The 72089-nt window shown below is 35.6% G+C and overlaps 5 protein-coding genes across 6 annotated transcripts; 3 read left to right on the top strand and 2 right to left on the bottom strand.

Annotated features, from left to right (window-relative positions):
• The first annotated feature begins 23737 nt into the window (after positions 1 to 23737).
• LOC131655970 (ribonuclease 3-like protein 3) lies at positions 23738 to 25494 on the top strand. Its single transcript, XM_058925767.1, has 3 exons — positions 23738 to 24282; positions 24661 to 24807; positions 24915 to 25494. Exons 1-3 carry the CDS (start codon positions 23827 to 23829, stop codon positions 25206 to 25208), a joined length of 897 nt encoding a protein of 298 aa, XP_058781750.1. The 5' UTR covers positions 23738 to 23826; the 3' UTR covers positions 25209 to 25494.
• A 3973-nt stretch (positions 25495 to 29467) lies between these two features.
• Positions 29468 to 30991, top strand: LOC131655969 (uncharacterized; the record flags this gene model as incomplete). The annotated part of the gene is made up of 3 exons (XM_058925766.1): positions 29468 to 30345; positions 30424 to 30770; positions 30809 to 30991. Coding segments are annotated over exons 1-3 (1407 nt in total), but the record flags the coding sequence as incomplete, so codon positions are not given.
• A 4257-nt stretch (positions 30992 to 35248) lies between these two features.
• On the bottom strand, positions 35249 to 36102 carry LOC131658221 (protein MAIN-LIKE 1-like). Its single transcript, XM_058927543.1, has 2 exons — positions 35916 to 36102; positions 35249 to 35715 (listed from the first exon to the last, which is right to left on the bottom strand). Exons 1-2 carry the CDS (start codon positions 36100 to 36102, stop codon positions 35249 to 35251), a joined length of 654 nt encoding a protein of 217 aa, XP_058783526.1.
• Positions 36103 to 57673: 21571 nt separating this feature from the next.
• Positions 57674 to 62594, bottom strand: LOC131661698 (uncharacterized). 2 transcript variants are annotated; one of them, XM_058931303.1, is made up of 10 exons: positions 62500 to 62534; positions 62144 to 62251; positions 61946 to 62054; positions 61767 to 61848; positions 61596 to 61681; positions 61143 to 61246; positions 60881 to 61011; positions 60699 to 60792; positions 59716 to 59771; positions 57674 to 58058 (listed from the first exon to the last, which is right to left on the bottom strand). In XM_058931303.1, exons 2-10 carry the CDS (start codon positions 62186 to 62188, stop codon positions 57962 to 57964), a joined length of 804 nt encoding a protein of 267 aa, XP_058787286.1. In that variant the 5' UTR covers positions 62189 to 62251; positions 62500 to 62534; the 3' UTR covers positions 57674 to 57961. The 2 variants fall into 2 exon arrangements, with proteins under 2 accessions (XP_058787286.1, XP_058787285.1); XM_058931302.1 differs by having other exon boundaries at positions 57675 to 58058; positions 62144 to 62336; positions 62500 to 62594.
• A 6995-nt stretch (positions 62595 to 69589) lies between these two features.
• LOC131658220 (uncharacterized) lies at positions 69590 to 70399 on the top strand. Its single transcript, XM_058927542.1, has one exon. It carries the CDS (start codon positions 69590 to 69592, stop codon positions 70397 to 70399), a length of 810 nt encoding a protein of 269 aa, XP_058783525.1.
• Positions 70400 to 72089: the final 1690 nt, after the last annotated feature.

Below are 72089 nucleotides of genomic sequence, written 5' to 3'. Positions count from 1 at the left end.
TTCGACCTCCGGTCATCCGATTGCAAGCTCCAATGGTGTTTCCAAGCCAAATCTATCCAAAAATGACCTAGGATGAGTTGGGGTTCAAAAATACCAAAAACATAACCTAAAAAAATCTGATTTTCGCCTATTTATGCAATTTTAGATCTGGTACAGCGCGCATCGCGCCCAACTCGCTGACTTGAAAAAACAGCTTTTAGTAAAAATGGCGTAACTTGAGAACCGTAACTCCGATTTGCGCCCGGTTCGAAGCGTTGGAAAGCTTATTCAATTTCCTATCTAACAATGAATAAATGGCAGTCAAATTGATGATTTTTATCATCCTCATTTTGATCCTTAGCCACCGAATGAATTGATTCCGTCGCTCAAAATTGCGCGTTTGAAGCCGTGTCTTCGACACTTTATTGCTCATGCTCCAAATACGCAAGAATACCTACAAAAAGAGTAGAAAACTATCAAAAACTATAAAAGTGTATGAAAATACAACAATTCACAAAGTATACGTATTTATGCACAAAACGGAGAATTATTCAACAAATATCAACAAAAGTCTCGATAAGTGCCACAAAACATATATACAAAATAACTACACTTTGGCACTTAACACGGTTTCGGTTTGGTTTGGTTCGATTTTGCGGTTTTCAATTGGGCCGGTTTGGTTTTGAACACCCCTAACTAGACTAGAGTACAGACTTTGATGGAAGCTTTCCCCAAATTTTTTGCACTCGCTCAAAACCATCTGCTGCCGGCTGGGAGTGGAGCACTCGGGCTCTATTTCGGGACAGTAGTATTGGCCCTATTTTTATTTGGCATGAGTTATTACATTTTATACAACAGGTGGTTCCGAGGGAGAACGTTATGGATTCGTTTGAGTGGAGCAAGAATCCGTATGGGATCTTCACCGTTAAATCTTATTACGAAAGGTTCAAAGTTAAACTTTTTGGACCTCCTCTTAATCCACTAATTGTTAAGGCTTTTATTTATCTTTATAAGGTAAAAGCTCCGTCTAAAATTATGTTTTTCAGATGGCGTCTTATTCACAATAGAATTGCAACCAAGGATCAATTGCATAAGAGGGGAATCTTGGTGGATAGTAGAGATTTATTTTGTGTCTTGTGCTTGTTGGAGGAGAAACTTTTACCGCATATTTTAGGGGGTTACGTGGTAGTGGCGAGAATTTGGGAAAAAGTCTATGAGTGACTTGGCCGCATTAAGGAGATCTCTTTGGAGGAGTTCGAGGGGTATTTCGCTTTTTGTCACAAGGTTAAGAGATTAGTTAAGAGGTCTATTGTAATGGTTATTTGGTTAGCAACGGCTTGGAGTATTTGGATAAAGCGTAATGCGGTTATTTTCAAGAGTGAGAACTTCAGCTTTAACGAGTGTATGACGGAGATAGTTCTTAATTCTTGAAGGTGGCTTTATACCTTTTACAATCTTGTAGTCAATTGTAATGTTCATATTTGTAATATTCTACCACTCATATGTTTTGAGTTGTAGGAGCTTTTCGCGTTGTTTTCGGGTAGAGATCTCCAGGACTCGTTTGTAAAGCAAGATCTCCCGATTATTTGAAGTAGTTTGGCCCCCTTCAAAGTAATAGTTTTTCTTGGAAACTCCTTTAAGACATGATCTCTAATAGATAGAACTTATTTAATAAGGGAATCCCATTAATTTCTGAGGGAGTCTTTTATCCTTTGTCCTTTCTGTTCGGGGGCTATTAAGTCGCCCTCTCACCTTCTTATAACTTGTGAGGTAGTGGTTTCTGTTTGGTATAGGATTTTTAATTAGTTGGAGTAGGTTTTGGTCTTACCTAGAGATCTTATGATCCTTTTCAAATTTTCTTGCCTTTTGGTGGCTTTTATAGGATTAGGGGGTTGTCTTATGATTTGGAATATTATGATTTGGTCAATTTGGAAATCTTATAATGATATAGTATTCTCAAGTAAATTGGTGACTTCGAAGAGCGTGAAAGACTTAAGCATCTCTTAGCATGCAACTAGTATCTTGATAGGTCTGCGGGTAACTCATGTGTTTTCTCAGCCTAGCTAGAAAATCCTATCATGCATTTGAACCAATAGTGCTTCAGTGTATTTATTTTTCATTTGGTGTGATCTTATTATTTTGATGGAGATCGATGTTCGTTCTAGCTAATCCTTAGCTGGGGAGCTCTAGCTCTATTTCCTATTTATTTACACTCTCATTATGTTTTGTTGTGGGTTTTGCTTTATCTTTTTGTAATGGTGGTTGGTTTTCTATTACTTGTTTGTTGCTACGTTTCTTTTTGCTGGTGACTAGGTATCTCTTGTGCCTGCTAGCATCCATGTGTACTACTTTCTTGGAGAGTTTCTCAATGCACCCCATAGATCTCTTACACACCGCGCGAAATTGTATTTTTGCCCCCTGCTTCCATATATGCACTTCCGGAAGCACCCTTTTTTCCAAAAAAATTGATTTCTTCCGTAGGTACATCTACGGAAGTATAATAAATTAGTGTATATGAGGAAAAATACACATAAAATCAGTTCAGGGATTTTCCCTTAGGTGCTTCTACGGAATGGTTTAGCGCCACATTATTTCGTAGATACATCTACGGGAGTGTCTGATATAGTTTGAACCAGCATGATCACTCCCCCATTGTTTCATTTCTTCAAACTCTCCATATTCCACACCCTAAAAATCATACATCATCAATACCTTATTTCACTCCAAGACTCAATCTTTTTGGTGCAACAAATCAAAGGGAGCAAGAGGAGTCTGAATTTCAGGTAAATATTCATCTTCAACCACTACATTATTCACATTATGCAACAAATTTATGTGGAAAAAGTTGCGCTGCTTTCGTAGATGCATCTATGAAACTTGTTGAGGAAGAACACTTCCGTAGGTGTATCTACGGAACAATCTCTAAGTTATTTTTCCAGCAGTTTTGTAATTCTGTGTTATTTTGGCAATTGTTTAAAAATAGGTATGGTGCACCCAGATAATACTTCAAGACAATTATCTCCTTTAGTCGATGTTTGTACGAGTGTTGATGGGGTAGTCGCAAAGGTGGTAGATGTCGGGGGTGACTTTAGTAGCAAGAAAGACTTTGATGATGAGAAAGCATGCTAACATGGATTCGTAGGAATGCAACTAACCTTGGCTTTGGTGTAGGAATAGGAAGATCGGACAAAGGTACGGAAAGAAGAAACCCGTTTGTAACAATGTTGTGCGAAAGAAGCGGGAAATACCATCCTCCTCTAAAGAATTTCAAAAGAGACGACACGGGTACTAGAAAATGCGAGTGTCCATTTAAAATTCGTTATTACATGTTGGCTAGCAAGAAGTGGAGATTCTCTGTTATTTGTGGTTTGCATAACCATGATTTGTGCGCAAAATTACAAATACATCCTAGTGTATGTCGGCTCAATCCGGAAGAGAAGGGTGTATTAAAGGCATGTCCTTGAATCTTGTCCAATCGAAAAATATGCTTGCCACATTAAAAAGGAAGGAACCCGACAACGTATCGAATATAAGGCAAGTGTATAATCAACGGTACCGCAATAATAAGGCGAGTAGGGGAGATAGGAGTGAGATGTAACAATTGTTGAAAATGTTGGATGCTAACAAATACATGTCGCGGTACAGAACTTGCGATGACGAGGTTATGGTCCGAGATATTTTTTGGACTCATCTGAATTCGATAAAGTTGTTCAACACTTTCCCGATAGTGCTCCTTCTCGATTCTACCTGCAAGACCAACAAGTATCGACTCCCATTATTTCAGATGGTCAGTGTTACATCCACCGAGAAGACATTTGACGTCAGTTTTGCTTTTTTAGAGTGTGAAAAAAAGATAATTTTAGGTGGGCATTGGAGGTGTGTCGCTCACTTTTAAAGAAACAAGTCGAGATGCCTAAGGAGATTGTTATGAACCGCGACACCGCTTTGATAAATGTGGTTGCAAAGGTATTTCCTTCTTATGATGCATTACTTTGTCGATATTGCATATCATGTAATGTGAGAAGTAAGGTTAAACCGGCTGTGGGGACGAAACAAGTAGAGACCGGAGATGCGAAACCGGTGAAACCCTGAGTGGTTGTTGACCAAATAATGGATGCATGGGCTCGTATTGCAAGTTCTTCGACAAAAGAATTGTATGCTGATTTCGTATTGAAATTTCGGAAAATATGTGCAAAATATTCTGATTTATTGAAATACGTTGAAAGCAACATTCTTGACAAGGTGAAGGAGAAGTTTGTTTATGCATTGACTGATAAAGTTCGACACCTTGGGAATACAACCACCAATAGATTTGAGCCGACACATGCTACTTTGAAAAATTGGTTATGTAATAGCAAAAGTGATTTGTGTCGAGGTTTGGATACCATAAATCTCATGATTTCGAACCAACACAATGAGATACAAATTTCATTGGTCGGAGAATTACGGTGTTGGAGCATCGATTTAAGGACAACATCCTTTAATCTCAATTGATCGGAAATATGTCTCGGGCCGGATTGAATTATATCTTTCACGAGGCCAAATGCCGTGAAACTTTTGGGGGCGATAGCGCAAAGTGTGGTTGCACTAAAAAGGTGAGATTAGGTGAGCCAATAAGAATGGATAAAGTCACTCCGCATTGGAAGAGAGTTAGTTTTGATAATGATGGGTGCATCGAAGGAGAAAAATCGAATATCTCTATTACTTCCGAATTAGGGCGATAGAAGAGAGGTTTTCAAAGGCCGGTTGATAACATGAAAATGTATCGTTTATTTGGCTCGATTTATATCAATTATTTCCTTATTTTATTTTAATTATGTTATTTTATTGTGATATTATATGGGTATTTGCGATGTTTCAGGTTTTACGCTCATATTGAGACTATTTGTGAAAAGGAAAGAAATGGAGCTAAAATCACTACTATTTGTGCCTAAAAGATGGAAAAGGGGAGCTGAAGCAATAAAGGGGTGCAAATAAGGCCCAATTGTGCAAACTAAAAGCCCAATCCACGAAAACAGAGGGAGATGCCCATCTCCAAATGGAGACCCCCGTCTCCAAACTGAGACCCCCGTCTCCAAAGTTGGAGACCCCCGTCTCCGAAGGCCCAAAGCCCAACATAAGTGGCCACGTCACAAATGGAGACGCCCGTCTCCACCTCTCCACTATTTTCTCCACTTCTTTCTCACACAAGTGGCCACGTTCAACAAATGGAGACGCCCGTCTCCATCTCTCCACTATTTTCTCCACTCCTTTCTCACGCAAGGCGCACGTCTCCAACTCTTTCCAAGTAAACATCGTTCCTAAATTCTCGGGGAAGAAAGAGGAACACGTGAAGAAGCAGTTACCACATTTCTCATTATAAATAGAGGCTTCTACGAAGTGAAAAAGGGTTGGACCATGCTTTGTCCCAGCCACAGTTTTTCTTCTGCATTTTTATTCCAGCATTTTATTTCCAGCAATTGTTTTCTATTCTGTTTATCTTTTCTCACAACAATTTCTACACCGGAAATTGTTGTGAACTTTTAACTAGATCTAACCTTACGTTAGATCATAGTATTTTATTTCCTTGTTTTTATTTGATCGAATAATTTTTCGAAGAACAATCCAACCGACTTGTGGTGGAAGTTCAAGTACTCCAAGATTCAAGTTTTATTTCCGATTTATATTATCCAGGTTTCTATTTACCGCTTTAATTATTATTATTATTGCATGATATATTATATGCCAATTAATATGCCTAATATTATGAACCGAATTTATTTATGCATGTTTAACCATATTAATATGTCTGGCTAATTTATTTAGATATCGGTATGTAAAGTAAGTTAACCGTGGGGTCCGAAATAAATTGGCTTAATCATGTTTTATTAAATATCACTTGTTTTTGGTTTATATGTCTAATTTAATTAGTAAGTCTTAAAACCAATAGAGCGAAAGTTTGAGGTCTTAAGACGGTCAAAGGTTAAAATCAATAGAGTGAAAGTTTGAGATCTTTAACTGGATAGTAGACATAGGATATTAGTTTTAAGGATGGCGAAAGCGTATTAGAACTAATTAAAACTTATTTACTTTCAAAAAGTGTTTTTACACCCGCGCGGGATGGCGAAAGCGTACGTTAGGGATATTAGCATGTTCCGAGTCAACAGAGCGAGAGTTTGAGATTAGGAGATTTAAGTAGATAACGACTTCATAAAACAAGCATTTTATTAACTACGTTGTTTCCAAAAAGCGTTTCTAAATCTGGTGGGATGGCGAAAGCGTACATTAAGAGTTAGGATCGTAGTCTGAATCAATAGAGCGAGAGTTTGAGAGGAGGACTTTTAAATAACATAGTTAGTAAAGATCTTTGATTTAATTAGAATCTGGCCAATGGAACTTCGGATCACCTAAGTTAGATGAAATACATACTGATATCCATTTGTTATTATATTTTACCTAGATTTAAGATTTTAGTTTCCCCATTTATAAAAAAACCCAAATATCATTAGCCTTAGCTTTACATAGTAACTTTAGATAACGGTAGGTCGATTTATAGTCCCTGTGGATTCGATATCTTTTAAAACTACACGACACGACTGTGCACTTGCAGTTATCCCGACTAATAGACACGCAAAGTCGCGATCAAGTTTTTGGCGCCGTTGCCGGGGACTATTCAAGTCGATATCGTAACTCGCCGGTACACCGTAAAGACTAAGGCATTTTTTTTCTTTCTTTTCATTTACTACTATGTATCACCCAAACTTTTTCTACAACTCCCAACAACAGTATTTCGAGGGATACCAAGAATCCCATAAATCCGACCTCGAAATACTGTTGGAAAATTTCAATGCGTCACAAACTCATTCTCACCCAAATTACCTCTGCAACTTCCAATCTCAACATTTCGAGGAACCACAAGAAACCTACAATCCAAACCTCGAAACATTAATTGGGGATTACAATTCGACACTAGCTTATCCTCAACCGAATTCCCTCTACAATCACCAATCCCAACATTTTGAGGGGACACAAGAATTTTATAATTCCAACCAGACCTATCCTCAACCGAATTTCCTCTACGATCACCATAACCAATATTTCGAGGAACCACAAGAATCCTATAATTCTAACCCCGAAGCATTAATAGAGGATTTCAATGCAACGCCAACTTATCATCAACCAAATTTCCTTTACGATCACCACGCCCAACATTTTGAGGAGTCGCAAGATTATCATAAATCCAACCTCGAAATCTTAATGGAGGAATTCATTGAAGCACAAACTCTCTCTAGGCTAGAATCTATGATGACGAAGCACTTTGAGGAAACACAAAATGCAACGCTAACTCCCTTTGAAGAACCTCAAGAATCCCATAATTTTAACTTCGAAACATCAATGGAGGATTCCGACGAGACGATAACTCACTCTAGATTAGAAGCCATGATGGAGCACTTTGTAGAGACACAAGCCGTCCAAAACCAAGAGTTTATCAAACAAAGTCTTCATAACAATGAAACCCTTAGGAAACTGACCACTATGGTTGAGTCCCTCACGACTCACAACATGGCATTAGAGACTCAAATCGCCCAACTTGAACAAAATCAACTAGGACACTTACTTGAGGAGTATATTGACATAACCATTAGTGAAGAACAAATTGAAATTCCTGAGGAGAGTGATAATGAGATTGAGGAGAGTGATTATGAGATTGAAGAGAGTGATAATGTGGTTGAAGAGATTTCTAGTGAGAAAAGAGTGGAGATTGAGAAACATCCACCAACACCATCTGAAAGGGAGGTTGTAGAAGAGGTAGAGAGGAAAACACCTATTGTTATTCCTCTTCCCTATACCCCACCGATTTCTTTCCCGCAAAGTTTTGTGGAAGCTAAGGTAGACTCCAAATCCATAATGTATGTGAAGATATTGGAAAATATCCACACTAATGCATCCTTATTTGAAGTCTTGCATAAAAAGAGAAATTTAGACGACCATGAAACTAAGGATATCATTAGTGATAAGAGGGTAAGGTTAACCTTTGAGGTGGTGGATAATATCACTAAGCCCGAACTCGAAAAGCTGATACTTAGGATCAATCCAGAACTGCCACCACGATTTCAAAAGAATGAACCACCCCACAGAAGAAAGAAAAGAAAAGGTGAGGGATATGTGAGATGGCTTGATAAATGGCCATGGAAAACGAGGTTTGCTAAAATTTCAACCAAGGAGTCATTTTCGAGAGAACCAACTTGAGTGCTTGCACTCTTAATCCGTCGAGCTATTGACGTTAAACAAAGCGCTGCGTGGGAGGCAACCCACGAGATTTCAATTTAATGTTTTCCTTTTAATTGTTTGAATTTGCAGAAAATAAAAATATGGATCGCTTGTTACTTGTCGACCATATCTAGGCGAAAAATCTATAGACGATCGTCTCAAAGATGAGCTGATCTCCACGCACATTCCTACGAATGTTGCTGCTGGTGGTGACACCGTTGATGAGCATGATAAGAGAAGGTATTTCCTCCGGACGTGGAGCAGATTTGGTTGTGATAGCCCTCCGGTAGCATCCATATAGGTTCTGTCTTTTCTTCTCCACCTTGGATCGAAACATTGAGGACAATGTTTGGTTTAAATGTGGGGGAGAAGCTTTACCGCTTTCATTTATTGCTTTATTTATTGTCTTCTAGTTGTGTTGTCGAGTCTTTATACGTGATTTTTAGTTGCTATTGAATTTCCCCAAAATTTTAAAAAATTTAACCTCTAACAAAAATTTGAATTTTGACGCATGGCATACACACTCTGAAAGTATAGAGAGTGTCACACTTTAGGCATTGTTAGAAAGACTTGGAGATGTTTCAACAACATCGATATCGTTCCGGCACCCTAAACCCCCTCATTATGTGATATCAGTTTGGATGCCCATTATGTCGAGACCTTAGGCTCAAGTTTTCAAAGTAGCTCTTAAGTAGTTTATATTAGCAGTCGGCACCATCTTAAGCACAAACTACGTAGGGAGTCGATGAATATAAGTGAATGATCCTGTTTTTAAAAGATTTAATTGAAAAATAACCTTCTAAGTTAGGTGACCGTCACCCGGTCATTTAGCCTAATGGTTGTTAAGCCAATAAGGATTTGATAATTAGCACCCACTGTTGGTTGGCCTAGAGGTCACTGGTACTGGGCTTGGTAGGGTGGACTACGGTCCGATCCCCCGCAACCGCAGTTGGGAAAGATGGGGCTTCACCATTTAAAAAAACCAGAACCCCGTGCTAAAGAAAAGAAAAGGATCATAGTCGCTAACCGATTTCCCTACTATGTGCGTGTACGGATAACGGGCTTAATGTGATTGCGCTTGAATGAAAAGAGTGAGAAGAAAAACGAGAGATATAGGTTGAGTTATAATGGCATAATTCGAATTGGTTTGTATAAGGAGGGAGTTTTTGAACATTGTGTCATTGCGGTATCCTTGGTGTTGATATCTTATACCTATCGATGTAACATTTGCCTAACACAAATATGATTAGGAGTCGTGTCATGCCCCTGTTTCGAATCGAGCTTAAATATTTCTTTTTACGGTGTTGGTTGATTGCTTGAGGACAAGCAATGGTTTAAGTGTGGGGATATTTGATAACACGAAAATGTATCGTTTATTTGGCTCGATTTATATCAATTATTTCCTTATTTTATTTTAATTATGTTATTTTATTGTGATATTATGTGGGTATTTGCGATGTTTCAGGTTTTACGCTCATATTGAGACTATTTGTGAAAAGGAAAGAAATGGAGCTAAAATCACTACTATTTGTGCCTAAAAGATGGAAAAGGGGAGCTGAAGCAAGAAAGGGGTGCAAAGAAGGCCCAATTGTGCAAACTAAAAGCCCAATCCACGAAAACAGAGGGAGATGCCCATCTCCAAATGGAGACCCCCGTCTCCAAACTGAGACCCCCGTCTCCAAAGTTGGAGACCCCCGTCTCCGAAGGCCCAAAGCCCAACATAAGTGGCCACGTCACAAATGGAGACGCCCGTCTCCACCTCTCCACTATTTTCTCCACTTCTTTCTCACACAAGTGGCCACGTTCAACAAATGGAGACGCCCGTCTCCATCTCTCCACTATTTTCTCCACTCCTTTCTCACGCAAGGCGCACGTCTCCAACTCTTTCCAAGTAAAAATCGTTCCTAAATTCTCGGGGAAGAAAGAGGAACACGTGAAGAAGCAGTTACCACATTTCTCATTATAAATAGAGGCTTCTACGAAGTGAAAAAGGGTTGGACCATGCTTTGTCCCAGCCACAGTTTTTCTTCTGCATTTTTATTCCAGCATTTTATTTCCTGCAATTGTTTTCTATTCTGTTTATCTTTTCTCACAACAATTTCTACACCGGAAATTGTTGTGAACTTTTAACTAGATCTAACCTTACGTTAGATCATAGTATTTTATTTCCTTGTTTTTATTTGATCGAATAATTTTTCGAAGAACAATCCAACCGACTTGTGGTGGAAGTTCAAGTACTCCAAGATTCAAGTTTTATTTCCGATTTATATTATCCAGGTTTCTATTTACCGCTTTAATTATTATTATTATTGCATGATATATTATATGCCAATTAATATGCCTAATATTATGAACCGAATTTATTTATGCATGTTTAACCATATTAATATGTCTGGCTAATTTATTTAGATATCGGTATGTAAAGTAAGTTAACCGTGGGGTCCGAAATAAATTGGCTTAATCATGTTTTATTAAATATCACTTGTTTTTGGTTTATATGTCTAATTTAATTAGTAAGTCTTAAAACCAATAGAGCGAAAGTTTGAGGTCTTAAGACGGTCAAAGGTTAAAATCAATAGAGTGAAAGTTTGAGATCTTTAACTGGATAGTAGACATAGGATATTAGTTTTAAGGATGGCGAAAGCGTATTAGAACTAATTAAAACTTATTTACTTTCAAAAAGTGTTTTTACACCCGCGCGGGATGGCGAAAGCGTACGTTAGGGATATTAGCATGTTCCGAGTCAACAGAGCGAGAGTTTGAGATTAGGAGATTTAAGTAGATAACGACTTCATAAAACAAGCATTTTATTAACTACGTTGTTTCCAAAAAGCGTTTCTAAATCTGGTGGGATGGCGAAAGCGTACATTAAGAGTTAGGATCGTAGTCTGAATCAATAGAGCGAGAGTTTGAGAGGAGGACTTTTAAATAACATAGTTAGTAAAGATCTTTGATTTAATTAGAATCTGGCCAATGGAACTTCGGATCACCTAAGTTAGATGAAATACATACTGATATCCATTTGTTATTATATTTTACCTAGATTTAAGATTTTAGTTTCCCCATTTATAAAAAAACCCAAATATCATTAGCCTTAGCTTTACATAGTAACTTTAGATAACGGTAGGTCGATTTATAGTCCCTGTGGATTCGATATCTTTTAAAACTACACGACACGACTGTGCACTTGCAGTTATCCCGACTAATAGACACGCAAAGTCGCGATCAAGTTTTTGGCGCCGTTGCCGGGGACTATTCAAGTCGATATCGTAACTCGCCGGTACACCGTAAAGACTAAGGCATTTTTTTTCTTTCTTTTCATTTACTACTATGTATCACCCAAACTTTTTCTACAACTCCCAACAACAGTATTTCGAGGGATACCAAGAATCCCATAAATCCGACCTCGAAATACTGTTGGAAAATTTCAATGCGTCACAAACTCATTCTCACCCAAATTACCTCTGCAACTTCCAATCTCAACATTTCGAGGAACCACAAGAAACCTACAATCCAAACCTCGAAACATTAATTGGGGATTACAATTCGACACTAGCTTATCCTCAACCGAATTCCCTCTACAATCACCAATCCCAACATTTTGAGGGGACACAAGAATTTTATAATTCCAACCAGACCTATCCTCAACCGAATTTCCTCTACGATCACCATAACCAATATTTCGAGGAACCACAAGAATCCTATAATTCTAACCCCGAAGCATTAATAGAGGATTTCAATGCAACGCCAACTTATCATCAACCAAATTTCCTTTACGATCACCACGCCCAACATTTTGAGGAGTCGCAAGATTATCATAAATCCAACCTCGAAATCTTAATGGAGGAATTCATTGAAGCACAAACTCTCTCTAGGCTAGAATCTATGATGACGAAGCACTTTGAGGAAACACAAAATGCAACGCTAACTCCCTTTGAAGAACCTCAAGAATCCCATAATTTTAACTTCGAAACATCAATGGAGGATTCCGACGAGACGATAACTCACTCTAGATTAGAAGCCATGATGGAGCACTTTGTAGAGACACAAGCCGTCCAAAACCAAGAGTTTATCAAACAAAGTCTTCATAACAATGAAACCCTTAGGAAACTGACCACTATGGTTGAGTCCCTCACGACTCACAACATGGCATTAGAGACTCAAATCGCCCAACTTGAACAAAATCAACTAGGACACTTACTTGAGGAGTATATTGACATAACCATTAGTGAAGAACAAATTGAAATTCCTGAGGAGAGTGATAATGAGATTGAGGAGAGTGATTATGAGATTGAAGAGAGTGATAATGTGGTTGAAGAGATTTCTAGTGAGAAAAGAGTGGAGATTGAGAAACATCCACCAACACCATCTGAAAGGGAGGTTGTAGAAGAGGTAGAGAGGAAAACACCTATTGTTATTCCTCTTCCCTATACCCCACCGATTTCTTTCCCGCAAAGTTTTGTGGAAGCTAAGGTAGACTCCAAATCCATAATGTATGTGAAGATATTGGAAAATATCCACACTAATGCATCCTTATTTGAAGTCTTGCATAAAAAGAGAAATTTAGACGACCATGAAACTAAGGATATCATTAGTGATAAGAGGGTAAGGTTAACCTTTGAGGTGGTGGATAATATCACTAAGCCCGAACTCGAAAAGCTGATACTTAGGATCAATCCAGAACTGCCACCACGATTTCAAAAGAATGAACCACCCCACAGAAGAAAGAAAAGAAAAGGTGAGGGATATGTGAGATGGCTTGATAAATGGCCATGGAAAACGAGGTTTGCTAAAATTTCAACCAAGGAGTCATTTTCGAGAGAACCAACTTGAGTGCTTGCACTCTTAATCCGTCGAGCTATTGACGTTAAACAAAGCGCTGCGTGGGAGGCAACCCACGAGATTTCAATTTAATGTTTTCCTTTTAATTGTTTGAATTTGCAGAAAATAAAAATATGGATCGCTTGTTACTTGTCGACCATATCTAGGCGAAAAATCTATAGACGATCATCTCAAAGATGAGCTGGTCTCCACGCACATTCCTACGAATGTTGCTGCTGGTGGTGACACCATTGATGAGCATGATAAGAGAAGGTATTTCCTCCGGACGTGGAGCAGATTTGGTTGTGATAGCCCTCCGGTAGCATCCATATAGGTTCTGTCTTTTCTTCTCCACCTTGGATCGAAACATTGAGGACAATGTTTGGTTTAAATGTGGGGGAGAAGCTTTACCGCTTTCATTTATTGCTTTATTTATTGTCTTCTAGTTGTGTTGTCGAGTCTTTATACGTGATTTTTAGTTGCTATTGAATTTCCCCAAAATTTTAAAAAATTTAACCTCTAACAAAAATTTGAATTTTGACGCATGGCATACACACTCTGAAAGTATAGAGAGTGTCACACTTTAGGCATTGTTAGAAAGACTTGGAGATGTTTCAACAACATCGATATCGTTCCGGCACCCTAAACCCCCTCATTATGTGATATCAGTTTGGATGCCCATTATGTCGAGACCTTAGGCTCAAGTTTTCAAAGTAGCTCTTAAGTAGTTTATATTAGCAGTCGGCACCATCTTAAGCACAAACTACGTAGGGAGTCGATGAATATAAGTGAATGATCCTGTTTTTAAAAGATTTAATTGAAAAATAACCTTCTAAGTTAGGTGACCGTCACCCGGTCATTTAGCCTAATGGTTGTTAAGCCAATAAGGATTTGATAATTAGCACCCACTGTTGGTTGGCCTAGAGGTCACTGGTACTGGGCTTGGTAGGGTGGACTACGGTCCGATCCCCCGCAACCGCAGTTGGGAAAGATGGGGCTTCACCATTTAAAAAAACCAGAACCCCGTGCTAAAGAAAAGAAAAGGATCATAGTCGCTAACCGATTTCCCTACTATGTGCGTGTACGGATAACGGGCTTAATGTGATTGCGCTTGAATGAAAAGAGTGAGAAGAAAAACGAGAGATATAGGTTGAGTTATAATGGCATAATTCGAATTGGTTTGTATAAGGAGGGAGTTTTTGAACATTGTGTCATTGCGGTATCCTTGGTGTTGATATCTTATACCTATCGATGTAACATTTGCCTAACACAAATATGATTAGGAGTCGTGTCATGCCCCTGTTTCGAATCGAGCTTAAATATTTCTTTTTACGGTGTTGGTTGATTGCTTGAGGACAAGCAATGGTTTAAGTGTGGGGATATTTGATAACACGAAAATGTATCGTTTATTTGGCTCGATTTATATCAATTATTTCCTTATTTTATTTTAATTATGTTATTTTATTGTGATATTATGTGGGTATTTGCGATGTTTCAGGTTTTACGCTCATATTGAGACAATTTGTGAAAAGGAAAGAAATGGAGCTAAAATCACTACTATTTGTGCCTAAAAGATGGAAAAGGGGAGCTGAAGCAAGAAAGGGGTGCAAAGAAGGCCCAATTGTGCAAACTAAAAGCCCAATCCACGAAAACAGAGGGAGATGCCCATCTCCAAATGGAGACCCCCGTCTCCAAACTGAGACCCCCGTCTCCAAAGTTGGAGACCCCCGTCTCCGAAGGCCCAAAGCCCAACATAAGTGGTCACGTCACAAATGGAGACGCCCGTCTCCACCTCTCCACTATTTTCTCCACTTCTTTCTCACACAAGTGGCCACGTTCAACAAATGGAGACGCCCGTCTCCATCTCTCCACTATTTTCTCCACTCCTTTCTCACGCAAGGCACACGTCTCCAACTCTTTCCAAGTAAAAATCGTTCCTAAATTCTCGGGGAAGAAAGAGGAACACGTGAAGAAGCAGTTACCACATTTCTCATTATAAATAGAGGCTTCTACGAAGTGAAAAAGGGTTGGACCATGCTTTGTCCCAGCCACAGTTTTTCTTCTGCATTTTTATTCCAGCATTTTATTTCCAGCAATTGTTTTCTATTCTGTTTATCTTTTCTCACAACAATTTCTACACCGGAAATTGTTGTGAACTTTTAACTAGATCTAACCTTACGTTAGATCATAGTATTTTATTTCCTTGTTTTTATTTGATCGAATAATTTATCGAAGAACAATCCAACCGACTTGTGGTGGAAGTTCAAGTACTCCAAGATTCAAGTTTTATTTCCGATTTATATTATCCAGGTTTCTATTTACCGCTTTAATTATTATTATTATTGCATGATATATTATATGCCAATTAATATGCCTAATATTATGAACCGAATTTATTTATGCATGTTTAACCATATTAATATGTCTGGCTAATTTATTTAGATATCGGTATGTAAAGTAAGTTAACCGTGGGGTCCGAAATAAATTGGCTTAATCATGTTTTATTAAATATCACTTGTTTTTGGTTTATATGTCTAATTTAATTAGTAAGTCTTAAAACCAATAGAGCGAAAGTTTGAGGTCTTAAGACGGTCAAAGGTTAAAATCAATAGAGCGAAAGTTTGAGATCTTTAACTGGATAGTAGACATAGGATATTAGTTTTAAGGATGGCGAAAGCGTATTAGAACTAATTAAAACTTATTTACTTTCAAAAAGTGTTTTTACACCCGCGCGGGATGGCGAAAGCGTACGTTAGGGATATTAGCATGTTCCGAGTCAACAGAGCGAGAGTTTGAGATTAGGAGATTTAAGTAGATAACGACTTCATAAAACAAGCATTTTATTAACTACGTTGTTTCCAAAAAGCGTTTCTAAATCTGGTGGGATGGCGAAAGCGTACATTAAGAGTTAGGATCGTAGTCTGAATCAATAGAGCGAGAGTTTGAGAGGAGGACTTTTAAATAACATAGTTAGTAAAGATCTTTGATTTAATTAGAATCTGGCCAATGGAACTTCGGATCACCTAAGTTAGATGAAATACATACTGATATCCGTTTGTTATTATATTTTACCTAGATTTAAGATTTTAGTTTCCCCATTTATAAAAAAACCCAAATATCATTAGCCTTAGCTTTACATAGTAACTTTAGATAACGGTAGGTCGATTTATAGTCCCTGTGGATTCGATATCTTTTAAAACTACACGACACGACTGTGCACTTGCAGTTATCCCGACTAATAGACACGCAAAGTCGCGATCAAGTTTTTGGCGCCGTTGCCGGGGACTATTCAAGTCGATATCGTAACTCGCCGGTACACCGTAGAGACTAAGGCATTTTTTTTCTTTCTTTTCATTTACTACTATGTATCACCCAAACTTTTTCTACAACTCCCAACAACAGTATTTCGAGGGATACCAAGAATCCCATAAATCCGACCTCGAAATACTGTTGGAAAATTTCAATGCGTCACAAACTCATTCTCACCCAAATTACCTCTGCAACTTCCAATCTCAACATTTCGAGGAACCACAAGAAACCTACAATCCAAACCTCGAAACATTAATTGGGGATTACAATTCGACACTAGCTTATCCTCAACCGAATTCCCTCTACAATCACCAATCCCAACATTTTGAGGGGACACAAGAATTTTATAATTCCAACCAGACCTATCCTCAACCGAATTTCCTCTACGATCACCATAACCAATATTTCGAGGAACCACAAGAATCCTATAATTCTAACCCCGAAGCATTAATAGAGGATTTCAATGCAACGCCAACTTATCATCAACCAAATTTCCTTTACGATCACCACGCCCAACATTTTGAGGAGTCGCAAGATTATCATAAATCCAACCTCGAAATCTTAATGGAGGAATTCATTGAAGCACACTCTCTCTAGGCTAGAATCTATGATGACGAAGCACTTTGAGGAAACACAAAACGCAACGCTAACTCCCTTTGAAGAACCTCAAGAATCCCATAATTTTAACTTCGAAACATCAATGGAGGATTCCGACGAGACGATAACTCACTCTAGATTAGAAGCCATGATGGAGCACTTTGTAGAGACACAAGCCGTCCAAAACCAAGAGTTTATCAAACAAATTCTTCATAACAATGAAACCCTTAGGAAACTGACCACTATGGTTGAGTCCCTCACGACTCACAACATGGCATTAGAGACTCAAATCGCCCAACTTGAACAAAATCAACTAGGACACTTACTTGAGGAGTATATTGACATAACCATTAGTGAAGAACAAATTGAAATTCCTGAGGAGAGTGATAATGAGATTGAGGAGAGTGATTATGAGATTGAAGAGAGTGATAATGTGGTTGAAGAGATTTCTAGTGAGAAAAGAGTGGAGATTGAGAAACATCCACCAACACCATCTGAAAGGGAGGTTGTAGAAGAGGTAGAGAGGAAAACACCTATTGTTATTCCTCTTCCCTATACCCCACCGATTTCTTTCCCGCAAAGTTTTGTGGAAGCTAAGGTAGACTCCAAATCCATAATGTATGTGAAGATATTGGAAAATATCCACACTAATGCATCCTTATTTGAAGTCTTGCATAAAAAGAGAAATTTAGACGACCATGAAACTAAGGATATCATTAGTGATAAGAGGGTAAGGTTAACCTTTGAGGTGGTGGATAATATCACTAAGCCCGAACTCGAAAAGCTGATACTTAGGATCAATCCAGAACCGCCACCACGATTTCAAAAGAATGAACCACCCCACAGAAGAAAGAAAAGAAAAGGTGAGGGATATGTGAGATGGCTTGATAAATGGCCATGGAAAACGAGGTTTGCTAAAATTTCAACCAAGGAGTCATTTTCGAGAGAACCAACTTGAGTGCTTGCACTCTTAATCCGTCGAGCTATTGACGTTAAACAAAGCGCTGCGTGGGAGGCAACCCACGAGATTTCAATTTAATGTTTTCCTTTTAATTGTTTCAATTTGCAGAAAATAAAAATATGGATCGCTTGTTACTTGTCGACCATATCTAGGCGAAAAATCTATAGACGATCGTCTCAAAGATGAGCTGGTCTCCACGCACATTCCTACGAATGTTGCTGCTGGTGGTGACACCGTTGATGAGCATGATAAGAGAAGGTATTTCCTCCGGACGTGGAGCAGATTTGGTTGTGATAGCCCTCCGGTAGCATCCATATAGGTTCTGTCTTTTCTTCTCCACCTTGGATCGAAACATTGAGGACAATGTTTGGTTTAAATGTGGGGGAGAAGCTTTACCGCTTTCATTTATTGCTTTATTTATTGTCTTCTAGTTGTGTTGTCGAGTCTTTATACGTGATTTTTAGTTGCTATTGAATTTCCCCAAAATTTTAAAAATTTTAACCTCTAACAAAAATTTGAATTTTGACGCATGGCATACACACTCTGAAAGTATAGAGAGTGTCACACTTTAGGCATTGTTAGAAAGACTTGGAGATGTTTCAACAACATCGATATCGTTCCGGCACCCTAAACCCCCTCATTATGTGATATCAGTTTGGATGCCCATTATGTCGAGACCTTAGGCTCAAGTTTTCAAAGTAGCTCTTAAGTAGTTTATATTAGCAGTCGGCACCATCTTAAGCACAAACTACGTAGGGAGTCGATGAATATAAGTGAATGATCCTGTTTTTAAAAGATTTAATTGAAGAATAACCTTCTAAGTTAGGTGACCGTCACCCGGTCATTTAGCCTAATGGTTGTTAAGCCAATAAGGATTTGATAATTAGCACCCACTGTTGGTTGGCCTAGAGGTCACTGGTACTGGGCTTGGTAGGGTGGACTACGGTCCGATCCCCCACAACCGCAGTTGGGAAAGATGGGGCTTCACCATTTAAAAAAACCAGAACCCCGTGCTAAAGAAAAGAAAAGGATCATAGTCGCTAACCGATTTCCCTACTATGTGCGTGTACGGATAACGGGCTTAATGTGATTGCGCTTGAATGAAAAGAGTGAGAAGAAAAACGAGAGATATAGGTTGAGTTATAATGGCATAATTCGAATTGGTTTTTATAAGGAGGGAGTTTTTGAACATTGTGTCATTGCGGTATCCTTGGTGTTGATATCTTATACCTATCGATGTAACATTTGCCTAACACAAATATGATTAGGAGTCGTGTCATGCCCCTGTTTCGAATCGAGCTTAAATATTTCTTTTTACGGTGTTGGTTGATTGCTTGAGGACAAGCAATGGTTTAAGTGTGGGGATATTTGATAACACGAAAATGTATCGTTTATTTGGCTCGATTTATATCAATTATTTCCTTATTTTATTTTAATTATGTTATTTTATTGTGATATTATGTGGGTATTTGCGATGTTTCAGGTTTTACGCTCATATTGAGACTATTTGTGAAAAGGAAAGAAATGGAGCTAAAATCACTACTATTTGTGCCTAAAAGATGGAAAAGGGGAGCTGAAGCAAGAAAGGGGTGCAAAGAAGGCCCAATTGTGCAAACTAAAAGCCCAATCCACGAAAACAGAGGGAGATGCCCATCTCCAAATGGAGACCCCCGTCTCCAAACTGAGACCCCCGTCTCCAAAGTTGGAGACCCCCGTCTCCGAAGGCCCAAAGCCCAACATAAGTGGCCACGTCACAAATGGAGACGCCCGTCTCCACCTCTCCACTATTTTCTCCACTTCTTTCTCACACAAGTGGCCACGTTCAACAAATGGAGACGCCCGTCTCCATCTCTCCACTATTTTCTCCACTCCTTTCTCACGCAAGGCGCACGTCTCCAACTCTTTCCAAGTAAAAATCGTTCCTAAATTCTCGGGGAAGAAAGAGGAACACGTGAAGAAGCAGTTACCACATTTCTCATTATAAATAGAGGCTTCTACGAAGTGAAAAAGGGTTGGACCATGCTTTGTCCCAGCCACAGTTTTTCTTCTGCATTTTTATTCCAGCATTTTATTTCCTGCAATTGTTTTCTATTCTGTTTATCTTTTCTCACAACAATTTCTACACCGGAAATTGTTGTGAACTTTTAACTAGATCTAACCTTACGTTAGATCATAGTATTTTATTTCCTTGTTTTTATTTGATCGAATAATTTTTCGAAGAACAATCCAACCGACTTGTGGTGGAAGTTCAAGTACTCCAAGATTCAAGTTTTATTTCCGATTTATATTATCCAGGTTTCTATTTACCGCTTTAATTATTATTATTATTGCATGATATATTATATGCCAATTAATATGCCTAATATTATGAACCGAATTTATTTATGCATGTTTAACCATATTAATATGTCTGGCTAATTTATTTAGATATCGGTATGTAAAGTAAGTTAACCGTGGGGTCCGAAATAAATTGGCTTAATCATGTTTTATTAAATATCACTTGTTTTTGGTTTATATGTCTAATTTAATTAGTAAGTCTTAAAACCAATAGAGCGAAAGTTTGAGGTCTTAAGACGGTCAAAGGTTAAAATCAATAGAGTGAAAGTTTGAGATCTTTAACTGGATAGTAGACATAGGACATTAGTTTTAAGGATGGCGAAAGCGTATTAGAACTAATTAAAACTTATTTACTTTCAAAAAGTGTTTTTACACCCGCGCGGGATGGCGAAAGCGTACGTTAGGGATATTAGCATGTTCCGAGTCAACAGAGCGAGAGTTTGAGATTAGGAGATTTAAGTAGATAACGACTTCATAAAACAAGCATTTTATTAACTACGTTGTTTCCAAAAAGCGTTTCTAAATCTGGTGGGATGGCGAAAGCGTACATTAAGAGTTAGGATCGTAGTCTGAATCAATAGAGCGAGAGTTTGAGAGGAGGACTTTTAAATAACATAGTTAGTAAAGATCTTTGATTTAATTAGAATCTGGCCAATGGAACTTCGGATCACCTAAGTTAGATGAAATACATACTGATATCCGTTTGCTATTATATTTTACCTAGATTTAAGATTTTAGTTTCCCCATTTATAAAAAAACCAAATATCATTAGCCTTAGCTTTACATAGTAACTTTAGATAACGGTAGGTCGATTTATAGTCCCTGTGGATTCGATATCTTTTAAAAATACACGACACGACTGTGCACTTGCAGTTATCTCGACTAATAGACACGCAAAGTCGCGATCACCGGTAACAACATGAAACTATACATCAAAGAACAATTGCAGAAGATTGGATTTCCAGAAACAACCGACATGAAACCGCTGTCTTAACTGGGTAAGACAAAGGGTGCTCCGAACAAAGTGAAGCCTACGCCGAATGACAACTCGACTACACGGTCTCTTTCATATTTTGAGCACGTCGACAAACTCTTTCCTGACTCACCTACTCCTAAATCTCAAAAAAGTTCAAACAAAGGAGCTCGCATTAGCAAACCGCCTTCGATGCATATTGCTCTAAAAGTTTCGACTCCGGCACCTATTGCCACTAAAATTTCATCAATCAAAGAGGTACATATTTCTCCAAAAATTTCATTCATCGACGAGATGCGAATTTTTATGTACAAATACATCGACCGGATCGTCAATGTGGCGGAGACTGTAATTATGGATTTCGGGTCGTATCGGCTTTGCTTGGTAAGGGAGAGGATGATCATAAGCTTGTTCGTCATGAACTTATCGAAGAGTTAATGAATCATAAAGACTCGTACACGCGGGTATTTGGAGACGAAGCTAAATTTGAATCAGTTAACGAAGCTCTTGTTCCTTGGTTGGGCGTTTACGCACCGATTTCAAAATGGATGAGATTTCCGGAAATGGGACATCTTATTGCATGCGCATATGACATGGTATGCATTGACTTGATGCATTATGGTTTTTTGGAAACCTTTTTTCTGCTCCGCATTGCACCTCATACAAATCCAAATGATCGTATTATGTGTGTTGGATGGCTCGCAAAATTGAAACATTTTATGCAAGTTTACTTGAAATCGGATGCCCCATACCTCCTACGTCACCGGAATGGATGCTTCATCATATCGAAGCTGTCGAGACGTGGCCGGATCGTGTTGTGGATAGGATGCACGATTTCGAAAGGTTGAACTACATCGAAAAGGAATTAAATGTCGAAAAGTCAAGATTAGAACCTCCAATAGATTTAGCCGGAGATAGTTCTTTTGATGTATTTTCTAGTTTCAAAGTATAATATATACACTCTATAACATTGCAATATAATCATTTTTTGTCAAGTATTAGTTTATATGTTTGTGTCTTTTTCCTTCTACTACTACTACTACTGTTACTGAATTGAGTTCTGTTAAAAAAAACTAACAGGGAAATTTCCGTAGATGTATCTACGAAAGGGTCTAATGTTGAAAAATATGGGTATTTACCGTAGATGCATCTACGGAGCGGAGAAATCTAGGACCCTTCCGTGGATATCTCTACGGAACATTTTGTGACAGAAACTGTGTGGTACATATTCACCAAAGGCTTCTATAAAATTTGGGGTTTCTATGGTTGCATTACACACAAACACAAACACAAATCCTAAACACAAACACAAAAATGGCTCACATAAGGCCTTATTCATGGCAGCGGACATCATCCAAGCGTCCCGATCCTGAACCTGTTTATCGTAGAAGGGATGGGCATGTTATTTTCTCTTCCGTCAAACCCCTCATGCCGGTTAAATTTTGGAACATCCATTCCTTCGACCAACTCAAGAGGACTCTGATGTCTTGTTTAGAGGAGGAGTACAAATCCGACGAAGTCATCAGAAGGATCAAGAGGCTTAAAACAAGGACCTCGTCTGAGACCGGAGAAAATGAACGTTGGTGAGATGAAGTGGAAGGCGGCGTTGATTTTGTTTTAATGATGCATGGATCAAATGACATTGTTTTAACTGTTGTAATTTTTTAGATCTCTTAGTTTTCTTAATTTTCTATTGGAAATTTCTATGTATCTTTTAATCAATGCCGATTTTAATAAATGAATGCATCTTTTATTGTTAGAAATGTTGTTGTTCTGGTTTTTCGGATCTGTGTTTGTTCTGTGGATGCATCTACGGAAGTATTCTGTATGTGCATCTACGGAACAAAGCAACGCTAAACAAAAAAAGATGCTTACGGAGATGCATCTACGGAAGCACGGGGACATTTTTGCCAATTCGGTGGTGCATAATAGACTCATGGTCATGGGTGAGATGAGAAATTGTCCTTTCTTGGGCTTTTAGAGCCACAATATTTATATATATTCTATTTGAATTTTGAAAAAAAAAATTATTGTTGGCAAAAGAAAGTAGTATATTTATTGTTAGAATTCAAACAATTATTTAATACCAACATATTTTAATTTGCATTAATATATTGCAAATAAATCATATTTTTAAAATTATTATATTTTTATATTGAATATTCATTTAATTTTGCATTAAAATATCTATCAATCTCCTGTAAGAGAAAACTTCATTAGTTACAAAATTGGAATATTTTTAAATTTATAACTTGATATAAATAAGGAATATATTTATTATAATTGAATTACTAAAATAAATAAATAAATCTATATCTGATATTACTTTGAAACCCTTACTCGGGGAAACCGTTTAAAATGCAAAAAAAAACAAAAAAACAAATCTTTTAAAAAAATTAATTTGATATAATTGTAAAAAATAATATCTATAGTAACTAAATAAATATTTTATGAAACTATATACAAATAAATAATACTTATTGTTTACCATATCAAGCCTAGCAACAATTGATACGCTGATTCACCTAAAATTTCTCTATACTTGTTTTTCTCTCTCTCTTAAGTTTCATCTTCCGTTGTTTCGCTTTCTTAGCACACCATGGAAGCTCAAACACACAAAGAGCTTGAAGAAGCACTTCTCATCCAAACAAGTGCCCTCACCATTGAACAGCAGGAAAACGATTTCTCTCCAGAACAGGAAGAAGAAAAAGAAGAAACCAACAACAAAGATTCTCCCCCGCCGCTGCCCCTAGATGAAGTGGAAGCAATTATCAAATACGAGTTCAAGAATAAACACTTATTAGAAGAGGCTTTTACGCACAAAACTTACGGCGCAGATAAGGGTTTATCTTATAAGCGGTTAGAATATATGGGCGATGCTGTTCTTGGCTTGTTGATTGTGAAAGAACAATTTTTCTCTTATCCAAATTTAGGACCAGGAGATTTAACTCCATTAAAATCAAAGAATGTTGATACTGAAAAACTCGCACGTGTGGCTATTAAACATGGCTTAAATCGGTATTTGAGACACAAACAACCCAATCTTGATGAAGAAGTAAGTCTCTAGGTTTTATTTTGTGCGTTTAAATATTCCACTCTTTAAATTGTAGATTAGGGCAAGATAATAGCTTCAACATTATTAGACTTAAAATTTTCAATTAAATTTGATAACTGAATATTGACAATTAATAAAATACTATTTTAAAAATTCAAAGATTTAGGGATTTTAAAAATTCAAAGGTTTAGGGTTAGTTGATGCTATATCACTTTTTTTGGTAACTATATCACTTTTTGTTCATGTACCCTTTTTGTCATATATATGCCTTTTTAGGTTACAAAATATATTATTATTGAATATAACTTTGAATTTATATAATTAAATATAGCAATAAAACTTTTTTCTTTTTTTTTTTTTGTTGACAATTTGATACAGATTCAAGCATTTACAAAAGCAATGGATGACTATTACTTACATTCAAATGGTCAGCTCTATGTACCTAAAGCTCTCGCTGATATTGTTGAGTCAACCATCGGTGCTATTTTCATTGATTCTGACTCGTCCCTCGATGTCGTGTGGAAGGTACTCACTCTTCTTTTTATCAAATCATATATTTTTTCAAATTCATCAAATAATATATTTTATTAAATTATTCAATTTTATTTACTTATACGATTTTTTTTTGACAGGTTGCAAGAGAATTACTTGAACCTATAATTGAGCCAGACTCAGTTAAAAAGCATCCTGTTTCACAACTTCATGAAGTTTGTCAGAAGAAAAAATTTAAATTACAATTTGTGGACTTGTGGAAAGAATCTACAAGCATTGATGTTTTTATAAATCAGAAATTTGTTGCAAGAGGCAGTTATCGCTCTAAGAAAGACATTGCACGTTATAGAGCAGCAAAAAATGCCTTGGATAATATAGATAAGGTGCTAAGTATAAGCACACCTAATGTGGAAGATGATGCTATTGAAGATTGATGTTTATGTTTGTGATTGATTTTATAACCAATGTAATGGTTCAAAATTCAATGGATTGAATTTTGGATAATCTATCGGTATTAATGTGGATGATTTACTATAGTTATTTTTAGGTGGTTAAGGATGCACTTAGCTCTTCCTAAAGATCTTATATTTTATCCTTCTCTGATTGCCTGAAGAAGAGAAAATGCAAGATCGACCATAAATATAATGATCTTTTTTAGAAATTAAATAAATATAATGTTGACATGTTATTTAATTTTGCATTCAGTGTGTAATTGGCTTAATGTTTAAAAACAAATTACTAAAATCGTTAATAAGCTTCAAGATTAATCATAACATAAAGTTGAAGTTGTTGAAGTTCAACTAATAGCGTGACATGTACAGAGAAGACTGCAAGACTCGTGGTGAAAGAGGGACTGGTAATAGTTTGGTAAAGTCAAATAGGAGGCTTTCTACTGAAAATTATTTGAGCCTTTTCAATGAGATTTAAATGGGAAAAGGTACTCTATTATCACATGTGACTAGTTCAGAATATGAGATCAATTTGCAATTGTTCTATTGGAATTTGTCTTGTTCTAGTGCAGTAGTGGTTGATTGTTCTTATGAAGAGCTATTTTCCTGTTTTCTCTTTTTGGTGTAGGGCGATTCTACTGTGAGCAATTAGGTGGTATTGGGTGTGGGGTTCTTGGCATTTTTTTGTTGTAATCATTATGTTGGATGTACTGGTCTAATCCTAGCATGTCTTAAGCTAGTTGATTTTATATTTCTTTTTGTTTCTTAAAAAAGATGAGGAATTATTCCATTTTGCTTCTTTAAAAAAGAATTTTCTTATTTCACCTCATGCAGAAAAAAAACCTTGCAATTTTTAAAATGTTTCTCTAAAATCGAAAGTATATTTTCGGAACGCACCTTTTTTTATTATAATTGATTTAAAACCGGAATTATATTTGCGGTAGAAAAACCTGTAATATATTTTTATTTTTAATGTTACCAGTAGCAAAAATATTTTAGGCCGAGAAATATGTCATTTTTATCTTTAATATATTTGCGGTTTTTTCGCACTAAATACAAATACCTATACAGTTCATAAAACCAAGACAATTGGAATATATATATATATATATATATATATATATATATATATATATATATATATATATATATATATATATATATATATATATATATATATATATATATAGTGCTATGGTAGTACCAAACACAAAAAATTTAATCCAAATACAATAACAAAAAACTATAACCAAAATAAAAAAAAAACATCAACAAATACTACTGGGTATGACAGATGATGAGTCACTCTGCCACCCTCGAGGCGTCCCTCCGATGCCTCCTGTAAAACAGAGTCTCCTTCATGATGACATCCAAAACACCTCTAACATCGGATCCATCAGAAAAGAAACCTTGTCAATACCATCCCGCACAAGCTCCATGATACGACAACGCCTAGGCAACACGTCATTCGCATGATCGGCCCTAGCTTGCTCCTCCTCTAGGATCTCCTGATGAACTAGCTTCGATGGGTTCCCTAGAGCATCCTTTATCTTATATGGATGGGACACCCGGAAGAAACATATAATGTAATCGTACTCGTAACTCCAGTCGTCTGATGCTACGGTACTCCTGGCTTCTTCAGGAACAAGATGATTCTCAAAATTACCAAACAAAACATCCATATCCCTCTGTTTCACCGTCGGAGGGGCAGATACAGAAGGATCCTGGGGAATAGTCTGGGTGAACCCGAACAGACGTATCACCCGCTCATGCATATAATCAGCCATCTTGCGAATCTCGCAGGCCAACCAACTCGTAAACAGGGCAACCTCGTCAAATGGTATCGTCACACGGTGGTCGACGTATGAAGAGAAGTGTATGTCCTCATGTGCTAGCGGGTCAATGTACATCCGGAATGTCTCTATCGTCTAGTTTCCTCGAAACGGGTCGTAGCAAGTGACCAACTCGAGATGCGGGGGAAGTGTTGTGGGATCCATCCCTGAAATAAGAAAATTAAATAGTTAATTTTCCAAATCAAAATAATTAACAAAGGCCACAAAGACAAAGAAGCTATACTATCATGACTGACATGCTATCAATTATCTGCTTTGTATTCCACTTAATCCTTTCATCCAACTTCGTATCCAAGTAAACCAGGAAAACAGCTGATCAGTGGTTTTTACACGTTTATTTACCATTGATTTATTTTGTCTTTTATTTATGTTATTAAGTGTTTTATTGCATTCTCCATTTTATGCGTTGGTTGTGTGTTTTGTTGTTTTTAGGCTCAGATGAATAAACCGGAACAAAATTCAGTATAAAACTCAGAGTTTCAGAGGAAGTTCAAAAATCATGCTTCAGGAGGCCTGACACGGGTGGACGTGTCACCTGACACGAGCCGTGTCATGAGGAAAGTCTGGGACGAGTTCAAAAAATAGGAAAGGCAGTGGTGCAACTCGGGTGGCCATGTCAGCCATGTTGCACGCCCTAGGACATGCATAAAAAATGGTTTTAAGAGAGAGCCAACACAGGTGCCTGTGTTGCCTAACACAACCCGTGTTGGGGTGCAACGCTGATTTCATTAACTTTTGTAATTTCGCTCCTTAGGTGGCCTGAAAGGGTATTTTTTACATTTCCAACCAACTTAAGTGAGTGGCTGCTATTTAGGTGAGTTTTCACGATGCATTAGAGAACTTTTTTCCAGAGAAGAATACATGATTGAAGATTGGAGAAAATAAGGGTTTGAGATAGAAGACAATTTTCATGAACGGAAGCGATTGAAGATCAAATTTTATCCAAATTCTTGTAATGTCTCTATCCTGTATTTTGTTTTCTTAGAACAATATGAGTAGCTAAACCCCCAATTCTTGGGGTGTCCCTGATTAACATCTATAATGACTTTGAATTCCTAATTTCAATAATATATTTGTCTATCATATTCAATTTAATGGTACAATGTTTCTAAAGCTTTCCTTGTCAGACCAACAGGATTGATGTATGACTAACAATTAGGCTGGACCACCGTTGTTAGGGTTTTTGTGCAATTAGACTATAGTAGTGTTACCCTAGGTTTTCGAGTTACCAACAAATGGGCAACTAGGGCTCAAAATTGGTAATTGGGCCTCAATTTGGTAAAAAGGCCCTAAATTGGTAATTGGGCCTCAATTAAATAATTACATTGCCATTTGGGTCGAAGTGGTTCGACTAAGTAATGCTTAGTAGTCGAAGCTGTTCGACTAGAAAGATGATCAGAGGCTTCAGCGTTCGATCAGAAGTATGCGAAGACTTAAGAATTTTGCTGCAGAAACTGAAGTGGAAGTCGAGAGGTATTAGAAGTTAAGAGGCAGTTTCAAGCAGTTTTCTGGCAGTTCTTACAGGACGCGTGGAGGTCTCACAATTGAAGATCTCGCATGTCGAAGACACGTGTTGACTGATAACCAGTCGACCGTTAGTAGTAGTTATTTTATTTTTACTATTTAAGCAAGTTCCATAGGAATAGTTAGGGGTCCGCATTTTCTACATAAACACAAGTAAACTCAAATCTCTGTGCAAAAATGAGTAACGAGTGCAACTTTGGAATGTACGTATGCGTACTAGTTTAATTAATGCAATCATTTTACGTTATATCTCATCTTTCAGTGCACATTTACTGCTTTTTTATTGCTTTGATTTACTTTAAAGCCTTTAATTTCAGTGTTTACTTTTATTTTAAAGTTACTGTTGCATTTAATACAAACCAGATACACATAACATAACAAAATAAAGCAATTAGTCCTGGAGTATTCTAGTTGATTCCGCAAAAGTAACCTTTAAAAAGGAAACTAGCGCTTGTTTACCATTTTTTTGGGTAAACAAATTGGCACGCCCAGTGGGACACGTCAATTGATGTTTGTTTTATATTTGTTAGTACAATAGTTATGTATGATATTAAGAAGTGGTCGGAAATTAACTAACATGGCTGAAGTTAATACAAATAATTCTGATCTTTCTGGAAATCAAGGAGGTGTTCTAACCGGAGCAACACCGCAAAATGCCGCAGATTCATCCTCAGTGGGAACAACAAATACTGGTGGATCGACGGCAGCAATAATGGTATCATCACCAACGAATGTACGGTCACCGTTGAATCCATTACGACCGCCGTTTCATGGAATGATGCCTCCACCGGGTTTTAACCCTCAGTTTGGAATGCCCACGTCTATGATGCAAGGTTTGCATACAAATCCTTCATTATATTCTGACAGCATGATGGCTACAAGCACATCAAATCCAGGGGGTCGACCTATAGGCATAGGATATAATCACCAGGTTTTGCCATCTTTAAGTACTACGTCAATGTTGTCAATTCGACAACAAATGGACGAAAGTAATCATGAAATGGTGAATGCCCTTACTCAACAAATGGGAACTGTTTTTACTCCCATGATAAATAACACGAATCAAAGTTATGAAATATTGGCGGGACAAATGGCCAGAATTGCAGATTTCTTTGGAGCGCCCCCACAACCAAACCTTTCGACTACTCAAGGGTCGAATGTGAGAGGGGTCGAACCTATAGGACAAGGAGATCAAATTGAGCAAGTAATCCCTAGAATAGTACAAAGGCATCAAGATGCTGACCAGGTTCTTAGGAACATCCAGCAAGATGTCAATATTGGACACAATAATATCTCTAATGTAGTTGAACAAATTTTAGTTCAGAATGGAATAAATGTAGGTTTGCATAGACCAAATTTCGTTTCCCCGTTGTCAGAATATGTAAGGCAAACAGAATTGCCTAGGGGGTGGAAAGTCCCAAAATTCACCAAATTTGCTGGTGAGACTGGCGAGTCGACGGTCGAACATATTGCTAGGTTCCAGACAGAGGCTGGAGAAATAGCAAACAATGAAAATCTAAAGATGAAGTATTTTCCAAGTTCTTTAACGAAAAATGCATTTACTTGGTTCACGACCTTATCTCCCCAATCTTTGTTCTCATGGAACCAATTAGAACGATTGTTTCATGAACAATTTTATATGGGACAGTCGAAAATCAGCTTGAAAGAATTAGCCGGAGTTAGACGAAAGGGTGCAGAACCAGTCGATGACTATCTAAACCGTTTTAGGTTACTGAAAGCTAGATGTTTTGCACAAATTCCTGAACATGAGTTAGTCGAAATGGCTGCAGGTGGGTTAGATTATTCCATAAGGAAGAAATTAGACACCCAACATTTGAGAGATATGGCACAACTGGCAGATAGAGTACGCCAGGTCGAAAGGCTAAAAGCTGAAAAAGCCAGAGCTAGTAAATATCATAAGAAAGAAAAAATAGCTTATGTTACTACAAGTGAGTTCGACTCTAATAGCGACAGTGAATACGAAGAGGGAGAGGTCAACGTGGCTGAATTAAAGCCAGGGCCACCATATATCTGTAAATTGCTTAAACCTTCAAAAGATAAAAATCTGGTTGAAGGTAAGAATGAAAAAATTTCTAGTAAAACGTATTCATTTGATATAACAAAATGTGATGAAATATTTGATTTGTTGGTTTCTGATGGGCAAATCATAGTACCCCGAGACTTAAAAATCCTCCTCTTGAACAAAAGAAAAAAAGAGGATTTTGTAAATTTCATAATTTCTTGGGTCATAAAACTTCTCAATGTGTCCTTTTCAGGGATTTAGTGCAAAAAGCTTTGAAAGAAGGAAGGTTACAGTTTGGAGAAAAGCCAAAGTCATCAATGCAAGTTGATACTGATCCTTTGCAAGTCGAAGAGGCTCACTATACTGAGCTTGCTGATGTGATGATGGTCGAGACTACTGATGGTTTCGTTAGAAAGCAAAACGGCGCTAATGATGGCAAAGTTTTGAACTTGGTTTATCCTGAACCAAAAGAAAGTCTTTTGAAATTCCTTGAGAGATGCCACAATAACAACTCCCAAGTTGGATTATGCCTAAGGTGTGATGCTGTTTTCAATGTCGATGCTGCAAACAAAGTGAGGTTCGACCCTCGTCGAGGCAAGAATCGTCAATTCATGTATACAGGAGAAAACAGTGGTCGAAGGGCTGGAGAATACAGGAAGATGTTTGAAAAACCAAGGACTTTCTGTCCCAAGACGGATGTCCCTGAAGACAAATGGGTGAAACCCATTAACTTCAGAGGTAAACGTCCAGAATGGCAGATTCAAGGCGATGGAACTAATGCTGAAGGTTCTTGGACTGATAGTGGATCTAAAACAAAAGATTACATATCTCCAAACTACAAAGGAAAGAACCCCATGACTCGAACGCAGTGGAGATGTTACCAAAGAAGCCACAAGAATGGACAAGAAGGTTCGAAAATGGTGCAGGCAGGATTTTCTCACTATCAGTCAAAACCTTTTCACAGGAAGTTGACTAAAGAACAGGCTAAAATAGCAAATGAAAGATTAGCTGCTGGGATGATCCTAGGAAAGAAACTCATCAAAGAACTAGTTGATGATGATGCCCCGACTCTCAATACGGGGAAAGAGCCTGAATATTCTCCACTGTCGGAAGAAGAGGTCGACGACAACTTTGACATAGAGTCAGATGAGTTGCTAATCGACTGTGGAATTGTCTCTGTACTTCCAGCAGAGTTCGACAGAGTATCTGAGGTATCTGAGAACGAAGATGATTTTCTTCCTGACGAGAATGTGGAAGAAACACCTGTCTGTTACTATGTAATGGGAAAAGGGGTAGTAGAAGAGCAAAAGGCTGTGTTTGAGAGGTCAGGTCGAGGAATGATGTATCATTTGAAGCCTTTATTCATAAGGGCGAAAGTGGATGTTGTTCCAATAAACAAAGTGTTTGTCGATGGTGGGGCTGCTGTAAACTTAATGCCCTATTCTTCACTTCAGAAAGTGGGAAAGTCTGACAAAGACTTAAGACCCCATAATATGGTACTGTCAAATTATGAGGGCAAGACAAGTGGAATACTTGGAGTAATTCAAGTAAAACTAGCTGTTGGTTCGTCTGTCAGGTCAACCGTCTTCATGGTGATTGCATCGCAGGCAAATTTTAAACTGCTGTTGGGTCGATAATGGATCCATGGTATTGGGGCAGTTCCTTCCACCTTACATCAGCGTGTGGCCATTTGGAGGTCAGATGGTATAGTGGAGAATATTGAAGCCGACCAAAGTTATTACAAAACTGAAAGTGGTCGCAGACACTTCGACCAGCATTTGGCAAATGTAGCTCCTTGCTACAAAGCAGAAGATGTATATCCTTCTGATGAAAGTGTGTCTAAGTATCTGAACTTAGACCCAAATTATGGTTTCATTTGAAATAAAGAAGATCCTAATGAACCATTGAACCATGAAAGTCCTCCAGAGCAGAGGACAACAATCAAAGACGATGACCACTGAGTCAGAATACCTGGCTCGAATAACGGCCTATTTGGCCGAAAACAAAGAAAAAGCGGCTTTAGAAGCCGAACTAGAGAAAAATATGACGATTGAGGCCATGATAGTAAAAAATGAAAACGATCAAGAAGTCGATCACCAAGTCGAACGACTTGACGGGATATACGATGACGAACCTTTAGGTTTCGAAATGGATCCATCAGGATCGGTAAAAAGGATGCAAGCTCAAGATCCTCTTGAGGAAATTGACTTAGGTGATGGAGTCATTAAAAGGCCTACTTATGTAAGTACAAGGCTTACAAGTGACCTAAAGACCAAGTTGATTCGACTTTTGAAAGAATACAAAGATTGTTTTGCATGGGATTACAATGAAATGCCTGGTTTAAGTCGACATGTGGTGGAACATCGACTACCACTAAACCCAGGTAAGAAACCTATCAAGCAGCTTCCTAGAAGATTTGCGCCAGAGGTTATGGAAAAAATCAAAATAGAAATTGAAAGATTGTTGAAAAGCAAGTTTATTCGAACTGCGAGGTATGTCGAATGGTTAGCTAATATAGTGCCTGTCATAAAGAAAAATGGTAGCCTTCGTGTATGCATAGATTTCAGAGATTTAAATAAGGCTACTCCTAAAGATGAATATCCCATGCCAGTTGCTGAAATGTTAGTCGACTCTGCAGCCGGATTTGAATATCTCAGTTTATTGGATGGATATTCAGGTTATAACCAAATTTTTATAGCTGACGAAGATGTACCTAAGACGGCGTTTCGATGCCCAGGTGCTTTAGGAACTTATGAATGGGTGGTAATGCCTTTTGGTTTAAAAAATGTTGGAGCTACATACCAACGAGCCATGAATTCCATGTTTCATGATTTTATTGACAAGTTTATGCAGGTTTATATTGATGATATTGTAATAAAATCTAACTCTGAAAATGGTCACTTAGACCATCTTCGACAATCTTTTGAACGTATGAGGAAATATGGACTCAAAATGAACCCTTTAAAATGTGCTTTTGGTGTACATGCAGGGGATTTCCTAGGCTTCGTGGTTCACAAGAAAGGCATTGAGATAAACCAAAATAAGACGAAAGCAATTTTGCATAAGAAAGACAAGTCACCATTCCTTGACGAGAGGCCGTCGAAGAGACAGCTTCCACGAGTTGTTTAAAAATCGTATTAAATATCTTGGAAACTGACACAAGCAAGCTGGGAGCAGTTAATAGCCCATTACCTAGCGTTTAGGTAATAATTAGTGCCTGGGAAAATGAAACGTAATCATGGCGTAATGGGAAGTAACAAAAGTCGAAACCCAAGAAAGAACTGAAACGCCATCTTTTCTCTTTCCTAAAGTCAGTCGAAAGAAGTCGCTTGGGGGGCAATTTGTTACCCTAGGTTTTCGACTTACCAACAAATGGGCAACTGGGGCTCAAAATTGGTAATTGGGCCTCAATTTGGTAAAAAGGCCCTAAATTGGTAATTGGGCCTCAATTAAATAATTACATTGCCATTTGGGTCGAAGTGGTTCGACTAAGTAATGCTTAGTAGTCGAAGCTGTTCGACTAGAAAGATGATCAGAGGCTTCAGCGTTCGATCAGAAGTATGCGAAGACTTAAGAATTTTGCTGCAGAAACTGAAGTGGAAGTCGAGAGGTATTAGAAGTTAAGAGGCAGTTTCAAGCAGTTTTCTGGCAGTTCTTACAGGACGCGTGGAGGTCTCACAATTGAAGATCTCGCATGTCGAAGACACGTGTTGACTGATAACCAGTCGACCGTTAGTAGTAGTTATTTTATTTTTACTATTTAAGCAAGTTCCATAGGAATAGTTAGGGGTCCGCATTTTCTACATAAACACAAGTAAACTCAAATCTCTGTGCAAAAATGAGTAACGAGTGCAACTTTGGAATGTACGTATGCGTACCAGTTTAATTAATGCAATCATTTTACGTTATATCTCATCTTTCAGTGCACATTTACTGCTTTTTTATTGCTTTGATTTACTTTAAAGCCTTTAATTTCAGTGTTTACTTTTATTTTAAAGTTATTGTTGCATTTAATACAAACCAGTTACACATAACATAACAAAATAAAGCAATTAGCCCTGGAGTATTCTAGTTGATTCCGCAAAAGTAACCTTTAAAAGGGAAACTAGCGCTTGTTTACCATTTTTCTGGGTAAACAAGTAGATATCGCCTAGAAACAGGATATCCTATAGTAACCAGATTATTCGTGATTTAATAATGCATAATTTTATTTGCAAGTATCTACGGAAATAGGGCTTATGATGGATGATTATAGGTTTCCTCGCTAAGGAATTAGGAGTAAACATCCTTATGAACTGGTAATTGATAGTTAAGATAAATTGTTACAAAAAGGGAATCAGAGTCGTTACATGTTAATGCACACACCTACACTGGCATGTTCCTCATATTTGGCCAAGGCAATCTATTATTTTTATTTGCAATTTAATTCATAATTCTACAAACCAAGCCCCCAAGGCTTTTGTTTAATTGAATTAAAACATAACTCTATATCACCATGCAGTCCTTGAGATCGATACTTTGGGATTTCCCATTATTATATTGGCATATTAATATACTTGCTAATTTACCGATCAGCAGCCCCCCAGTTTCACTGGTAGATCATCTCAAAAAAAATCATCGAAATATCAAAGGTACATGATATCGATGTAAGTAACACTAGTGTCCACAAAAATCGGTGTTCCAATAAGATACAAAAGGAATGCCCTCATAGAAAACATCCTGTGAATGGTAACCTGCTCGAGATCACCATCATCCTCTCGTGCACGTCGTATCTCATCCATAAACACCTGAGTCAAATAACTATACATGATGTAACTACCTCGGGATTTATCAATCTCTCCCATGGCACTCTCGAGGGTAACTTCCATCCTCTCAACCAACATATACAACGCCTCATATTTATCGATCCTCTCATGATCCAAGAATGTCCCTCTGATCGAAACATGCAACAGACACGCGATGTAGATGAGTGTCATCGTCATATCACCATGTGATAGGTGAAACGACGTCTCATGTTGTGACCTCTCAACGAAAGCGTTAATCATATCCCAGTTAACTAGGATGTATCTACACTGGGTCAAATCTTTCAACCCTGAAAGCAGTAAAAGCCATCAAACCATGGCTCAATAGGTGGTACGAGTCTACTGATTTTCCTCCCATGGTTAATGACCTTGAGCGTATCATGTTCCTGCATAAATATGTAGACAGATTTATTCAACAAATAAAAATTCAAAATTAATAATAAAATTCATAATTCAAAATGTAACAGAAATCAAAATTCAAAATTCATACGTCCGTCCCAGATATGTCTAGCAACATGGTCGGGGTAAAGAGGAAAATGAGATAAATCAGATGGTCCTCCTCCAAAAGCCTGAGGCGCCGCAGGTGCACGCTCAGGTGCAGCCTCATGAGCACGATCAGGTACCTGCGATGACTGAGGATCCGCCTCAGGTGTCGTCTGGGGTTGTGATGGAGCCATGGAGATTGTGATAGAGGTTGTGACTAGGCGGCTGGTGTCGCCTAAGAACCTAGTGTATCTCCTTCCTTAAATGCTGTCAGTGGAGAGGTCCGTCTGCGGGAGGATAGGGTGGAGAAGGATGAACTGGAGAATTTCACATGCTACAGAAGGACGAAGTAGTAGGAGTGGAAGCAGGAACATTGGAGAATGAAGTTGTAGGTGGTGCATTTGGTATGACCTCTTCAGAGGCAGGAGGAGACTTGGTTGCCTAACTCCTTTCTCTCTGCACAGAAGCATGTTGTGCAACCTTGTCGTGTCTCAAACGAGATGCTTTGTCAGTCATTGCTCCTGTAGAAACACGGAAAAATGTTAACTTAAGGACCAATGTTGAAAACAAAGTTGAAAACAGATAAAACTAACACCGGAAATGCACTTGCGGTTTTGTTCTTGATGAAAATTTGAAATGCAATTCTGATTTCTGCTGTGATTTCAGAGCTACGTTAATGGCTTCCCACCCCCACAAATGAGCACAAAAAATTGACATTTATTTTCATATTTTGATTAATTGTGTGCTATGTGATTTATTTAATTATTATGTGTTAATTAAGTGCTTATGTGATATTTGTGTTATTTATTAAGTTTTAATAGTAAATAGCATAAGTTAATGAGTTAGGTGAGTTATTGGGCCTAAGTTGGCATTAGTAAGTGAAAGGTGTTAATTAGAGCAGATTAGCAATTGAGAATTAGTAAGAGTTTCACAAAACAAGGGTTTTAGAGAAGAATAGAATTAGAACTCATTTTTTGGGGATTTTGGTGAAAGAAGAGAGAAGAGAATAGGAGAATCTCAAGGTTGAAGATAGAGTTAGCTTCAATCCAAAATCTAAGGTAAGGGTGGGGTTCTTTCATGTTAAAGGGATGTATGATGATGTTTAGGGTGGGTTGGATTGTATGATTGAACCATGGATTATCTTTGTGTAGAAATGTTAGGGTTTGTGAACAAAATGCATGAATTTGTGAATAGAAATGTGTTTTGATTGATGTTTGATGATAGATGATGGTGGATTTCGTGTTTATACATGTTTAATTGCTATTTAGAATGAGTTTTGGATAGAGAAAGAGTGATTATGCAGGTCTGTTGTTGTTATCGTTTTTCTGCAAAATTGCGCTCCCGCTAAGTGGGCGTGGGTCTGCTAAGTGGATGTTGTTTTATCTGGAAAACTAAAGAGGCTCGCTAAGCGGAGCCAGTCCTCTAAGAGGAGCCTGTTTCATAAAAAGCTCCTGCCACCCGCCGCTTGAAGCGCAGTTATTGAATTTTAGGAGCATAAGCGCGCTAGTGGGCCGCTAAGATGACCCTATTTTACAAAACTTGTCCAAACTTTAAAATGATGTATCTTTTGAACCGTAACTCCTTTCTATGTGCCGTTTGAACCTCCATAAAGCTCTAATAGATGTCTTTCAATTGTATATGCTTTGTATATCTTTGGAAACTCTTTTGAATCCTTTTTTTGAATTGGATTGTTATATGATGTGAATGTTGTTATGAGATGAATTGTTGTCGTATGATGATGATGATGATGATGATGCAACATGGTGACGTGTTAATGACGTGATGCATTCTTATGAATTATGGTTGTTTCTTTGTTGTTAAAGTTTGACATTTTATTGAAAATGTTCGATGGTTGTTTAGACGATGTTGTGACGTATTTTTATGTTGTATTTGTGGATGTGCATCTTGAGTCGCATCCATTGCATATTGCATGCCTGAAACTTATGGAAAACACGACGGCCTGAAAACTATGGCAAACACGACGGCCTTAATGGTAAATAGCGACGATGTGCCCAATGGAAACTTTTGAGACGATGGGAGTTTTACTCCGAATGGTACCACATATATTTGCATAAGTCGAGTCACATTTGAATTGCATTTGATGTTATCTTTGAATGTGTGTTTGTTGTGATGATGAGATATTGTTGCGACATGATGATGAGATGTTATTGTGATGTATTGAACTCATAATTGTGAATGGATATGTGTCATACTTGTTTATTGTCGTGGGTACCATTTTATAACATGTTTGAATTTTGTGAATTATTGGTAACATGTTATATTATGAGAAGTGGCGATATATGTATGATCCTTACTATGCTTTGAATATTATCATACGTTTCTTTATAATGAATGATCTCTCACCCCTTCTGTTTAAATGTTACCCTTTGTTTGTAACGTACGGGTAACAACATGGAGTAGCCGTTTACCTTTTAGCTCGTGTCGGTGTGTCTAGGCTCTGATACGTAGCACTCGGGAGACGTCTAGCTTTTTTTGACTATGTCTTACCGTCTTGTCGTTTTTGTTACTATATTTGGATATTGTTATCTCTCATTGGATTATGTTGTTATGTCATATAGAGATATGTTGTATTTTTAGCTGCCCATGTTTAGCATGTATGACTTGGATTATGTTGTTGATGTTGTTCCGCTGCGATATTATGACTATTTGAGCATTGAGGTTGATTAGATGTGAGTTTCCTCCGTATTACTTGCTATGTATCTATATATATATATATAGCTTAAATGCACCTTTGGTCCCTGTAAGTAAGCGAGTTTTTGATTTTCGTCCCTTTAAGTTTTTTTCTAGGTATGAGCCCCTATATTTCACTTTCGCGTCTGTTTTAGTCCCTAAAATCAAAATCCACAGGAAATCCTGCAGATTTTCCTGCGGATTTTGGCTTTAGGGACTAAACCGCAAGCAAAAAGTAAGATATAGGGACTCATACCAACAAAAAAAACTTATAGGGACGAAAATCAAAAACTCGCTAACTTACCAGGACCAAAGGTGCATTTAAGCATATATATATATATATATATATATATATATATATATATATATATATATATATATATATATATATATATATATATATATATATATATATATATATATATATATATATATGTGTGTGTGTGTGTGTGTGTGTGTGTGTGTGTGTGTGTGTTTGTGTGTGTGTGTGTGTTACGAAGTAATTGTGACGTCTCAAATGTGATGTATGTTTTGAGATTTTGCACTCTGATTTTCCTGTATATTTTCGGGGTAGATTTGGGGTGTTACACCTAATGTTGAAAAGAAACCACAAATTCCCAATTTTTAACCTAAAACACACATTTGAGTTGATTTTACATAAACTCTAAAAAGTTCAAAAGCAACTTACTTGATTGATTGTGGTTGTTTTTTGTTGATTGATTGTGGTTGGAGGCTTGAGATAGTAGTGTTGAATGCTTTCGAACAACTTCGATTACAAATGTGGTTGATTTGGTGAAAATAAGATTGAGGGAGTTTGGATAGTGTTTTGGTATTTTAGAGTTTGAAACTGTAATGGGAGGGAAAGAGGCAGGGCGCCTTTTAGTTGTTCCAGGAACCGGAAATATACTTACGGTTCCATACCGTAGTTATATTTCCGGTTAGTTCCCAGTTATTCCAACGTTCATGTCTATTATGGTGCGAACCGGAGATCCATTTCCGGTTTTAAGACGTATTTTTGAAATTTCGCGTGGTGCGCTGGAAAAGCATAGTGTGGAATAAGAAATTCCAAAAAAAAAAGTAAGGAAACGTGACATTTTTTCTCTCTCCAAGTAACAATTAAAATACTAATATGTTTAGATGGATCACTACAGTTACAAAAGGCAAAGGTTGGAAAGCTATGTTGATTAAACTGGGTATAGCTGAAACCATATATAGCTTATGGAGAATGAGAAATGACATTTGCTTCAAAAATAACGTGGATAATACAAATATAGTGGATAGAATAAAGAAAATTTCTTTACCCACCTCCCTCTTTTCTTGGCCACCTCTGGTGAAAAACCCGAAATACCCTTACTTCGGAAATGCATTTTCGAAACGCTTTTTTTTTTCAAAATTTGTCTTATTTCGGAAATGCACTTCCGAAAACACGAAAAAAAAAAGGTGTTTTAGGAGATGCATTTCCGAAAACACCCCCTTTTTTGGGTTTTCGGATATGCATTTCCGAAAACACCCTTTTTTGGGAGAGGGGGTGTGTTCGGAGATGCATATCCGAAATATTCCAAGACCAAATTGGTCTTGGAATGTTTCGGATATACACTTCCGAAAGAATTCAATAATTATTAAAAAATTAAAATCAAGGTGAATCAATACAATTAATAGGTATAAAATCAAGGTGAATCAATAAAATCAAGGTGAATCAAAATTTCCTAAACAATTTTAAAGTTAAAAATTATTTTACTAACTTATATAAATCAAAAATCATTTTTTATTTTTATATATGTTAAAAACAATTAAATGATAATTACAATAATAATGGTTAAATTATCATTTATGGTAGATTTTATGAAATTTTATTATTAAATTGAAAATAAAACCATCTTATGATTTATGACTATAAACCAAATTAAAATTCACACGTTATGCTTTTTCTATGCATATTCAATCACTTTATGATCTTTATACATATCCGTTATTACTACAATAAATATTTTACTCATTTAGAAAGGAAATTTGAATTGTGCCATACAATCACTTAAATATTTTATTATTTTATTATTTATCTTAATCAATGTTTTCTTTTAATATTTTATTATCCCATAATTTTGATCCATGAGTTTACTATGATTTATTTTCTCTACTTTTAATTTTTTCTTTATTTATTATATAACATTTTTGAAACAATAAAAATGGAAATCTATTATAATTATTAAAACTCAACTTTTACGGATCAATGCAATTAATTTGAAAGGTTATACGGAAGATGAAAAGTGGAAACCCAATTTTTTTAGTTTTCCATTCAAATTCTTAATTTTCTTAAATCTTAAAGGTAGTTAAATGATAATTACAATAATAATGCTAAAGTTATCATTTAATGTAGACTTTAAGAAATTATATTATTGAATGTAATTATTATTACTAAATTTAAAATTAAATAATTCCTCTTAAATGATAATTACAATAATAATGCTCAAGTTATTATTTATCGTAGATTTTAAGAAATTTTATTATCGAATGTAATTATTATTACTAAATTAAAAATTAAAAGTTGCTCATAATTATTCTCTCCATTTTTTATTATATGTAGCCTTTTTATACATACCAAAGAAATCTTTAACTTTTTCTAATTTTGTTAATATATTATACGATGTTCCAATACCTTTTTGAAGTTACATTTACAATCTCTTTTTCCTAAATAAATCATTATGAATAGAATAGAAATATATAATAATTATTATTCGTAACTCATAAATTATATCAAAATATATAGTTATTATTATTCATTACTCATAAATTATATCAAACGTGAATTAATTAATATTTTAAAATTAATTTTTGGGATTTTTTTAGATTTTTTTTTATTTTTTCGGAGATGCATCTCCGAATTAATCAAAATCTCAATTTTTGGGACTTTTTCGGAAATGCACTTCCGAAGTCTGGAAAAAAAATTTAAAAAAAATTCGGAAATGCATTTCCAAAGCAGGGGTAAATTGGGGTTTTCGCTGGGGTGACCCCCATAGGGAGGTGGGTAAAGAAAAAACCTAGAATAAAAGATAGTATAGTGTATAGGGCTTGGAACATTAAAAAGTATAGACATCATATTGCTAGAATCATGATGTTGGTTTGTCCTTTTTGTCATTCTGGACCCTTGGATCGTTTTGTGATCACCATGTGCTTGTAAAGTTATTTTGAATTAATATCAATAATATATTCCTAATTCAAAAAAAAATACTGATATGTCTGCACGAATAAATTTATTCAATACAATATAGATTTTATTTAGATATAAATGTAAATTTGAAATGAGTTATTTACTTGTAAGATGAATAATAATAAGGGTTAAATGCAATTCACCTCCTGCCATTAGGGCGACATTCGGTTTTGCCCCCTGAAGTTTTTTTTTGTAAACCGCCCCTTATAAAACACAGATTCTGTTTTCAGAACCCCCTATCCCTTGTTTGGCTGACTGGACGTGGGGGATTTTTTTGTTTGGCTGAAATTTTGCTGACTGGGTATTAATTTTCATTTATTTAAATAGTGACATGTCAATATTGTTTGAAAACATAGAAATAAAATTTTAAAACATACATTCTATGGGATTCGAACCCAGGAGTGTATCCATCAATGCAAAACACCAAAACTAGAGCTGTCAATATGGGCTACCCGGCCCATATGGGCCGGCCCATATGGACTTCAGGCTTTTTAGGGCCGGGCCCAAAAAACCCGTTTTTAAATGGGCTCTAATTTTACTACCCAGGCCCGGCCCTATCTGGGTTGCGGGCTACCCGGCCTTAAATGGGCTTCGGCCCTAAACGGGCCCATTTCTATAAAAAATTAAAATTTTCTCCTTATTTTTGTAAGTAACCATATAATTGCATGCAAGAATACATTATATATATATATATATTAAATTTTATATTCAAAATTATAATTTCTAAATAATCCATATAAGTTAATAATTAAAATGTAAAACAACACATAAACTTAATTTAAACTATCCAAAATGTTAGACGCTGGCCTTAGGATCTAGAGGGGGGGTGAATAGATCGTTCACAGTTTTACGGATTTAAACGACTTTTCAGCGGAAGTAATTCTGAATCGACTCGCGTCTATTCCGAACCACTATCGAAACGATTATATATGTGTTTAAAAAACCAGTCAAAGAGTTGAAGTAAATGATAAGAGTCTATGTTGCAGAATCAAGACGTTTCTCTTATGAAAATCAGATTAACTTTTTGTATGATGGACAATGTTTGCAATGCAGTAAGAGTGATAGAAACAAATATACAAACACTTGGTGATAATGATCAAATTGAAGGTAATTCAATGTGTGATGGATTGTGATGTTTATGAACGTTCTTAGTTCACAATCTTAACACTCGAATCGTTGATCAATTTGCTATTATAACCAAATATGAACAGAATGTAAATGAAAAAGTAAAAGCGACAAGAACACGATATTTGTTTAGGCAGTTCGTCGATCGTCCTCGCTACGACTACGTCTGCCCCCAATTCCAAATTGAAATTGGGTAATCTTTCATTAATGTTGAAAGTAGTATATACAAAGAAGATAACAAAGCGATAAACGATAAACCAATTATGTCGATCCTTTGAATCTTCTTCCCCCTTAATCTTGAGCAAGATCAAGGTTATCCAAGAGCTTCACTTTGATTCCCTTCTGCAGTGTCTTGATTCCTTGAACTCCCCGTTCCTCAATCGTTACACTCAGCCGAATCCTCAATGAACGCCTCTTGATAAAAACCCCCAAGAACCACCCGTCGTGGAGGACAAAACCCGCAGATTTTATTCACCAACAAACCCCACAAACCTTCACCCACTAGGAATCTTCAATTCCGTTCCATGGACGTTATCGAACTCATCACTAACCCGCAACGCAAGAATGATTATGTGTAATTGTGTTGGAGATGATGAAGAACGAAGATGAGAAGCGTTTGTGTATCTTTCAGTCGTTGGTGTTGCCTTGAATAATTACCCTTGCACAATATATATGATTGCATAACAGTTGGAACCAAGAAAAACTGATTTTTGAACTTTCTTGATCAGTTAGGTCGACCTCTTGTAGGGGTTAGGTCGACCTAGCAGTGTTTGCTGAAGTTTGCTCCCAGTTAGGTCGACCTGTTGAAGGAGTAGGTCGACCAGAATCCTCTTCTGATGCGTTCTGGGAACATTTTCTCAGATTAGGTCGACCTAGTTGATGTGTAGGTCGACCTAACAGGCTGATATGTAAAATTCATCAATTTAGGTCGACCTAAATGATGTGTGAGTCGACCTAGCAGGAGTATATGAATTTTTCTCCATTTTAGGTCGACCTGGGTTGATGGTAGGTCGACCTAACTGCTGTTTTTCTGCATTCTTCTTGTTTTGCTTGTGTTGAGTCAATCTATAAACATATAAACATAATGGGTTGACCTATGAGTGATCAATGCTTGCTTTTCTTTGAGTTTTCTGCTTTGTTTGAATGCTTATTTGAGTTTGCCATGAATCAAAAACATCTTTGAGTGTAATCTTGTATTCACATACTCCCCCTTTTTGATGATGGCAAACCATTCGTCTAAGCTTTGGTAGTAAGTGATAAAGACTCAACAGAGATCCCCCGTACATCCAGCATCTATCTCTCAACAAGGCAATCTCTCAACAAAGCTCCCCCGTACACTCAGCACTCAGCATCTATCTCCCCCTTTGTCAACATCAAAAAGAGAAAACAAGAGAATACAGAGTAGGAGAGTAACAAGAGAAAATAAAGAATACCGGTAGTCATAGAGATAGATAACATGTAAATGGTGAAATCATAAGAACTAAACATGTTTTAAAGAAAAACCAACAACATACATAGTAGTTCAAGAGATTAATAAAAGAAAAACAGAGAGTACTACATCATATAATGTTTTTAACAAACAAACTTAATGACATGAAATGCACTGAAATGATGATATGATAAACAATATGTCCTAACGCCTGCCCCTTCTTCCTCTTCCTCTTTGAAATGTATGAGGTCGATCTTCTTCAACCTGTTCCAACAAATCCAGCACAGACATGTTAAGAGTGTTGAAGCTTTGGCTTATGTTAGCATGGCGATGCAGTGCCGTTTCCTCAAATTGATTCTGCCTCAATACGGAGTTGGATGCAAACGTCTCAAAATCGTTCCTTTGTTCCTGAACCAAGCCGTACAACGATTGGTATTGACGTTGTTGTTCCTCATATCTATCTTGTTGAAGCTGCTGCATTGTTTGAAATTGAAGCTGTTGAGTTTCAAAGTTCTGCTGTTGTTGAAGTTGCATAGCTTCAAGCATAGATATTATGTTGGATTGATCAGGAGGAGGTGGAGTTGTGTATCCCCAAGGGATATCCTCTTGTTGTGGCGGAACATATCTCCAATTTGCATCCGTGTCATGAGCTGCGTCTTCCATGGTATGATCCTCATCATTTGCTATTTCTTGATCATTTCCTTCTTCTTCATTTTCTGCAGTGTGACCAAATTCTGTAGGATCATCATAGTTGTAGATAACCTTCCCTGTTCCCTTTTGAATGAGATAATAGGTTTTCCTAACAGGATTCCAATGATATCCCATAAGAGTCAAGGTGGTTTGTGAGAATTCTTGGGATTGATGTATGCGAGTGTAGTGTAAGTGATCAAGTCGCATACCAAAGTGATTGACAATTGTTTGAATGATTGATCCATAACACAGGGCTGTAGTTTTCTGTTTGACCTCATGAAACTTAGCAGCAAGGAAGTGAGGCCAGTGTAAACGCGTTCTATTTTGCAGCAGATACATGAGCACCACTTCATTCCTTTCAATTCTCGAATATCCTCCTGCCCTTGGTCGAATGATTCTTGAGATTACCCAATTCAAGAGCCTAGGATCTCGCTTCAAATGACCGGCTGTTATTGTTTCATTTGATCTGTCAAATACGGAAGGGTCTTTGAGGATTGACTTCATGTAGGCCTCATGGTCATAGTTTCCCGGTACATCCCCGTCTACCATACGGAGTTCATCACCTACGATTTTCAGACCAAAGATACTAATCCAGACCCGTTTGTCAACAACATGCGACCTAGATCCCATTTTGAAACGGAAATTACAACCGTCCCCTTTTGTAAATCCTGCATAGAAAGCCCTAACGGTATTTTCACAGTACGGGGTATCACATTGCACTAAGGGATGAATATTTTGATGTTCAATTAACGCAGCGACATCAGGGATATGCATGTTTTCGACAAGATTTGGATCATAAGTATATTGCTTAACAATTTTTCTTTTCATCTGCCACTTCTCAAAGTTTTCTCTACAATCAGGATGAACAAGAGCACTTACCGGTTGAGATGATGAACTGGAAGCAATTTCCTTTCCTTTTCTTGATTTTGGAGGCATGGTTGGAGATGCTTTGTGTGAGAGGGATGATTTTTGGACAATTTTGAGTTTGAGGAATTAGGGTTAGCCGTACCAAATGTGATGAGAATGAGAGGGAATGCAAGATTGGAATGTTTTGAATGAATGAGAATGGGTCGGGTCGACCTAACAGACCCAAATATGAAAAAAATTAACGCAGTAGGTCGACCTAAAGTGTGGCTGGGTCGACCTAACAGAAGTAACAGAACAAATGACCAAATTAGGTCGACCTAAATTGTGAGTAGGTCGACGCAACTGGGCCTTTTTAGTTCTTCTAAAGAAGCTTCTTATGTAGGTCGACTCAAATACAGAGTAGGTCGACCTAGGTTTCTTTCAATGATGAAAATGCCTTAGAAATGTTTCTATATGATGTATTTCTGTTTTGTCATTTGCTTGAATGCACAAACATTGTATGTTATGAATGAAAATGATGAACACATATACATAAGTATTTGAGAAGAGTAGATAAGAGCACATGAAGTCACTATAAGCATGTTAATTGATAGCATATTATAGCATCAATAAAATTTTTGGAAGTGAACAATAAACATGTTACCGCTTTCTCAATATGTAGGTGTTTTGTCATCATTGTGTGGAGTCTTCTTGTCAGTATGCCATACTCCTAGATTTGATGATGAATTGTTTTGATAGAATGTTTCACAGGTTGATTTTTGCTTGATTTTTGCGAAAAACTCATCTAGTATCGATTACTTGATGTTCTCCCGGATGCGGGACATAGTCCCAAACAATATTCTGCTAAGAATAGGTTTAAAATCTCTCTGCAATGCAACTTGCCAATTTGCACGTCAAGTAATGCGTCCTATGTGTTTTTCGGGTTAACTGTATTTGTGATGAATCTTATACATTTGTGATGGCCAGGTCACCTACATTCCTCTGCCAAGTATGGTTCTTCAATCTGTCTTTATAGGTGACACACCAAGAGAGGTATGTCTTTCTTTATGTATCTTGAGCACCAGCTGTCAAGGAACCACCACCTTTCGGCGATGTCAAGACACATTTCCTGCGAAATTAAATTAGAGTGGAAGGTCCCCAATCTTCATTGGGTCCTGGATGGTGAGTACACAATTTGTTGCACTTAGGCAACCATTGAAATACTCCTTTAGGAACTAAAATTCTCCTAAATTTGCATTTTTCAATGGTATGTCCCTTTTTGCAACAATAATGACAGGTAATATGATGAGAATATGAAGTTTTGCTAGTTGATACTTTTGGTACAAAAGTGTATTTACTATATAAAGGAGTATACGATCTTTTGAACTTGTTTGGATCAACCGCAAAAGTCACTTTTGGTTGTAGAGCCTTGTCTAACTTGGCTTTTAGATCTCTCACTTCTTTTTGCCAAATGTGACATGTCTCACAACCAAACCATGATGTAGGATCTATTTCAACTTTGTCCTTTTGAATGTCTATCATAGATTGTTTTAAAGCTTCCATATCCTTTTCGGTTTTCTCAACTTTTGATTCAAGATATGAAAATATTTTCTTATTTGAGGCCAAAAGTTTGAAAGCTTTAATTGCATCTCTATGTAATTCTTCAAAAGCAAGTTTTAGTTGAGAATGAGATACCTTATCTACGAGTTCAGGTTTAAGATGACTTACAGCTTTCTTTTTCTTGTTTTGATGAGCCATGAAACAAAGACTTGCTGATTCTTCTTCATCGCTTGATGAGCTTTCACTAGATGAATCACTTTCCCATGCTATGTAGGCTCTTTTAGATTTGTTATGACCTTTGCTTTGGTTCTTCTCCTTCTCTTTCTTAAGGTATGGACAATCCGGTTTGTAGTGACCGGCTTTCCCACAATTGAAGCAAAGACCTTTGATCTTTCCTTTGTTGTCGTCATCTTGTTTGAACATTGTTGATTGCTTTCTATAGTTGATCAAGCCTTTGTCGGAATGTTTTGCTCCATTTTTCTTTAGATATTTGTTGTATCTTCGCACAAACAGTCCCATTTCCTCATCATCGGAGTCTTCGTCATCACTTGTGTCACTATCCTTTGGCTCTCGTTTTGAGGTCTTGGAGCTCGAAGCTTTTAGAGCTATTGACTTCTTCTCTACCTCTTTCTCCATGTTCTTTTCTTTCTTTGTCCTTTTCTCATGCATGTCAAGGCATTTAAGATGTTGTTCATGTTCCTCTAGTTTACCAAAAAGGGTGGTAATGTCTAAAGTGTTGAGATCATTTGCTTCCTTAATTGCTGTAACTTTGGGTTGCCATTCCCTGTTCAAACACCTTAAGATTTTGTTAGTAGCAACTGCATTGGAAACAGGTCTATCAAGAGAATTTAATCGATTTTTCAGATGAACGAATCTCTTCTGCATGTTTTCGATGGATTCACCATCTTCCATGTGGAAGAGTTTGAACTCTTGAGTTAACGTATTGATCCTAGCTAGTTTGACATCATCCGTTCCCTCGTGGGCAACTTGCAATGTGTCCCACATAGCTTTAGCTGATCTACAATGGGAAACGCGATAGTATTCATCAACTCCTAGAGCTGAGATTAGAATGTTTCTCGCTTTCCAATCGTATGCATATCTCTTTTCATCTTCAGCATTCCAAGTATCTTCTGGTTTTGGAACAACTGCACCAGCTGCATTTGTCATGGTGATCTGAAATGGACCATTGACAATAGCTGTCCAGATGTTCATATCAATTGCATTGATATGGACACACATACAATCCTTCCAATAGCCGTAGTTTTCGCCGTTGAAAACTGGAGCTCTATTATGAGCCCCTTTAGGTCCGGAAGCCATCTTTCCAATAAGTGTTTCACGTAGCACGGAATAAACCAGAGCTCTTGATGCCACTTGTTAGACGTTGGCCTTAGGATCTAGAGGGGGGTGAATAGATCGTTCACAGTTTTACGGATTTAAACGACTTTTCAGCGGAAGTAATTCTGAATCGACTCGCGTCTATTCCGAACCACTATCGAAACGATTATATATGTGTTTAAAAAACCAGTCAAAGAGTTGAAGTAAATGATAAGAGTCTATGTTGCAGAATCAAGACGTTTCTCTTATGAAAATCAGATTAACTTTTTGTATGATGGACAATGTTTGCAATGCAGTAAGAGTGATAGAAACAAATATACAAACACTTGGTGATAATGATCAAATTGAAGGTAATTCAATGTGTGATGGATTGTGATGTTTATGAACGTTCTTAGTTCACAATCTTAACACTCGAATCGTTGATCAATTTGCTATTATAACCAAATATGAACAGAATGTAAATGAAAAAGTAAAAGCGACAAGAACACGATATTTGTTTAGGCAGTTCGTCGATCGTCCTCGCTACGACTACGTCTGCCCCCAATTCCAAATTGAAATTGGGTAATCTTTCATTAATGTTGAAAGTAGTATATACAAAGAAGATAACAAAGCGATAAACGATAAACCAATTATGTCGATCCTTTGAATCTTCTTCCCCCTTAATCTTGAGCAAGATCAAGGTTATCCAAGAGCTTCACTTTGATTCCCTTCTGCAGTGTCTTGATTCCTTGAACTCCCCGTTCCTCAATCGTTACACTCAGTCGAATCCTCAATGAACGCCTCTTGATAAAAACCCCCCAAGAACCACCCGTCGTGGAGGACAAAACCCGCAGATTTTATTCACCAACAAACCCCACAAACCTTCACCCACTAGGAATCTTCAATTCCGTTCCATGGACGTTATCGAACTCATCACTAACCCGCAACGCAAGAATGATTATGTGTAATTGTGTTGGAGATGATGAAGAACGAAGATGAGAAGCGTTTGTGTATCTTTCAGTCGTTGGTGTTGCCTTGAATAATTACCCTTGCACAATATATATGATTGCATAACAGTTGGAACCAAGAAAAACTGATTTTTGAACTTTCTTGATCAGTTAGGTCGACCTCTTGTAGGGGTTAGGTCGACCTAGCAGTGTTTGCTGAAGTTTGCTCCCAGTTAGGTCGACCTGTTGAAGGAGTAGGTCGACCAGAATCCTCTTCTGATGCGTTCTGGGAACATTTTCTCAGATTAGGTCGACCTAGTTGATGTGTAGGTCGACCTAACAGGCTGATATGTAAAATTCATCAATTTAGGTCGACCTAAATGATGTGTGAGTCGACCTAGCAGGAGTATATGAATTTTTCTCCATTTTAGGTCGACCTGGGTTGATGGTAGGTCGACCTAACTGCTGTTTTTCTGCATTCTTCTTGTTTTGCTTGTGTTGAGTCAATCTATAAACATATAAACATAATGGGTTGACCTATGAGTGATCAATGCTTGCTTTTCTTTGAGTTTTCTGCTTTGTTTGAATGCTTATTTGAGTTTGCCATAAATCAAAAACATCTTTGAGTGTAATCTTGTATTCTCACAAAATACATCACGAATTATCTAATGTAGCACAAATAATTAAATAACTTGTTCCAACAAATTTTAAGTTATAAATATTCATGACAATTATAATTTTATGATAATTATAACAAGAAAATGTTATAAATTTTTATAATAATTATAATTAGGAAAGGATAAATTTTAATTATATTAAAAATATTTAATTTTTTCGGGCCGATGGGCTATCCATGGCCCATATGGGCCGGCTCATATTTTTTAGGGCTTTTTAGGGCCGGGCTAAAAAAGGCCCGAATGTAAATGGGCTCGAAAAATGAGGCCCAGGCCCTAAAAATTTTCGGGCCAAATGGGTCGGCCCATGGGCTTCTGCCCATTTTGACAGCTCTGACCAAAACACTAAGCTAGCTGTTATCATTTGTTAAACCTTGCATTGAAATTTGAAATTCTTTTTATAAATGGATTATTCAAAGTCTGAATTTTTATAAGTTTGAATTTTTTTCTTATTGAACTTTTAAAGTTTTTAATTTTTATAAATTGATAATTCTTTAAAAGTTAGTATAATTTTTTATTTAACGTTTTTATTTTTATTTTTTAGGATAAAGCTAACATGTGCCCCAAGGGCACATGCTAAGAAACCTAAATATAGTAAATTTGTATTGGAAAACGTAATAAACACATTAATTATAAATTTTTTATGAAAACAATGCACAATTTTTAAGTAAAAATTTCTACATTTAGCTCTTAACATATGCCCTTAGGGCACATGTTAGCATGACCCAATTTTTTATTTAACGTTTTTATTTTAATTTTTTATTTAACGCTTTTATTTAACCTTTAAAGTTTTTTATTTAACGTTTTTATTTAATTTTTTAACTAATTTTTTTAAATGTAATAACTAATATAAAAAGTTAGTATAACTAATATAAATTAATATTGTTCAATTTTTTTAGAAATTTAGAAATTTGAGAAGTTAATATATTTTATAAAAAAATAAAACGTTAATATTTGTTAGGGATTTATTAATTATTGCTCAGTTTTATATGTACAGTTTTAATATAAATGTATTTTATATATATATATATATATATATATATATATATATATATATATATATATATATATATATATATATATATATATATATATATATATATTAATATTTTATAAAAAAAAATTGTAATTAATATGTACAGTTGGGGAATATATTAAGTATATATACCTTAATATAGTTTATATACAGTATTAACTTATATAGAACTTAGGCTAAATTACAGTTTTGGTCCCCCTGTTTTAGGTTTTTCACGATTTTGGTCCCCCTATTTTCTTTTTAAACAGTTTTGGTCCCCCATCCCTATTTTGTTCATGAACAGTGTATGAACAGTACATGTCCCTACATGAACAGTACATGAACAGTTGCGTCAAAATTGGGATAGGGGACCAAAACTGTTTAAAAAGAAAATAGGGGGACCAAAATCGTGAAAAACCCAAAACAGAGGGACCAAAACTATAATTTAGCCTAGAACTTATAGTATATATTATTAACTTAATAATTTATAAAATGTATTAATATGTACAGTTGGGGAATATATTAAGTATATGTACCTTAATATAGTTTATATACAGTATTAACTTATATAAAACTTATATTAATATTGTAATTAATATATATTAATAATTTATAAAAAAAATTGTAATCAACTTGTACAGTTGAGGAATATACAGTATATAAATATGTTATTACAAAAATTATGTATTAATTTATAAAATGATAACGTTAAAACATATATATTATTTATTAAAAATATTATTAACATTAAAACATACTCCCTCTGTCCCAAATTATAAGAGAAATTCACTTTTTAGATTCATTGAATATTTAATGTATCTAGTCCATATATAGACAAAATACATTAATTATTCAATGAATCTAAAAATGGAATTTCTCTTATAATTTGGGACGGAGCGATTATATTTCAGTTTCATTAAAACGTATATAGTTATATATTTATTAAAAATGTTAACGTTAGAACGTATATAGTTATATATTTCAGTTTCATTATAAAACAAAACAGATTCATTAGCCTAGTGTAAACGTGCATTATGCCTAACAAAGGAGTTGTGGGTTTGATTCTTGTCATTGACAAAATTTTGGAAAAACTACAAATCTGTGTTTTATAAGGGACGGTTTAAAAAAAAAAACTTCACAGGAGGGTGAATTGCATTTAACCCTAATAATAATATAAACTCAAATGTATTAAATAATCACATAAAAAAATCCGTAAAATGGAGAAATGAAAATAAAAATTGTGTCTCAAATAACGGCAATTGTTAATTAAAATAAAATAGGTATTTTGATGATAGTGTCCCGTGAAAAAAATATAAATTTTTGACATTTGAAAATAAGAATTTTGTGTTTTAAATAAAAATTAATATTTTTACTTATAAATAAATAAATAAATAGAATTGATTAAATTTGTCGTAAAAATAAAACTAAATGTCAACATTATATATATTTATACACAATAAATATTTAATGTGATAATTATATACTATAATATTACATTTTAATATATTAAAAATAATTAAAAGAAGATAAAATAATTAGGCACAAACAATATAATAATAAAATTAAAAGAGAAAGAAATATAAAAGAAAAATGAATATAATTTGAAAGAACAATGAGATAGCAAGTGAAAGAGTGAGAAGTTGAGGAAAAAGTGAAAGTTGTAAAAGTGTCCCATAGAAAACTGACATTTGGTAGCATTTGGTTTGAAATAGAGTGAATAAATTGGGAGATTAATTTTTTTTCTATTTTAACCTTTTGTAAGTGTAAAAAAATTTAAAGTGAATGGTGTTATTAATAGTTTTGCATGTATGTTTTATTAGTTCATATACTAATTAGGGGTGTTCATTGGTTCAGGCAAATCCGAATCAAACTGAAATCCAAATTAAGTTATAGTGTTTGGGTCGGGTATTTTTTTAGTTCAGGCAAAACCCAAACCAAACCAATGAAATCCAATGTTAATTGTTTCGGTCAACTGATTTCCAAAACTCTACCCGTCTACCGGAACTAACCATAACTAATTCGTATAATTTATATCATCATTATCATGTAAACTAGTATAAGGTATTCAACTTCAAGAAGAAAAAAATAAAACACCATTTCACATTCACAACCAATATAACATATATGGAGAAAATTAAAAAAAAAAAAAATACGAATTTTTTTAGAAAATTTCTTTACCCACCTCCCTATGGGGGTCACCCCCAGCGAAAAACCCATTTTACCCCGCTTCGGAAATGCATTTTCGAAATTATTTTTTGCTAAATTTTTCCAGTCTTCGGAAGTGCATTTCCGAAAAAATCCCAAAAATTGGGATTTTAAATAAATTCGGAGATGAATCTCCGAAACAACAAAAAAAAATCTAAAAAAATCTCAAAAATTAATTTTAGGATATTAATTAATTCATATATCATAAATTTGATATAATTGATGAGTAATGAATAATAATAATTATATATTTTGATATAATTTATGAGTTATGAATAATAGTTATTATATATTTCTATCCTAATTCATATTTTAAAATTTAAAATAATTTTAATTAAAATAATTAAAATAATTTCACTTACAAAATGAGATATAATTTTTTATTTATATATTTATAATAATTGTTATATATTTATAAAAAAATTAAAAAAATGAGTATTTTAATTTATATATTTATATAATAATTATAACAATTATTATATATTTATAAAAATTATTTATATTTATATATTTATATAATAATTATTATATATTAATTATAAATATATTTATATATTTATATAATAATTATAAAAATTAAAAAAATGAGTGTTTTAATTTATAATAATTATTGTATATTTATATAATAATTATTATATATTTATATATTTCACTTACGAAATTAATAATTATGATTATATATTTATATATTTCTATTCTGATTCATAATTAAAAATGAGTTATAATTTTTTATTTAGTTTAAAAAAATTAAAAAAAGATTTTGTCTTAATTTTATTTAATGAATAAATTTTATATAATTCAAAATTTACTTATGAAATTAAGATGTTTTTGATTTATATAAGTTACTAAAATAATTTTTAACTTTAAAATTGTTTAGGAAATTTTGATTCAACTTGATTTTGTTGATTCACCTTCATTTTATTGATTCACTTTCATTTTATACCTATTAATTGTATTGATTCACCATATTTTAATTTTTTAATAATTACTAAATTATTTCGGAAGTGTATATCCGAAACATTCCAAGACCAGTTTGGTCTTGGAATATTTCGGATATGAATCTCCGAAAACACCCCCTCTCCCCAAAAGGGGGTGTGTTCGGAAATGCATCTCCGAAAATTCAAAAAAGGGGGTGTTTTCGGAAATGCATCTCCGAAAACACCTTTTTTTCGTGTTTTCGGAAGTGCATTTCCGAAAACACCTTTTTTTTTCAATAAAAGTACGTTTTCGAAAATGAACTTCCGAAAATAGGGGTATTTTGGTAAATTCGCCAGAGGTGGCTAAGAAGGTTAGGAGGTGGGTGAAGAAATTTCCTTTTTTTATTACTATGGAAAATTAGTCGATGTAAATTAAGATTTTTTGGAAATATTTTTGAACATTTTGTTCTAATGTATCCGATCAATCCAATTCAAACAACTCGTTATTTATCAGTATGGTTCAGTTTGAGCTTTGTATGAATCTTCATTTCTGCAGTTCCATTCTACTGTGGAGTATAGGGTGGCACCACCTCATGCACAATCCCTTCCTTTTCACATAATGTGTCGAAGTCTTTCGACACATATTCTCTACCACCATCAGTTCTCAGACTCTTAAGCTTTCGTCCACTTTGCCTTTCGACCATATAATTGAACTTGACAAATACCTTAATCACTTCATTTTTCTTCTTGATCAGGTAAGTTCATAATTTTCGGCTGAAATCATCTATGAATGTGACAAAGTATTTATTACCTCCATTCGAATTCCTCTGAATTGGACCACAGACATCAAAGTATACGACTTCAAGAATTCCATTCGACTTGCTTCCTGCATCCATGTTGAAGTTGTTCTTGTGCTGCTTCGCCTGCACACATTCCTCACACACCTCTCTTGGAATGTCGATTTCTGATAATCCTGAAACCATATTTCTTCTTTTCAACTCTCTAATGTCATTGAGGTTGAGATGTCCTATTGGATAGTATCATATACATACACTTGTGCTCCGTCACATTAAGTTCAATCTTGAAGGTTTTATTCTGAGACATGTGAGCCTTCAAGATTAACTTTTAACTTGAGTCAACAACTCTCATAATCTTGTCTTCAATCGACACTTTGTAGTTCTTTTCAACCAACGACCATATGCTGAGCAAATTTCTCTTCATGTCTAGTATGTACAATACATTAGAGATTACTGACCTTTTATCATTTTTTCTCATAATTAGAACATCACCAATACCTTCAGCTGCTATAGTATTATCATTTGTAAATTTCATTGTGTTCTTCATATAGGGTTTTATGTTCACAAACCAATCTTTTCTTCCAGACATGTGTGATGAGCATCTCTAATCCAAGTCTCATTAGTCATTAAATCTCTCTTCATCTCTTGTTGTGACCATCGGCATCATCTCTTCTTCTTCTTCATGTCTTGCAAATTTTGCATCACTTTCTTGATTGTTTCGTTTCTCTAGACAAATACTAGAGTAGTGACCATACTTCTGACAATTGAAACACTGAATGTGACTTTTGTCCAGCTTTCGACCAGCAGTTTTTCCTCTGCCTGCAACACCACCTCTTTGGTTGCTTTGGTATGAAGGCTTTCTCTCATTCGACCAGTTTCTTGCTGATTTCGACCAGTCGAATTGTTGTAGCCCCCTTTACCTTTACTTTTAATCCAACTTCCTTTGTCTTTTTTTTTCTGTTGCTGATGAACCTGCAGAGCCATATCGCTATTTGACTTGCTTGTAGCTCTTTCCGTCATTTGTTCATAAGATTCCAGCGTCCCTTAAAACTCTTCTTTTGTCAATGCTGACAAATCTTTTGAATCTTCTATGGCAACTCCCACGTGGTCGAACTTTGAAGCCAATGACCCCAAGATCTTTGGAACAACTGATCTTAATGTCAACACTTCTCTACATACCTTGATTTGATTCACCGGTTTCATAACCTAGTGAAGAAATCAGTAATGCTTTCACTTTCTTCCATCTGAAACAATTCATACGTTCTTTTGTGAGTTTGTAACCTCACCTCTTTCTCCTTTTTTGCACCTCCAAACGATTTTTCCAGAATTTCACATGCTTCTTTTGGAGATTCTACATCGCTCTTTTTCAAAATTATCTGGACTCACACATAGATGAATTATAAAAGAAAGCTCTATAATTCTTCAATTCTTTGTGTGCAGCATTTTTTTCATTTGTCACGTTCTCTACAAGTTGTGCTACCTCTTCTTTCACAAGATCCCAAAGATATTAATAACAGAAAACAACATGCATCTGCTTGCACCAATTCTCATAGTTGTCTATTTTCATAATTGGAAGACTCACCAGAAAGTGCTTGTCTAAATGATTCATCGACATTATGATTTTCTTCGAAGAATCACTCAGACAGTGCTCTAGATATTAGATGTTGGAAATAAACTCAAACCTTTGAGTAATTCCTTATAGCTACAGAATAACAATGAAATGGAAAAGAAAAGAAATTTGAGGTAAAAGGTGAGTTTAAACTTTCTAATATTTATGAATTTTTTTAATAAAAATATGTAAAGAAAAATTTTGGAAAAAAATCACAACAGTAACCTTCACAATGATGGCAAATCACAATAGTAAATTACTATAATCGGATGAACATGAATATTTAAAGCTACTCTCTATTACCATCTAAGTTAAATCTTCACAATGATGGCAAATCAAAATAGTAAATTATTATAATTGGATGTATATTTAAAGTTAGGTTAATTTTAGTGTATACGCTAGGTTAACTCCTTAAAAAATCTTTTTAGAAAATCTTTGTTCCCTTTGTAACCAAACAGATCCTTGTTCTAGTGAAAATTAAGAAATCTTGTCCATAATCAGTCACATTACAGCCCAAAAAAAATGTCTAACAAGGATCTCACTTAAAGTTCCAATGCATTTTTTTTTTCAACTGTGCCACTTAAGTATCATTTTCCCTTTCGCATAATAAAGATAAATTAGTTATTTCATCATTAAATTTCTCTTATTGATCATCTCTCTGTAGTCTATCACAAAAGTTTGTGAGAGCGGGAGGGAGAGTAGTATATAAGATAAAGCAGCACTGGAAATCTATTTTGTAGAAAAATCAATATCTACCTGCTTCTTCAACAAGCTTTCATTCTAGGATCCAAAGATTTAGAACGCTATCAGAATTAGTAACAAGGTTTCCAGGTTTAAATATGTTTCTGTTGTTGTAATTAAGCAAACAGTAACAGCAAAGTATTGACTAAGCACCCTTCGCAAACTCAAACTAAACATTCTAACCAAAAAATAATGTATTATTAACAATTTGACCTTGATAACCATTAAGTCATAGTGAAGATTGAACTTTGTATCACACCAAGCATTGATGCAATCGAACATAAGCTAATCATCTTCCTCTTGATCAAAATCCCTAACCTTCACATCAGCATCTTCTCCATACTGAATGCAGTTGTCAATTTGACCCAGCACATATTCTATACTGTAATTGAGAAGAATCCAACTATAAGTACAAAACAAAAATTGCTTTGATTTGGGGATAGGTACATATACAGGGGTCATAAAAAAAAGAACGGCAGAATATCTAAAATACGAAATAGACACGAAACTAGTACAGGTTTTAAAGACAAGTAGGGAAGGAGTTCAATTTACCAAAATATCTAAATGGCCTTTTAAGAGGTGGACTTTATTAATCAAAATTAATTGAAATTTCTGTAAGTTTCCAAAATATTAATGAACATAAACCAAATCTATAACATAGTGAAAATAAATCAAGAACAAATGCTTTCAAGAACTGTCATCCTCGACGTGAGGTGCATTCATGGTTGAACAATTAGTTAAGAATCCCATGATCAAAACAATATACCCAAAACGTGTTTATTAACAGAAGTCTAAAGCATAGTTTTAGAATTTGAACTTAAAGCCTAACTCAACCCTACAAATCAGCTTGTAAGATAGAACCATAAGTCTTATAACTTGTAAACACAAGCTAGCCATATCTCCAAGCTATGTGGGAATGTGGGTATCTGGGATCCGATCACACACCCTCACACTCATCCTAGGGTCTGTTAGATTGTAGGGGAATGAAGGGGAGGGAAAGGATTATTTTAAGTTTTAGCTGTTTGGTTCAATTTTTTTTGGAGGGGAAGGGATGGGATTAAAATTCCTTCAATGCCAATTTTAACTCCCCTAAAAAATGGGGGGATTTGGAGGGGAAAAAAGAATGGCTTAAATAGCCCTAATAATTAATGAGATATTAAATATTTTAAGGATAAAAGTGGTAATTTTATACATTCTCTTTATTAAAATCCCCCCTCCCCTTGCTGAACCAAGAACACAGTTTTTTAAAATCTCTCACCTCCATTTCCCTCCATTCCCCCTATAAAAATTGATCCCCTCCCTTCCCTCTATAAAAATCTCTCCACTCCCCTCCCTATTGGTTGAACCAAACACACCTTTTAGTGTAGAAAAAAATGCCACAATAACAGAGATCTTAACACACCCTCTTATGCTCATGATTGGGCATATGAAGCATGAAAAATTCAACCCCCTTCACGGCCAAAAGCATGAAAAAATTTAGAGTGGCCCATTAACAAATTTAGGTTAGGCTCAATTACGGGTGGCCCATTAACAAATTTAGGTTAGGCTGTGACATACTCAAACCATATCTCTAAGCTATGTGGAATCTCAACAGATACTATCAAGGCAGAGATGGAGTAACATATTTTACTAAAACTGCCAAAGTACTGAGCTACAAGGAAAAGTAGTTTCGAAAACTGTTAATTCCAGAGCATAACATAATATTTAATTTCATATACCAAATTATTTTGAAAGAAAGGTGACAAAGACAATCAAATCAGAGATCTTTTCTTGGACTTTGAAAACACAACTCATAACCAAGAGTTTTGGGTAGCTTTGAAAATACAATCTACAAGAACCATCATTTGTGTTCAACTTAATTTATGCCATGCTTTTTCATTAAAACAATTTACAACGGTTTATACCACTCAATATATGATGTATGTACAATCAACTAGAGCAAGAGCATATACCTTATACCTTATATAATAAGGATAAAACATCATTCAAAAAAACAAACAGGAAGAAAAGTTAAGCAGTACAAAGATATAAGTGTGTACCTTTTGTCTTTCCTCAAGTCCAGTGGTATAAAACTCACCATGCTATAACTACTCACCTGATACACAAGGAATGAATAAATAAACATACAAGCCGGTGGAATTGAAAACAAAGTATTCCATAACCTATACAATATCTAGGAAGCTTCGGTAGCAAGAGAATAATCAGAAATTTCTGTTCCAAAATTAAAGTGATATGGGAATGAGTTGAAATGGAACCACAAGTCCTTTCTAAGACTTGGAATGGGCAAATGATAAAACTTCATATCTTATAAAACCCTGTCAATTTGTACTATCAATTTGGTATTGCATTCAACATATTTTGCTAATTATCATCTCTGAACTTGGACAAACCATCTAAAGCTCATCAATGTACAAAAGTTTGTGGTTGGTAATAAGTCTTGATCAAGGTCTAGGTAGTTGGTGTTGAAAACTGTATGTTGAAAGATGTAACTACAGTCTACATGTTTTCTAAAACACTCATCTAGGGTGTGCAGCCTGATTTTCTTATCAGAAATTTTTCGTGAGTGAGCTCTCCAATATCATTCACATGGAAATGAATTTTTCAGAGTCTAACTGAGAGAATACATCATGCAAAGAGAAAAAGCTGCTGTGAAACATGAATCAATCTTTGCATGTAATTCATCTAAGCTGTTGTATCATGTATGAAAGCAGTTTTCTACTACTGTTTATTTGAATGTTAACTATTTGAATTGGGTTGTCTTGCTTTTTCAAAATGAAAATCAATTCAAATAATGAATAGACAATTATCTATAAAAGTCAACTTAGTTTTAGTCCAAAATAATTCTAATGAAATTGCTATCTGTGTTTCCTAGTATCTTACAGCCTAGAACATCCCAGCACATATACAATATAACTGTTAATTGCTAGTCAATGGTCTGCCAATGAAAGCTCGCAAAATGAATGCATACTTTAGAATATTAGTGACAGTATGATATATTCGTAAAATAATCTAGGTTACTCACAAGGTCAATCAAAGCTTTATTCAACTTTGCATACTTAGGAGCCATATGTTGATTCAATGCAGACAGTAAAAATTGGGGTTCTGGATCCAAGAAACTACGAGAAAAAAAATACATATATTAGAATTTCAATAAATAAAGCACTGGAAACAAAATAGTGAAAGAAATTAGGTGACGATAATTACTCTTCAAGATCCTTTTTGTTTTTCACAAGGTCCATTTTTGAGAGGATATTGACATGAGGTAGTTCAAGCTGAACCATTGCAGAAAGGGAAGCCATGCATCCACTTATAAATTTGGTCACATCTACCATGAACTGGAAATTTCAAAATTATTAGCCTTGAAATATAAAAAGACAAAAGTAATGAGAAGTCTAAGGGAACATGAGTGAGTCAATAGCTTAAAAGGAAGTATGAGATAAGCAAAAGTTGCAAAACTATCACCAACCTGTGAATCAAGCAAGTACACAACACAGACATTAAAATTTCTCCGCTTCAAATGTTCAACAAAATTCCGGAATACTGGCACATGTGAGTAAAGTTCTATCTGACCTGCAAAACATTACAAGGATAAGTTGCTCAATCACATTTTGCTAAGCTAGTTGCGACCAAAAAACTTAAATGATCAATTTTAATACAATTAACTTAGTTTAAGCTACACAAACTGGCCTTGGATTCTAAAAAGACAACTATTACAATAACCAATAGTTGAACTATGCTACCAATTGTCAAATTCTGATTTTGTATTTGTAACCTTGCATATTCATGCAACTGCAACTTAAAAAAACATTATCCCCTCAAAGTCATAAAAATCTCATAATTGCTATCTTCAGATACCAGTACTTCAAAAATAATCAAAATATAATAAACTACAAATAACTAAAGAAACGGGCATGAATACCAGGGCAGTCAAAAACCAAGTACTCATCATCTAAATAATTGTCCAGCTCCTCATCGAGCCACTCATTGAGGTTATCTTCAAGGTGTCTAAAAAAAACTATTAAGGCAACAAAATTTAAACCGCATAAAACAAAGCTCTAGAATTTATTTAAAAAAACAAACGAAAGGATACTCCATGCAGTATACAAGGCCACCATTAGGACCCAATCCAAGCTCCTCCATAACATCATCCAGCGAAATGAGTTCCCTTACATCTACAAGCATTTAAACCGAAAATACTAAAGCTCCGTGCAACAATAAACCTGAATTAACAAAAGAAGAAGCCACATAACACAAACACATTCTGCTTACCCATTGCAACAGGATAGTCAAAATTCTCAGCAGCAGGATCAAGGTTCACAATATGTATTGATCGTCGCACAGTTTCACAGTGTTGGAACAAACTCGAGCAATACGTAGACTAATCATAATCAACAAAGAAAAAAATTAGTGCCAAGTACATAATACCTATTAGTTTTACCAACAAACAATGCAAATATAACAAATTACCTTGCCACTACCGGCAGGACCAATAACAAGCTGTGCATAACCCATTGATTCTTCGCGGAGTTCAGAAAGTGGTGCAAAGGTAACTGACGGCTCGAAAAGAAGCGAGAACTGCAACAGCAATGTAAGCAGAAGTCCAAACAACGATGGCGAAAATCAAATTCACAAAATAACTGTGGCCCATAAACAACAGGACCTAAATATCAACAGAATGGGAAACTAGGTTATTTTTGCATCAAAATAGAGAGAAAGTAACTGAATAATGTAATGGAAACGCAGAAAATATGAAGAAAGAGAGAATAGTGATAATAATATGGTATAGCGAAAACGATGAATGATTAGGGTTTTTGACTACGAACCTGTAGCTTGGAGGAGAAGTTCAACGCTGCAGAAGCTGGGAAGACGAGAGAGTGAGATTCTAAGATACCCTATATTGTTTTTTATTTGATGAAATTATTTATTATTTTTCGTGAAGAGGAAATACCCTAGTTGATATTATGGTTTTTTTAATGTAATGTATTTTTTTTTATTTGAGAATTTTTCAATACACCACATCACTTATTTACGCACCACCGAATTGACAAAATTTTCTAGTGCTTCTATTTTTAATTCGGAATTTATTTAGATACCGTAAATCAGATATTCGAACCTTGGTTCACGTGATTGTTGTTGTTGGGCACAATATTTTACCACCAGTCTATCTTGTCTTTTTTTTTTATTAAATTTACACATTAAATATGATTGAAATCTTAATTATTCGTAAAATGTGAACAATACTCACAAGCATAATAAAACAATTGGCATGCATTTAATGAAGCTTAATCTCTTCAACATTGACATCCTTCTCAGCTTTTAATTCCTTTGCAGATTTGAACAGCTAGGGTTTCAACATTTTCTCCACTAGAGACAAAACCTAATTTCAATTTTTTTCACGAGAACTTGACCTAATTCAGAAATATCCATTGAGATCTTCTTGAAATTTTAACAAAACGTTGAGCTTTTATAGGTTATGCCCATGAACCTTTTGATACAAGTTGATCTTTGCAATGGTTTATCCCCAATCAAACAAGAAGCTTTTACTCGAGCCTAAATAATAATCAAAATAGAGATTTTCCAAGCTAATCTCAAGAACCAAATAGAAATTTTAAGACTGGTTAATCTTAAGAACCAAACTTTATTCTTCAAGAGTATTGCACTCTTGAAAGTAATCACAAGGGTCATTCACTCAAATAATTTTTTTCCTCACAAGTAGTGTTCACTCAAAAACACCGAGGCAAATTTAAGTGAAGAAAGATATTTCTAGAGAGAGGAAGAAAAATAGAGAGATAAATTCCAAAAAAAAATGTTAAACTTCGGGAATCGGTTTAAAATGAAGACGAGGCGGCCATCCATTATATAGGAGAAGGAAAAAATATAAAAGGAAATGATCCATGGGCCTCCTAACCGAATAATCGATTGGACTAATGCGCCAATCAATTAGTTGAACTAACAAATCAATTTTCCTGGCCCAAAATAGAAAGATTTCACAAGGAGTTGTTGTCAGTCATTAAGACACTGTCATAATCCACTATACACTAGTTTAGGCTCCTTCTAGAAAATTGGCTTAGGCTTCATTTTATCCTCATTGGGCCTTAGATTAATATTGGACTCTAAGTGTGTTGTACTTGGCACCCGTTTGCTCCAAAAGAACTTGAAACTCAACCATAGGTTAGTATAATATAAATTTTAATTGACTAAACAGTTAATAAATCACTTGCTAAAGAATCATTCAGAGTTTTTCCGACTTTTCAATCTCTATTAATTGTATTACTTCAAAATCTCAAGATAACTTAAGAAACTTCACCTTTTGAGGAAACGACAAGCCATCGTTGATTTTCCTTTTTCTACAAATTATTTGATCCGAGAGTTTGCTCAATAATTAGTATTGATAAATCCATTACAAATTTATCATCTTAACCTTTTAATAGATTGTACCGCAATTGCAACTGTTGAATGACATCATCAACCTCAACACCTTTATCACATCCATTGAGGGATATCATTAACATAAAGAGCATCTAGACAAATGCCATTAGGTAACCACTTCTTCTTGTATACCTAAGATATTTCAGGAAGCTCTTTTGATTTTAAATTGTATCATGTTAGAAACATCCTTACTAAAGGAGTGTTGAGATGTATTTTCCTTTGAAATATCTCCATTAACATTCAGAATGAGATGGTCCTTACTGGTCTTTTATTCTTTAGTTAGACATTGATTCTCTTAAGTTAACTTCTTTAACTTGAATCTCTTCATTTGGACCTTTGACATTTTTCTTTCCCTTGATTGTTATCTTTCAATGATGTTTTCTACGGGATACCTGCAAAAGTAACAACCTTTATTTCTACCTATTAAGGGTTAGTTTACCAAATGTAATATGTATGAGTTTTTCCATAGTTTCAAAAAGAGGTTTTGAAATAATTTCACATTAAGGTTTTTATAAACCATGAATATAGAGGAATCAAACATACGTTGTTACCTTTGTTACACAACTTACTTAATATTAAGTAGCTTGTGCAATAAAGCTATAATTAATTAGAACAACTAAATGATAAGATTAGGGATCTTAACGAAACTCAAAAGATTCAATGATTTTTTGTTGTTATTAGAAAAATAGATTTCTTCCCTCATAGGAGTGGAACAATATAACATATTTATTTCCTCGGTTGTGTCACTTAAAGATCAACTATCAGTATCTGTATCACAACTTGGCTTTTCTACCTTTTGTATCCATATCTTTCTGGGTCATTTAATTTTAGCGGAATACATATTATGAGCAGGCATCTTTATGATTTTATGTTCATAATGTTCTTTATAAAAGTAAGAAGGAGAATGTCCTTCTTTGATCTCGTGACTCTTTTTAATAAAACAGACCTGGCAATATGTCCGTCTTTATTATTTAGTAATTATATTTTAGGGTTTTGCATTTAGATGTTGGTTGGGAATTGCAATTATTGTTAAAGATTTTACTATTATTTTTATGTTCATAACCAAGACCATCCTTATTGAGAGACTCCCTTTGGTTTCCTAACAAAATATTCAATTTGTTTTTCCCTTTAGTGAATTTATCAAGTGTGTTTTGAAGATCATCAATTTTATTTTTCAAAATGTTACATTGATCACACTTGATAGATTCATCTAAGGCTTTATGAGACGAGGAAGAGTTTTAAATTAGATCATAATATTTCGCTCTAAGACTTTCTATTTCTTCTAAGAGATTTTATTTTTCAATTCAAATGAAGAGATAATGTCTTTGGAGGTAGAGATATTTTGTTTTAATTTACTCGTTTATTTTGTTAGTTCTTACAAATATAAAATAAATCTTAATAGGAATAGTGACAGGTTACCTCGTCGTCTTGATAATTTGTCGTGGAATAAAGGTTTTCTTCTTCTTTATTTGAAGATTCCATATTGTTGTTATCCTAGACTATGTATTCTTTCTTTTTGGATTTCTTGAGCTTTCTTTGATTTCGGTTTCCTCTCGGGTTTTAAGGGCAGTTTAGTCTTATATTCTGAGAACTCCACATGAGTCTGCTCCAACCACCGCCCCCCGTAAGGACCTAAATGTGACACTGGATTATTTCAAGAGTCACCTTGTACCAGAGGAGTATTGTTGGAAGCTAGCTCATGTACACTGGACTTGTGTTGAGGGCTACTTGACATGGTTCTATATGGTGTCCCACCCCATCATGACGCTAAACTCTCCTGAAAAACCACATAGGTAAGCTAACCAGAAGTTACTTGAGGTTTAGAATTAGTAGGCAGAGAGCATGACAACGGTATGTCGACGTGTTGGGGGAGATGAGTAGAGCATCCATAGAGTCAAAACACTTTGAGGATGACATTCCCCAATTGTCCTTAATTAGATGCATCTCTAAAAAATAATCCCCCCTTTATATTTACCACACTTTCAAAAAAATCTAGAGGACATTTTCAAGATGCATCTCCAAATACAATAAATACCGTACAAAGATACCTTTTCAGGCCACATTTTATTCAAAAATAAGGTGGATCTCAGAATATCATATTTTGATTGTATTTGGGTGCGCCAAAATATATATATATATATATATATATATATATATATATATATATATATATATATATATATATATATATATATATATATATATTGTGAGATATTGGATCGAACTCTAGTATGGCCGAAGGGTAGCTTCTTGGTTCGACAGGGTTAAGCATGAAGTCGAAGGTTGTTCACATGCTTGTGTCGAAGATGCTAGGGTTGTTAGCATGTTAAATTAGGTTTTAGTGTTTAAACCCTAATTTGTTAAGTTAGCTTGTTTATTAAGTTGGCTTGTGTAATGGGCCTTGTGGAAAAAGCCCATTAGTTAGTATGTTAGGTTTTATTATAAATAGCATACTAGTCTCTCATCATTGCTAAGCTGCAAATCCTAATTTAGGGTGAGAGAGGTTATTTGTTATTCTTGTAAACTTGTAATATTGTTTTCTAAGAGAAAGTGAAAGAATAGCAGTTATAACCAATTCTTGTGTTCCTCTTCTTCCTTGTCCTTTATTCTTCCCTTGGTATAAACTTTGTTCTTGATATCGTTTTTCACAACAAATTGGTGCGGTGAGCGTGGAGAAGATGCCTTCAACAAATTATGAGATTGAAAAGTTCACCGGAGTGAATGATTTCGGTCTGTGGCGCTTGAAGATGAAAGTGTAACGCCCCGAATTTAATTAGTTATTTAATTGAATTAGTTAAGGGATTATTTTATTGGAATGGTCGAAGTTGAGATTTATCAGTGTTATTTTAAGAGGCATATTGGATTAATTAGTCAGTTAACCGGAGAATAGATGTTAGAAATAATATTAGTTATATTTTATTCTTAATTATTTTGTGGTGTGTTTGTGTATTATTTGGCATAATTTTTAGTATAAATTATCATAAGTGGGTATGTTGCTATCAGTTGGTATTATTAAGTAATTTAAGAATTAGTTATAATAATAATAATAATAGCGTTAATTAATTAAATGGGCCATGTATGTGGTTAGTAGTTGGGAGGGTGTGTGTAGTAAGCCCATTAGTAAAATTAGAAATAAGTATTATTAATAAAATAAAATAGAGTTAGAAGGAAGATTAGGTTTTGGTTAATTTTGTGAAGAACGTAGAAGCAGAGAAAGAGGCTAGGGCAAGAGGTAGAAGAACTCCACCATTGTTGAAGGATCAAAGCTCAATTCTAAGGTAAGGGGGGAGAATGGGTTCTTTAAATGGTGATTAAAACATGAAAGGGTAGTGAGGGTTCCTTCCCCTCTATAGGATTGAATTGGAATTGATTTGTGTATAATCCTTTCTTGGTTTGATGTTTGATTAATGAATGTTATTGATTTTGTGTGCAATTGATGTCATATCTGAATTGAATCTGTGTGAAGTTCTGATTTGATTGATGAATGTGATATGAGTATTGTGTCAGTTGATGTGTTGTCGTGTTCTTCTCTTAAAAACCCAATCTGAAAATATAGGTTGAATTGATGAGGAGAAAGTGAGTTGTTATCATGTAAAATGAATGTAGAACAATAGGGTAATGAATCTAGATGAAAGGTATGAGATAATAGGTGAAAAAGTGTTGTTTTAGACTTAAAATCATAGCCTGTTATGAGTGAAAACGAGTGAGAATTGGACTGTCACGAAATTGCAGGTTCTGGACATTTTCTGGTGTTTCGCGTATGGAACAGTGTCATACGCGTATGGGATGAAGTCATACGCGTATGAGGGACACTCCCAAGGGGCCATACGCGTATGATACGCAGGTGCCCTGTCCCAAAACACATTGTACTGGCTGGTTGCGTATGAGGAGCGTATGAGGATGCTCATACGCGTATGGAAATTTTTAAAGAGGAAATTGAATCTGGTGTTACGCGTATGGCAAGGCTGATACGCGTATGAGGTGGCTTCTAGGCAAAATCTGGTCCTGGTGATACGCGTATGGGATATGGGTGATACGCGTATGGGACTGGTGATACGCGTATGGCTTCTGTGTGTAAAAATTCTGTTTTGTGATTTTCTTCGAAAGTTCAATGATGCGTAACTTTTGATCCGTAACTCCGTTTTTAGTGTCGTTTCAAGCATGATGAACCTTAGGAGATAACCTATGTGTAAATGATGAAATGAGATGTAAATTTAAGTTAATTTTAAGTCATGATTTTATTGCTTGATGAATGATGTACTGTGCATATATGTTATAATGATGAACTAGTAAGCCGTTAAATAATGTTTCGGTAAGCGAATTATGTTGTTGTTGGCTAATGGTATTGTTGTGATATGTTGTTGATTTTTGATGTCGTTGATTTGTTGATATGAGTTGTAGGCCGATGGCCAGAGTTGATTGTTTTGAGTTGATTCGTCCTGATATGTGGACATTTTGAGTTGTAGGTCGTATGACCAATGTCGATGTTGTTGAAGGCTTATGCCTTGTATGGTACGATTGTTGTTGATTTTGCGTCCATGTTGCATACATACATTGATGAGGGCTTATGCTCTGTTGCTGAAGGCTTACGCCTTGTTGTTGAGGGCTTATGCTCTGTTGTTGAAGGCTTATGCCTTGTTGTTGCCCTTTTAACTGGCATTATGATGGGGGCTTATGCTCCGTTGGTACCACATGCATATAGATGTCGCTGGTTGCATCGCATTTCATATATTTGAATGTCGATTTTGTGAATAGTATTGTTGATGTCGTGAATGGTGTTGTTGATGATGTTGTGTGTGAGAATTGATGTGTGATCTATAATTGTATATATGTGTAGATACTACTCCTTAGCATGTGATAATTCACCGTGTATTTATTGAATGTAATTCTCACCCCTTTTCTGTTGTTGTGTCTGTGCTTCTTCGGGAGTACAGATATTCAGGTACCTGAGTAGTGCTTGGATGTTGAGTGTTGCTTGATCCAGTCTTAGGAGTCGCTCTGATACGTAACACGGGATTGGGAATTTGTTATGTTTTACTTTGTTTGATTTGTTACGTATCTTACCTTTATATTTTGTTGGACCACGAATTTAAGTGGAGGATATTGTTATTTTAAGCCGTAGTGCTATGAAATCGAATAATTAATATTTCCGCTGTGTAAGAAATTCTTTTATGAATAAATGGAGTAATAAAATGAACTTAAATGTTATGATTTTTAGAAGATGTGACATCCTACTGGTATACTCTGATATAAACTGTGTACTTTTATTATAAATCTATAAGTTGGGAAAGTGGGGTGTTACAATTGGTATCAGAGCAGGTCGGTCCGTCCGGCCAAGTAGTAGAGTTAGTCTTTTGTTTAGAAATTGAGTATTGATAATTAATTTCTAATTGTTATTTGCGTTTTCTATTCCGCATGTATTGGGTTTGTGTATCTGACACGATCAATACTATTTTCCTGTCGGTTGTTGGATGTCCTAAGACAATGGTTGCAGGAAAGAGTAAGGACGTTAATGTTGAGGCACTGACGAGGGTGGCGGATGCAATTGGACAAGTGCCGCACGTGAATGCTAGTATCAGAGGAGGGGATGAGTTACGTGCTTTTAGAGACTTCCGAAAGATTAATCCGCCAATTTTTGAAGGAGGATATGGACCGGATAAGGCACAAGCATGGATGAAAGAAATGGAGGGGATTTTTCAAGTTATGAATTATACTGATATGCAAAAGGTTCGGTTCGGTACTCGCATGTTAATGAAAGGAGCTGAGGATTGGTGGTGTAATACCAGGCAGAGGTTTGATGAAGAAGGCACTGAAATTACATGGGCACTTTTCCGTAGGGTATTCTTGGAGAACTATTTTCCAGAAGATGTGCGTGGAAAGAAAGGAGTGAGATTTCTAGAGTTGAAACGAGAAGAAGGACGATACCGTGGGAAACCTTATGATGGTAGGAAGGATCCGAAATTTGGTTCTGGCAAGAAAACAAGTGGGGGAGACACTCCTGCTAAAACTGTGTGTTTCAAATGTGGACGAGCTGGTCATAAGAGCAATGTGTGTAATGCTAAGCTTAAGAGGTGTTTCCGTTGTGGTAAGACCGGACACGTAATGTCGGATTGCAGACATAAAGAGATGGTTTGTTTTAACTGTAGCGAAGAAGGACACATTAGTGGCCAGTGTCAGAGACCAAAGAAGATGCAAGCTAGTGGCAAGGTGTTCCCTTTAGTTGAGGGCCAGATGGATAACGAAGACGAACGCATTAAAGGTAAGATTTCGTTAGTAGTACTCCTTTATAAATAATTGACGATGCTTGTACTATTAGCTGTTATGTTGTTGGTAGTGGTATAGAATGTTTAGCAAGTATGGGGGTCAGAAGAAGTGAGCGTAGAATAATTGAAAGTTGAGTTGTGATTATTAAAAGTAGTGAAATTATAAGTTGGTTTAATTAAAGTGTGATTTTGGTTGGAAAAAGATGAGTTACTCGGTCGTGTTGATTCGAACGAGCGTTTATGGAGCACTATGTCAATATAAGTAGGAATCGATGGTTCGGTATGTTGAATTAGTTGCAAGTGAAGAAGATGAGTTATCTAGTTAGAATTAGTTTGACCCATGTACCATATGTGGTTGTAATGTTGTTTTGTGTTTAAGACGACTTTGGAGAATGTGTTATTAAAAGATGGTAAAGTTGTAGTTATGTTTTATGACAATTGGGAATTCGTGGGACTATATGAATATCTCATCTAAGATTTAGAAGTAGTCGTCGTTGTAATTATGTTGAATGTTCCGAAATGTTGTCTTACGAATCTAAGTTTGAAGTATTCGGTAACTACGAGAGCGTAGAATACGTGTTGGAACGGAACTTTCGAAGAGTTAATTCGAAAATCTTTATTATGTCGATTCTGGTGATTGAAAGTTGGAGTAAACTTGGTAGGTTGGTTAAGTTGAGGTCGTGTCTAAGTTGTGTGTCCTTATGTTGTTGTGTTCTAGATTTTAAACCGGAGAGTTCATAAGTTGTTTACTCTTTGTGTTGTGATGCTAAATTGTAAAGTGTGTTACTTGAGTAACATTCGTGTTGTTTTCGCCGTTGATGTTATGAATTGTTGTATCATACGTGGGGTCGCCTTTCAGAAATGAGAGTTGATTAGTTGGATGGAATAAGTAGTTGGAGTAGTTGAATCGGATAAATTTTCGAGGACGAAAATATTCTAAGTGGGGGAGAATTGTAACGCCCCGAATTTAATTAGTTATTTAATTGAATTAGTTAAGGGATTATTTTATTGGAATGGTCGAAGTTGAGATTTATCAGTGTTATTTTAAGAGGCATATTGGATTAATTAGTCAGTTAACCGGAGAATAGATGTTAGAAATAATATTAGTTATATTTTATTCTTAATTATTTTGTGGTGTGTTTGTGTATTATTTGGCATAATTTTTAGTATAAATTATCATAAGTGGGTATGTTGCTATCAGTTGGTATTATTAAGTAATTTAAGAATTAGTTATAATAATAATAATAATAGCGTTAATTAATTAAATGGGCCATGTATGTGGTTAGTAGTTGGGAGGGTGTGTGTAGTAAGCCCATTAGTAAAATTAGAAATAAGTATTATTAATAAAATAAAATAGAGTTAGAAGGAAGATTAGGTTTTGGTTAATTTTGTGAAGAACGTAGAAGCAGAGAAAGAGGCTAGGGCAAGAGGTAGAAGAACTCCACCATTGTTGAAGGATCAAAGCTCAATTCTAAGGTAAGGGGGGAGAATGGGTTCTTTAAATGGTGATTAAAACATGAAAGGGTAGTGAGGGTTCCTTCCCCTCTATAGGATTGAATTGGAATTGATTTGTGTATAATCATTTCTTGGTTTGATGTTTGATTAATGAATGTTATTGATTTTGTGTGTAATTGATGTCATATCTGAATTGAATATGTGTGAAGTTCTGATTTGATTGATGAATGTGATATGAGTATTGTGTCAGTTGATGTGTTGTCGTG

The sequence above is a fragment of the Vicia villosa genome, linkage group LG3, assembly GCF_029867415.1.
Source record: "Vicia villosa cultivar HV-30 ecotype Madison, WI linkage group LG3, Vvil1.0, whole genome shotgun sequence".
Taxonomy (NCBI): domain Eukaryota; kingdom Viridiplantae; phylum Streptophyta; class Magnoliopsida; order Fabales; family Fabaceae; genus Vicia; species Vicia villosa.
Note: the sequence above shows the minus strand (reverse complement) of the source record. Positions and strands in the feature narration are given on the sequence as shown.

What these genes read in the sequence shown, in the direction of transcription:
- LOC131655970 (XM_058925767.1), top strand. Translation starts at nt 23,827, where the DNA reads ATGGAAGCTCAAACACACAAAGAGCTTGAAGAAGCACTTCTCATCCAA. An exon ending in AACCCAATCTTGATGAAGAA is followed by an intron (nt 24,283 to 24,660) that starts GTAAGTCTCTAG and finishes AATTTGATACAG; the next exon opens with ATTCAAGCATTTACAAAAGC. An exon ending in CCCTCGATGTCGTGTGGAAG is followed by an intron (nt 24,808 to 24,914) that starts GTACTCACTCTT and finishes TTTTTTTGACAG; the next exon opens with GTTGCAAGAGAATTACTTGA.
- LOC131658221 (XM_058927543.1), bottom strand. Translation starts at nt 36,102, where the DNA reads ATGGCTCCATCACAACCCCAGACGACACCTGAGGCGGATCCTCAGTCA. An exon ending in TAGACATATCTGGGACGGAC is followed by an intron (nt 35,716 to 35,915) that starts GTATGAATTTTG and finishes TACTGCTTTCAG; the next exon opens with GGTTGAAAGATTTGACCCAG.
- LOC131661698 (XM_058931302.1), bottom strand. Translation starts at nt 62,188, where the DNA reads ATGGGTTATGCACAGCTTGTTATTGGTCCTGCCGGTAGTGGCAAG. An exon ending in CTTGGTTTTTGACTGCCCTG is followed by an intron (nt 61,247 to 61,595) that starts GTATTCATGCCC and finishes AATGTTTTGCAG; the next exon opens with GTCAGATAGAACTTTACTCA. An exon ending in ATAAAGCTTTGATTGACCTT is followed by an intron (nt 59,772 to 60,698) that starts GTGAGTAACCTA and finishes CTTGTGTATCAG; the next exon opens with GTGAGTAGTTATAGCATGGT.
- LOC131658220 (XM_058927542.1), top strand. Translation starts at nt 69,590, where the DNA reads ATGGTTGCAGGAAAGAGTAAGGACGTTAATGTTGAGGCACTGACGAGG.